This window comes from Miscanthus floridulus, chromosome 11 (assembly GCF_019320115.1).
Source record: "Miscanthus floridulus cultivar M001 chromosome 11, ASM1932011v1, whole genome shotgun sequence".
NCBI classification, from domain to species: Eukaryota; Viridiplantae; Streptophyta; class Magnoliopsida; order Poales; family Poaceae; genus Miscanthus; species Miscanthus floridulus.
Window position 1 is genome coordinate 81382128 of NC_089590.1, and position 64360 is coordinate 81446487.

Sequence of the window (64360 nt, forward strand, 5' to 3'; positions counted from 1 at the left end):
CGTTCCTTACGCTCACTCTTAGTTCCCTCATGGAGCGCACAAACGTCCGACCATAGTGCATGGGTGTCTTTGTGGTTCCTTATGCGGTTGAACACATCTTTGCAAAGGCCTCTAAAGATGGTGTTGCGAGCTTTTGCATTCCATTTTTCATAGTTCACTTCATTGCCTTGAAGTTGTGTGGGATTCTTAGGTGTTGGAAACCCTTGAGAGGCAGCTCTAAGTATTCTAATGTCTAGAGCTTCTAGGTATGCCTCCATACGAATTTTCTAATATGGAAAATCATCTCCCTCGAAGATAGGAGGAGGTCTATCCCCGTGAGACATCTTACTCTAAGCGGTTAAGCTTAAAAATGTGAGCACGAGGCTCTAATACCAATTGAAAGGATCAAGATGCCCAAGAGGGGGGTGAATTGGGCTAATTCTAAATTTTCTTGCAATAATCAAATCCTACGGATAGCCCAATTAACCCCTTGTGCCTAGAAAAAGTGTTTCTATCAAATTAACGTACAAAAGACTCGCAACCTATGTTCCAAACTTACTCTAGTATGTCAATTCTATGAATGTAAAGACAAGTATTGAATTGCTTAAAGTAAATACTTAAATTAAATGCTCAAAGTAAATGGAGAGAGGAACGCGGTGATGTTTTGTCAAGGTATCGGAGAGTCGCCACTCCCCACTAGTCCTCGTTGGAGCACCCGCGCAAGGGTGTAGCTCCCTCTTGATCTGCGCAAGGATCAAGTGCTCTCTATGGGTTGATTCTTCGATACTCCATCACAGCGAATCACCCAAAACCGCTCACAACTTGAGTTGGGTCACCCACAAGCTCCGTCGGGTGAACACCAAGCTCCCAATCACCCCCAAGCCATCTAGGTGATGGCGATCACTAAGAGTAACAAGCATGAACTCTCACTTGACCACGCGAAGCCTAATGAGAAGATGGATGCACACTTGTCTACTCTTGATTCACTAATGAGGTTTCACTCTTGGATTCTCAAATCACAAACACCTCACTAGGACCTTGCTCTTCTTGGCACTCACAAACGTGTTTCTCAGCTGTTGGAATGAGCAAAAGTAACTTCACACACGAGTGGAGCTTCTATTTATAAGGCAGCCTAAAAAACAAACCGTTATGAGCTTCTGCGGGGTGATCGGACGCTTCGGTCATGTTGACCAGACGCTCCGATCAGTTCAACCCACAAACTAGTAAAAATGTATTGACCGAATGCTGGCAGGGTCCGGTCAGCACTGACCGGACGTGTCTGGTCGCATACAACCCTTACTAGAACCTTACTGGACTCGACCGGACGCTGAACCCTCAGGGTCCGGTCAGTACTGACCGGACATGTCCGGTCATAGATTCCCTTCTCTGGAACCTTACTGGAGTCGACTGGACGCTGAACCCTCAGGGTTCGGTCGGTACTGACCGGATGTGTCTGGTCACAGATTCCCTTCTCTGGAACCTTACTGGAGTTGACCGGACGCTGCCTTTCAGCGTCCGGTCACTTGACCTCTCCAGCGTCCGGTCGCACCAAACACAGACATCTGATCAAATGAACTGACTGGACCCTGTGGCCAGCATCCGGTCGCACCGGGGCCAGCGTCCGGTCAGCATTTGACCCTCCATTCACTTCCTACTCTCGATCGTATATGAATGAAGTTTGCTCCAAAGGATCTTAGGTATTCATAGGAGCTACCTAGAGCTAGTTTCAACAAGTGTGCACCACACCTAACTCACTAGACTCAACTAGGTCAAGCTACCCGTCCATACCCCCCTTAATAGTACGGCCAAAGGAAAAACAAAGTTCTAAACTATTCTAAGTGTCACTCCAACTCCAATTGACACTTAGAACTAGTCATCCTTAACCTTGTCATCCATCCTTTGAAAACCAAAATGATTTTCATCGTAGGGGCATGACAACTTTGATTGCCCGATTAATCTCCATTACCATGACCTAACTTAATTGCATCTGCAAAACACACGTTAGTCATAGTAATATTGTATTGTCATTAATCACTAAAATCCAACTAGGGGCCTAGATGCTTTCAAAAGGTAGTTTCTTTAAATACGTAGGCTCCCTGAACTAACGATAATAAAGACTATAAGTAATCGTGCATATCATATACTTGTAGGCTATGAGTCGTACACACCGATAGCGTGACCACACCGATGTTGGCTACACTTCCAATGTGTTGCCTACAAATCCGAAGAGACAGAGGCGTCCGAGGGATCCTTATACTCTTGGGTCTTAGTTTGTTAGGTCGAACAAATATTAGCGTCCAAAACTTCCAGGCTTAGTTGGTTATGTTATATCGAACTTATGTTAAACCAATGAAAATGTTATGTGGCAGCTTGTCAACTTGCACACGGACTTTATTTATTTGCTTCATAATCGTTTCAATGCGTCGCGACAGCACTCCCAGCGAGATTAAGTACAACTAGTTCGGGAACCATCAGTCCTGGCATATCTCAACGCCGATGGCCGGCGTCTTGACCCTGATCCTCCCGAGCTTGGTCATAGCCACCACGAAATCGTCGAAGAAGGCACCCTGGTTAGACGCACAGTAGTCGACCATGCTACGTGACCCCACATCAGACTAGAGCACCTAGTCGGAGCCCACCGGCGAGGGATCGAGGAAGCCGGTGTCCATGGTCCATGGTCCATGGTCATGTCGCTGCCGATCCTCACCGATAGCAGCCGATCTTCTATCTACGTCCAGGTCCTACCACGCCATGCTCTGTGGCAGGTTAGTGTCGCGCCAAGATTGGTGGCTCGGCAGACCCTGCCACATCACCGGTCAGCAGCCCCGGTCTTCGTCACGTCACCCTCCTACCGCGCCACCATGCATGGCACGGCACAGGCATTTTGCCACACCATGACAATAGGCGTGGCCAAAAGTATTAGTTTTGAAAAAAATAGTGTTAGATTTAAAATTAGCTTACAAAAAGTGTTAAAATTTGAAAAATTCGCCGTAGCCGTCATGCTTCAGTAAAGCGCATGAACTGAAGCAACCAGAGCGAGCACCTGAGGTCACCACCGGTTCGCTCGCTCTCGGGGGTGCCTAAGACCGACTGCACCCAGCGACGATAGATAATAAATAAACAAAGCATGAGCGAGAGGGCTCTAGCGAGCAATGCCGCGTGACGCTGTGATGGCTCCGTTGCGTGCCGCAGGGAATGGCTATCCTAGCGTCACGCGAGCTATGCGATGGCAGACCTTGCGTGGTGTGGCCCTAGGATCTAGTTAGCCGTGTCTGCGTCTCCTCCGCCGCTCCACGACCGCCTAGCTTCTAGGTGGTGGAATTCTTGGACCATCTAGGTGGTGTTGATCTAGTGGGTAAATATTTAGCTTAGATGAGAAACTTGATTATGTAGCTCGTTAATGGTGCGGTTATGGCCATGGCGCCATCGTGACATGTCCATTGGAGGCATAGTAGGGAAAGGCGTGCAGGCGCCCGCTAGGTCATCGAACGCAGTAGTAGTGCAGGTGCGGTGCTGTGACGACGGCGGAGGTGATGGCGCTTTCTGTCGCTCACAATGCCTCTCTCGACCGGTCTAGGTTTAGGAACTTTGGGGTGGGACTGGCGGCTACCGGTGACCTCATGTCTTGTGCCCTAGCCCTCACCATCCTTTTATGGCGTTGCATGATGGGGGCCCATCAGCCAGAAGAACTGGATGAGCGCCCCCGATCAGGGCAGGGATCAAGGGCCTAATTGGCCTTTGGGCCAACTGGTGGAGATTATCCTAACATTCCCACCCTTATCTTATGACTTACACTCAACTTACTTTATCTTTTTCCCATTTCATCACAGATCAGTGCATAGAGCGTGCCTCATCGTCGCGGTCAGTTGCCACTAGATTAAACAGCTACAATGTACCTCTCTATTTTGAAATAGATTCTCAACTAGGCTCTTAGTATATAGAAATCATAGGCTTTCTCGTAAACCCATGTCGACTGTGTGTTCTCTGAACGCACTAGGTGGTTAGCCTTTGGTAAGCGGATCCGTAAGTACTTACTTGGTACTCATATGCTCAATTCTTTCAAAATGATTCTGAATTTTCTCCTCTCAATGTTAATGTGTTTGGCAGCACAATTGACCTGTTATCTTAGGAGTTAACTACTTTAAATGGTTATTGTTATTGACTACTATTGTTAAATCTAGGTACTAATTCGCTTAACCTCCTTTTGCATGTTTCTAAAGCCTCATGTCAAGACATACTAGGTATGCATCACTGATGATACCACAACTGTTTCTTTAAAGCTTTTCCACAATAATACTTCAACTACGAGTGTTAATAACTATTGTGGATTTCACTATATATCTTGCCAAGACCTAACATTTGTGTCTTCAATTATTTGAGAGTACCTGTTCTTTCTTAATCAGCATGAGGCCTATGATACTTTATAAAATTGCAAGACATTCTCAACTCTATTCCAGTGATCTATATCTAGACTGAACTTCTGCCAAAATATCCCAAAGACGTAAACTACGTCAGGGTAAGTTCTTACTTGTACTTGTATACTCATCAAGCTTCCAACAACTAAAGCATATGAAACCATGTTCATTTGATCGATCTCATATCGGTTCCTAGAACACTTAAAGTTCTCAAATCTATTATCCTTGACTATAGGAGCGGGCATAGGTTTACTCGCATGCATACTTTATTTCTTTAGAATCATTTCTAAGTATGCCTTTGCGATAGTCCTAATATTCCATTTTCTTCTATCTCGGTGAATTTTGATTCCTAAAAACCAATGACGATTCACCAAGATCATTCACATTGAAACTTGAGGACAAAACTTCTTCTCCAATGATAGATTAACATTACTACTGGTGAGTAGAATGTCATCTATTCACAGGATGTGGAAAATGAATTTTCTATTCTTAAACTTTGCATAAACGCAATTGTCCTTCTCATTTTCTTTAAAACCCAAACTTTCTCATTGTTTCATCAACTTCAAATACTACTATCTTGTGACTTATTTTAACCCATAAATGGATTTCTATAAGCGATATCCTAGACATTCTTTTTCTTCTACGACAAAACTTTTGGGTTGTGCCATTTAAACGTTTTCGTACAAATCCCCATTGAGGAATGTCGTCTTTACATCCATCTGATGTAACTCTAAATTATAATGTGCCAATAAGACTATTTTGATTCTAAAGAATTCTTGCATGATACTGGAGAGAAAACTCTCATCGTAATCTATTCACTCTCTTTGCATAAAGTCTTTTGCTATAAGTCATGCTTTATATCTTTCTACATTTTCTTTAGAGTCATATTTTGTCTTGCAGACCCATTTATAGTCTACTGTTTTGGCTTCATTAGGAATTTTTTCTAAGTCCCAAACAACATTGGTATTGATTGAATTAATTTTAACTTTCATAGTTTCTTGCCATTTAGACGAGTAAACGCTTCTCATGGTTTTTCAAATAAGGTGGGATCATCTTCTATTTGAATTTCTTCACTAACATAGACTTTGTAGTCATCAGAAAAAACTAGTTTACTAATTCTTTGAGACCTTGTGGGGCCTCAGCTACTGGCACTTTCATATGAAGCTGTTGTTGCTTTTTATTACCAAGAGGCAATTGATTCTACAGGCTCCTATATTATAAGATCCTTGTTTGCATAATTTATCTTCTTCAAAGAGCCAACAACCAGTGTTGTATAAGTTATACAACATCAACATGTATTGAGAAATTTATTATTTTTGAATCACTAAAGTGGACACGTAGTCCCGCTTCTTTTCAAGTCATAGATCTCTACATACCATGCTACTCTAGATCATCCCATCTTCTAAAAAAGATAGCGTACCTTCAAATTTCTTATTTGGGTTTAATCTGTTAAAACCTCATATGGAGCTTTAAGCACCGTCTTGATGGCGACGACGCTATCTTCCTCTCGGAACTTTAAAAAATCCAGGAATTTAGTTATTTCTCTACTTATGGGGTATCATTGTTATGACCGACGGTCAAATTCATCAAAAACTTTATCTCACTCTTAATGAAGAGTACACATTCATCAGGTTTAATCTGTTAAAACCTCATATGGTGCTTTAAACACCACCTTTATATCTTTGATGGTGACTACGCTATCTTCCTCTCGGAACTTAAAAAAATCCTAAAATTTAGTTGTTTCCCTGCTTAGGGGTATCATTGTTATGACCAATGGTCACATTCATTAACATCTTTATCTCACTCTTAATGAAGAGTAGTTTCTTAATTGATCTTAATTCTTACTCTTAATTCATCTCACAATTCTCCCCCTTGAAATGTGGCATGAACTATACTGTCATAATTTTAAAAACTATTTAAAAAAACTATGAACGAGGAGACACTTATGACTTACTTCATTCACATAAGTATACCATGCAAATAAAGTTATTTCTGGATCCATATAGCAGTACACTTTCCTCATTCCACTTCAAGAACTCGACGAGGTCTTTTATTAACTGTACTTTTGTAAGTCACGTTTGCATCTTTTTCTTATCTTTTGATTAGTATTGACCATGAGTATTTCTATTATGCCATGGTCAATACTAGGATAGCATAAGAGCTACACAAACTTCTCTCGCTATGCGGGATACAAAAACATATGAGTCATAACAAAACTTCTCCCGCCATGCAGGATTGACTAGCATAAGTACTATGCCAAACTTCTCCCCATGCTGGATAAATCTATATACAAAATACCGTAATGAAAAATTTAGTCATAATGACTAAAACATTCACTTATACTTTATTTTCCAATTAAATTTTTTCGTTAGTTCTAATTTAATCAGAAAATTAGTAAACTAACAAAAAACTGTCTTGAACTGGCTTGACTCAAGCCTTTTCATTCACATACCCAGCATTATAGCCCATTGGCATACAGTCGAGTGATCTCGTTGGTTAAAAAATAAAACTTACAAGATGCTTCTGCATCAATTCTACTTCAGCGCTGGGCAGAAAATAGAATTAATGCATAAAACTCATAAATTAACTTAAAAGACATATAACTACTCTTCAAAATTGAATTCTCCTATTAGTTCAAATTTAATTAGAAGATAATCAACATCATTACAGCGGAAACTTGATAATAAAATATATTCTATTAGTTCAGGAGCATTTCTTGGTCTTTATCTACTCTCTAAAAAATTGACCATCTCGGCGTAAAATTTATCAGAGATTTAAACTTCAATCTTAAACTCATTATAATATTGTTGTCATCAACGTTGGTCAGAAAACAACCGTACCATAATTTAACATAAACAAATGGGACTACTCCTCTAATTTAATTTTTTTCGTTGGTTCCAATTTAAATAGAGGATAAACATAATCATTGTTTACTAAATAAATATAACTGCTTTTCAAATTAAATTCTTCTGATGGTTCGAATTTATTTAGAAGATAATAAACATTAAACTTTGCAGCGAAAATATGAAAAAAATAATTTATCTACTTTTCAGAAGCATTTCACTGTACTTATCTACTCTCGAAATAATTTATCCCGTTGGTTCAAAATTGAATAGAGATAAAAAAAACTAATCAAAATTCATCAAAATTTGCTTATGAAAATAATAAAATAGTTTACTGTTCATTCAGCCAGGCCTGGTGAAACAGTCCGCGGCCCAGTGATGAAATCGCGCCTGCGTTTGGCCTAGCGTGCTGCACCGCTTTCCCACGGCCCAATAGGCGAAATCAACCCGCGGCGGCCGCTCGCGCTGCGCTCCCCCGCGTCCCAGGCCACAACGTGGGCCTAAGCCAAGATTTCCGAATCCCGCCTGGGCCAAAACTAGGTCCAGCTAATCGCAGCAGTTCGCAGTCATCCGACGACCATCTGCACTCTTCGGAGGAATAAAATGCCTCGCCGCGGACGAGCGTCCTAACCCTATTTTCATTCTCTCCTACGTTCTCTCTCTCTTCGCTGCAACGCTCAGCGCAGCAGATCTGATAGCCGCCCGCAGCGCCATTGGAGAAGAGGAGTGCGGAGCGGCGCCGCTGCCGATCCCCTCGTCGGCGCGCTCGCTTGCCCTAGGCTGAGCGCGCCGCCGTCGAGCGGATTGGGCGACGGTGCCCTAAACCACCACACGCGTTGCGGTGGGCTCGCCCTAAACCCTAGATCTGTCCGGCGCCGCCGTGGGTCCCCTCGCCGGAGCGCGCGCTCCCTAGTGGGTGAACACGCCGTCGTCGAGCGGTCGTGTTATGATGCCCTCGGCCAGGGCTCGTGCTCACGGCGACGAGCGTGGCTCGGCTTCTCCTTGCGTGCCGATGAGGCAGCGGCGGAGCTCCTTCCCACACGACGGCGGTGGTGACGGCGACGAGAAAAGAAATCGGGTAGGTCTCTCCCCTGCCGTCCATTCGTTCTAGGGTTAGGGTTAGGGTTTTGGGGTTCAATCCGATTGATAGATCGAGTCCCCTCCTTCTCTTTCTTGTTTTGATCTACTCCAAGAGCTAGATGTAAGCCTAACCTGTCTTTGATACTATTGATGGAATTCTAGGACCATATATGTGTTGATCTACTCCAAGAGCTTAGATGAGAAACTTAATGATGTACCTGCCATGGCGCGGTCACGACCACGGCACCACCGTGACATGGCCACTGGAGTCGTAGTAGGATAAGCCGTGCAGGCGCCCGCTAGGTCGTCGAACACAGCAGTAGTGCAGGCGCGGTGCTGTGGTGGTGGTGAAGGCGATGGCGCTTTCCGTCTCTCACAACGCCCCTCTCGATCGGTCTAGGGTTAGAAACTTCGGGGTGGGGCTGGCAGCTACCGATGACCTTATGTGTTGTGCCTCAGCCCCCACCATCCTTTTATGGCGCTACGCGACGGGGGTCCATCAGCTAGAAGAACCGGCCAAACGCCCCCGATCTAGGCACGAATCAAAGGTCCAATTGACCATTAAACCAACAGGGGGAGATCATCATAACACCGGATACTTCCCCGGGGTTGTTTCTTTCTCTTCTCGGCATGGCAATTCCCGATCTGGCTGACACGCCGCCGGCGCTGGCGCTCATTGCTTCGTTCGGGCAGGCGCCGGGTGCTTCACTTTTTCAAGAGAGGACTTGCCAAGTCTGCTGACGTACGGCGACGTGCACGCTCCCAATGGGGACCACCTCTGCACTCCGCTCCGGCCTACGGCGCAGCATCCAGTCGGACACTGCATTATGGTCCTCCGTTCGTTTGTGAGCCGTGTTTTTTCAACAAAACAAGCGTGTTTTTTTTTCACGATAAATCGGTAAACAGTAGTTTCACCCGTAACTTTTCGATGAAACTTTGTCTCGAACTGCGGCTGCGCACGTAGGTATAGTAGTATATGCACCACGTCCTTGTTCGTGTACATGTGCGCGGTCGTAGCTGATTCAATTGTTTCTGCTGATTTGACTTGCATGTAGTAATGCATAACTCCGCGGCTGTTTTGGTCAGGACTCGTGCGATGCAAAGTCCAAACGAGGACCTGTTCTTCCGCGCTAGGATACGAACTTTTGTTGACCAAAAGCAAAAAAAACGACTGAACGAACAGCTGGAAGTTAACTGTGAAGTCGAGGGACTAGTATGCTAGCGCTACAGATTTCTGCTTCAGATAACAAGTTTCTGTTGCCCTGTTTAGTCGTAGGAATTTGGATTTTAGGGCTACTGTAGCACGTTCGTTTTTATTTAGCAAATAATGTTCAAACATGGACTAATTAGGCTCAAAACGTTCGTCTCGCAATTTCCCATCAAACTGTGCAATTAGTTTTTCTTTTCGTCTATATTTAATGCTCCATGCACGAACCGTAAACATTCGATATGACAGGTCCTATAGCAACTTTTTGAAATTTGGGTTCCAACTAAACCAGGGCTAAATATGGCCAGCATCCGAGTTTGACCCGGCGACGGGTCGACGGCGCTGTGCGCCTGACCGCCTGTGCGGCTGTGGCGGAGGCCGGAGGCGGAGGGGATACGGATGCCTGTTGCCTGTTGGTGAGGTGACTGACGGCCGGGGAGCCGCCACGCGAGGGGCATGAGGGCCCGTGCGCGGCCTCACGTGTCGCTCGAGCACATGGCAAGGGAATCAGCCGGCACGGGCTCGCGCACCGGGGCGGGCACAGCGCCGTCCGCCCGTTCCGCCACGTTTTATTGGCTGAACCTTCTGGCGCCCTCCGCGTCTGCAGCCTGGGAACAAAATAAAAAGAAACAAATCGTCTTGCCTCGGGACTCCCGCCCACCCCTGCCGGTGCCGGGCCACCTACCGTGGTCCTTACGCCTTGCCTGAACAGAAGAACAGCGACCGTGTGTTAACTTTCTTTAAAGATCCTGCATTATTTTCAATGGTCAAGTGTCCTAGGCAGACTAGAGCCGCTGTGCTTGCTGCTTGGAGGAGAAGCCGCAGGTAGTCATCATCATCATCATCAGAGCTCTTTGAACTGAAGCATCCGTTCCCACGCAACCGAGGTTTAAGTGTTTAACTGTGCGGTAACGGTACACTACTGCGCTTGAGTGTGAACTTTAAGGATCGTCAAAACTTGATCCTTTTCTTGGGGTTGTTGTGAACGAAATTACGGGGGCAAAGAATGAAGGGGTTCGTTCCGAGGATTGCGCCGGCCGATTCCAAGGAAAAAGCAGGGAAACTCGATGCTGTGGGCCTCCAGTTCACCATGGCGCGCTAGGCGAACCAAAAATGTTCCCCGGTTCTCCTGTTCCTAGTCCACGCTGAACACGAACAGAGTGGCAGATCGATGCGGGGCACAGGTTCGGTGAGCGAGCGTGCGGCGCGCTCCCGCTCCTCGTCCTCCCGCCGGGCACGGAGCAAAGCGAAGCATCAAGCTCAAGCGTGTGGCCTCCGTCGCATCTGCCGGTTCGCAGTTCGGCGATGATGCGGGCCAGCCGGGTCGGCGGGGGGTGGGTACGAGCGCGTGGTTTAGTTTCGTAGGCGACCGGTTGGGAAAGCGACGCCTGCCTCGTTGTTAGGGGGAAGCCTTTCCCCTCCTCCCGCGCCGGCGCTTTGTCACCACTCGCCCTGCAACAGCGGCGGCACCAGGGACCGGAGGAGTGCGGGGGAAGCGAAAATGCGGTTCTGCTCGTGCGTGTCCGCCTGTGCAGTGCAGCCCCAGTTGCCAAGCATTGTTTGGTTCTCTCTTTCCTCGCGGGGGCAGGGGCAACACAGTCCATGTGCTGTTCCAGATCAGCTCCGTTGGTTGGGGAGCGTTGTCCGTCCGATCCGAGTTTCTGTGCTCGCGTTTCATTATTCCATCACCACGGGGTGAAGTGAAACAAAGAGACGAGCGACGTTAGTTGTACGTAAATGATAGAGCCTTCTGTTAAAAACTCAGTAAACTTTGAGAAGCTGGACTTAAAAACAAGCTCGAGTGAACTATAATTATAAATAGAGATAATACAATAAACCAATATTTGCCTGCTACTAAATTTCTCGGGCTAAGAACAGAAAAGATAAAAAAAACAAAGGAACGATCAGAGTAGAATAGTCTCGTCGGTGGTCTAAAAGTCATTAGTCTCGTACTCGTCGATTGGAACAGATCGATTCGGCCCAAAGACAAAGTGACGTAGAGATATGGTGGCCCAAATTTTCATATGTTTCTTTTTTTTTTTGAGCAGGCCCAAATTTCATTTGTGCCACACCGCCGTTGTCAGATGCCTTTTAAGCTGAACTATGTAACCCAAGATGTGACGATGATTACACACACACAAAAAAGATGTGACGATGATGGGCTGGGCTTGCATGTCAGGAGCGGACAGAGCCCATTTGCAGAGTTTATAATGCAACACGTGTGAGAATGAGAAAGGAAAAGGTAAAAAACAAACTGCGTTTGTTGTCGTGTCCCCTTCAAGTGAAGCACATTAGTACACCATTTCCTTCGCCTCGCACTAGTCACGACGCACAAATAACATCATGACACGTAAAACTAGATCAGCACCGTCTGGCGTCTGATCAAGTGAAGCACATTAGCACACCATTTCGTATCATGCACCAAATCCCAACCAAAATAAGCATCGCGGCGGCCTGCCTCCTGCACAAGAACCTCGCGGAACAACGTGGCCAGATCTTCGTAACTGTCGTTACGCACAGCACGAATGGTTTCCTGTCTTCCGGATTAGGTTCGTTCTGGAATCTGGCCATGTGCCGGTACCCACCTTGGGCCCGTGAAGCTGCGCCGCCGCCGACCAACTGATGGCGCGTCAGCCAACATGGCAATCGAGTGCGTATATATATGGTAGGAACAGCAAATACAGATTGGTTCCATGTAGGAGTACTCGATTTCTCGGGTGTCTCTAGAACTCGTCACATCTGGTCCAATGATTGGAACTGGACGCGCCAGCTCCGGAAACTCCAAACGCTACGCTCCCTTTTGTTGGATTGGAGAAATACCAAAAGAAGATTATTGCAGGAATAACAAAACGGAAGAAAGGATCAAATGTATATAAGCGTTTGGAACGGAGGCGTCGATGAACTCTTTCCCGCGGATTACCGTAGCTCGCAAGTGATTTCACAGGAGCAAAAAACATCTATTCCGATCCGTTGTTTTTTTTCCCTTATCGTAGAAGCCTGAGGTAACGCTACAACGTGCGTGAAGAGGCCGGGGAGAAAAGAACGAGCGGCTCCGACGAGAAGAACCTGGTATCAGTGGTATGCAGTCGCCGTCGCTACATCATGGCCCTCCGTCGACGTGGAACCACGCTCGTCGCCATTCCAAAGCCCCGCTTTTCTGCTTGGAACTTCTTCCTTCGCAGTTCGCACCCTGACCCTGCGCCGTCAGCAGCCTGCTATCCTGCCCTCCACATCGGTGCTTTGGTCGATGTACACTGTACAGCGACGGATTTCACTTTGACCAGCATGGCGGCGAAGGGATAACAATAGCCAGAGAAAAATCGTTAGCGAGAGAAGGGCGAGATTTTTTTTTCATGAGTAGAGTGAAATAGTACATGATCGGTCCTTAAACTTGTCAAAATGTCTCATGGCAGTTCTTATGTTATTTTGATCCTTAAATTTGTCAAAGTATGTCATGTCATATCAGTACTTGTACTCTCAAATTACATTGATTCAACCCTCAATCTTTGTTTGGGTTTTAATGGTCATCCAAACAAATCTTGATACATGCCTATGCACCAATGTAGCATGTTGAGAGGGTGTTGACATGGACTCGACACAAGGGGCAGAAGCCAGGAAGTTGATTTTTTTTAAATGTTAGGAGGGCTAAGAGTGTTACATTTTCAAAATTTATTTGAAAAAAAACAATGGGAATTTCACATTTATAGGGGGGCACTCCGCCCTTGCTCGACACACATGTGACCTCCATCTCTTCCCATCCACCTCATGGCCATTGACGATTGGCCCATGCTCCTCGTCAGTCATTTAGGGCCTGTTCGGCTGGTATTAAAGTCGTCTGATAAGCCGACTGAAGCTGATTTGTTGTGAGAGAAAAATACTGTAGATTCTAGCTGATAAGTCGGCTGATAAGTTCAAGCGAACATGCCCTTAGGAAGGGAGAGGGGTGCGCCAATCTTGCCAACTAGGCTGACTGCTTGCGGTGCTAGCAGGGGGGAGGCGATAGGTGCATGCGTTGGTGGGGCATGGAGATGATAGTGGAAATGTTTTAAGTGTTTCAAATATTTTATAGGTATGTTGCAAGTGGTTCATATAGATGTTGCAAAAGTACACATATGTTTAAATGTTGTATCTGAATATTTTAAAAATAGATATGGTGTTGCATACGTTGCAACGCGACTCAACTGCCGTAGCCAACTGCAACAGTTGTTGGGGGCGCCGCCGGGCGGACACAGATGACGGAGGGGGCAGGAACGGTCCCACGCATGGTCCAGCGGCGTCGTCGCGCAAAACGCAGGCGCGGCGAGGGCATGCTGGCACAAGGGGAGAGTGCAGGCGCACGCGGAAAACGAAACGCGGACGGAGGCGGAGTGCAGGGACGGGCGTGCTCATCCGGACGTCACGTCAAGGCGCTAGCCTTCCGCTTCACCAATCCTCTTGGCGAATATAAGAGCGACAGAGTCGGGCTCCTCTGCCTCCCGCGCGTCTCTCTCCCTCCCTCCCCGCGATCGCGAGCGGACGCACTGCCCTCCAAACCCGCACGGAAAACGGATCGAGCCAGCGCGATGGACGAGTGGCGCTGCCGGGGGCACCCGCCGCTGGCAGGCGGCGGTGTGTGCCCGCACTGCCTCCGCGACCGCCTCCTCCGCCTGTGCCCCGACTGCGCCTGCCCGCGGCCGTGCGCCTGCTCCCCTTCCTGCGCGTCGTCCCCTTCGTCCTCGTCCTCCGGCGCCAGCGCGCTCGCCCGGGTCCACAGCCTCATCGAGCGGGAGCACCGGGTCGCGCGCTCGCGCTCCGTCGCCGCGCACGGAGCCGTCGGCGTCGGCGTCCACCAGCGGCGGCCCAAGTCCGGGGTGTGGGGCTGGGTGTCGTTCCGGAAGCAGCCGCCACAGCCGCCGGCCGCGGCCGCGGGGTGCAGGGACGTGGAGCAGGAGTACGACGACGCGGTGGCATTGGCGAGGTCGAGGTCGGTGTCAACGACGGCGGCGGCGGCGGCGCCGGCCCCGGAGGCCAAGGGAGCGCCTAATAAGGCGGCACGGTGGGGGAGGCTCATCCCAGGGAAGATCAAGGCGCTGCGGAGCCGGAAGCCCCGCCCCGCCGGCGATTGGCGAGACAGCATGAGATGAAACCGATCGCGTTGTAGCTCGGGTCACTTTGTTGTTCATTCCTGGATTTAGTAGGTGGTGTTGGCTGATCGATCGAACGTGTGTGCAGCCGCTTGCTCTAATTTGCTGATTCAGTCTGTTGTTTTGTATTCTTGTATTCTCAGTTTTTTTTGGTACTGCTAATTGCGATCACAGAAACTGTAAATATGTTAGTGGTTCCCAATTGTGCATTCCTCTGCTTATCACAACGAATTTTGATTTTTCGACCTGTTCGTTGGAGATATGATATGATCATATTCATATGAATGAATATATTATTATGAATCCTAAACGCGCACACGGGACGCAAACCTATCTGACGCTTCAGTGGTTTGCGCCCGTGTCTCTTGGGCAGGGCAGATGCTTGTTGTCTTCCACTCCTAATCATGGATCCTGGCGCAAATGCTTGGTTCACATCGTCCGCGGCTTCGATCCACGACCACGGTCCGTCGATGCGTTCGATGGTGCTGCTGCGCGTCCCGTGCGATGGTGGGAAAAACGAAAGCGTTGGCATGCACGTCAGTCCGTTCGGACTTCGCAGGGCTTCGCGAGCCTTCCGTTTCGTATGTTTCTGCATGTCACATCCGCTGCCTCGGCAGGACAGGACGGCACGTCGTACGCGTGGGTGGTCGGCCGTTAGTCAGCCCGTTTGACCAGAACAATATTTTTCTCTTGTATAAATCAACCAGCAGTACTTCTTCACGAACCAACGACAATACAACCGGCCAACCGAACACGCTGAGTGTCGAGTGTCGACGATTTGTACGGAGGAACGGGAAAGAAGGCTTTGACTCTGCAGCACCCGCGCACGAGTGGTACGGTGACTGTGACTCAGTCTCAGCGCGTCAGCAGTGACCGCAATCAGATCGGCGTCGGCACCACTGCGGAAGCCAAATTAGAAGATTTCAAAGGGAACCAAAATAAAACATACAGAAAATAAAAGACAAAAAATGCTCAGATAATTGTTCGAATAATTCTAACCATTCACATTTACGAATAATGAATTTACATTAATTGAACATAAAACTTACATCAAACAGAAGTTGTAAAATATGGTCTAATGAAACGTACTCTATTTCTACTAAATGAATGGGTTAGGGGCTAGCTGGGTAGGTGATGGGACGGGGACCACAGCAGGCTGACCTGACTGCAACAGCCTGCATATAGCCCTACGCATGAGATCGCCTCCGTTCAGAGTGACATCCGACGGCCACGCGATTCGAGCGAGCCGAGCCCAAAAATCACCCGGGTGAACTATAGATTTGCCGTAAGCAAATACGCATGTGATGAGTGTTGTTGTCGTGGCAAGCGTTCGTCCGTCCAGATGGTTTTTTTTAGCACTGCATTACCGAAGGAGCTGTGGACGGCTGGACAGGGACGAGCGATACGCCAACGTTTTGCTTGGGCAGAGAGAAGAAATCTGGCCCTTCAATGACGAGAGCTGATAGCTGCTCATGTGCTAAGACAGCAATCTCGGCTAATTTAGATTGTGGGCTACCTAAATTTAGATGGGCCAAGTGGACCACATCTTCCACCTCACTGGGCGGAATAGTAATAGGGCCTGCAGCAGTACGTCCCCCCGAAACTGCCCCGTCTCGGCCAATTTGGATCGTGGGCTCGTGGCCATAATTAAAATGGGCCTTATCGTAGACGTTGCCCATCAAACACAACAGCGCCTCCTGGCCTGATTTCTTCGCCAATCCAAAAAGAATAAAACCTCCTGGCCTGATGAAATTCAGTGTTGGCATGCATCTCAGATTCTCAGATCTCAGTACAGTGAATTCAATTTAGTAAACCCCTTGGCCATTTTCGAAGCAAACCTTATATTTGTACTCAAAATCTATAGCAAGGAAGCAACGAAAGGTGCATTCATCGAACTGACGACAAAGCCAAGCCAAGCGCACAGGCACAGCAGCTACTTGAGCACGGCGAAACCACCCAATCCGGCAACGACGACCAGGGCAACGACGGACACCCACAGGACCCGCCGGCCCCAGCCGCGGCGGCGGTCCGGGTCCCCCGCGACCCAGAACCCCACGGCCACCTCGAGGCCCCCGAAGAGCGCGACGGCCGCGAGCACCCCGTAGTAGGCGCAGAGCAGCGCGGTGCCGCCGCGGAGGAACACGCCGGCGGCCGGCGGGGACCTGGAGGAGAGCGCGAGGAGGAGCGCGGCCGCGGCCTTGGCGGCGCCGCCGCCGACCAGGGCACGCCGGAGCTTCTCGTCGTCGTGCCCAGCCGCCGCGGCGTCCGCCATCTGCGCCGCGACCTCCGCCGGCGCCGTGGCGGGCATGTGGACGCAGAACGAGTCCATGGGTCCTCGGGTGCCGGTGCCGGGAAGCTGAACTTCGGAGTGTCTCTGATCGCTCGCTCACTGGCACGTACGGTTCGTGCTCTCAGGCTGCTCTGATCGCTGTGGCGGTGTGTAAGACGACGTGCTTGAGTGCTTCCACTTATATATTGGAGGGAGCACCACCAGCCCGAGGCCCGAGCCGACGGGCACGAGCAAGGCAGAGGCAAGCAGGAAGGCGTAGGCGTAGCCGGGCCGCCCGCCCGACGGCCCGAGGCCCGAGCGTGTGGCAGAGGACGACTTTCTGTTTCGGGGCCCGGGGGCGTGATGTGACAGCGAGGGGCCCGAAACAGAGCGGGCGAGCCCGAGCCCGCTGGCAGTAACAAAGGCGGGCGGTGGGTGTTGACGATTGACGAAGAAAACAATATTTAGCAATTAGCAGTTAATAATTAACGACGGGAGGGAGGAACATAAATTTGAGCGGAAAGCGACGGCCCGGGCGCTCAGCATAGTTTCTTTTGGTGTAGTTTATTCATCGGGCTCGCCGGGCTCAAGATTAACCTTTTCTTTTGGTGTAGTTTAGGACAATCTCTCGAAGTAAAAACTGACAGAGCCACAGTATACCGAGGGAAAAATCATACTAGCTGCAGTGGCATTTTTCTTCCACAAAAAATGTCACGGCAGTTTACGTACACCTACGTCAATTTACACTTCGGCATTTATTGGTTGCAGTGGTATTTTTATTCACAATAGGTTGCCCAGCTTTCGTGAAAAGAGATAACAAAGTTCAGTAAAAAAGCTGGGATACCGGCTTAGAACAGAGCAATACTCCTAGTCCAACAAAGCATTAAGCATCAGCTGCGCCACGGCAAAGCTCAAGCTGTAGAGACAAAAGACTGTTACTCGATCTCTTCCAAATTATAAGTCGCTTTGACTTTTTTTTTCCATTCATTCATTTTGCTGTGTATCTAGACGTAATATTATATCTAGATGTATTATAAAATAGATGTATCAAAAAAGTCAAAACGACTTTTAATTTGGAACGGAGGGAGTACCAAATATGTAGAGTGCCATTCACTAAAATGAAGGGCTTTTGCTTCGTATGTATTACAGGGGTAGCCAGTAAATTGGGTTTGTGCCGATGCAGATCCATGACACTGGATAGTCTAGGGCGCGTTTAGTTCCGGCGGATTCGATATTTGCACAGTGTTTGATGTGACGGCAAACACGGTAGCAATTTCGTTGGTATTTATGAATTATTGTTCAAATATTGATTAATTAGGCTTAAAAAATTCGTCGCGCAAAGTTCAACCAAACTGTACAATTAGTTTTTAATTTCATCTACATTTAGTACTACATACATGTACCGTAAGTTTGATGTAACGGGGAATTTTTTTTTTACATAGTGCTAAAGTTGGGAGTTTGGGGAACCAAACAAGAGCCTAGTGGGGAAATCTTATGCCGGGCCACTCTGTCTGCACCGGCACCAGAGCGCCATCTCATCGGTCAGTTGATCCCCTCCAAAGCCCGTTCGTTCCCTTCCCTCTCGAACTTCAGAATTCATATACCAATATCACGGAACAAACGCATGCAAGTAAGAGACCAAATTTATTTGAAATTGCCAAAATGTTTGTACGCTCGCTATATATAATCAGAACATGTAAATAAAACACATTTCTCGCAATTCACGATTCGGCGAATACATGGTGCTCCGTACGTATTATTCAGTAACATATCGACATATATCGGACAGCATGGAACTATGCCATTGCCATTCAAACAAACCCAAGAGGCCAAGACAGTGTACGTTGCAAACTTGCAAATTGCAATATTGTCACTTCAAGACCGCGAACCCTCCGACTGCAGCCAGTAGGAGCAGCGGCAGGAGCGACGCCCAGAGCACCGCCACGCCCACCGCGCGCCGGCGTGGCGGAGGAGGAGCAGGGTCGTCGTCGTCGTGGGAGAGCCAGAGCCCCGTCCACGCCTCCGCCACCCCGGCGAGGACAATGGCAGCCAGGACGCAGTAGTAGGCGCGGAACAACGGCCCGGACAGGAGGAACAGCCCCGCCGGCGCCCTGAACAGCATCATGTACAGCGCCGCCGCGGCCTTGCCGACGCCGCCGCCCACCAGGACCCGCCGCAGCTTCGCCTCGTCGTGCGTTGCCTCCACCATGTTGCCTGCGGCGGCGACCGCGTCGGCGCTGATGGTGTTGCCGCCGGACTCGACGTCGAGGGGACCCATCTTTCAGGCGATCTTGGCTTCTGAAGTGAACCGCAGGAGCTGGATGCGGCGGGAGAGAAGTGCAGCGGATGCTGGCTGGTGAACTGGAGGGCGATGGTGGTGGTCTGTGTGGGATTTATAAGCTGGCCTTTGGCCCGTAAACGTTCGCCGACGTGGATGGAGACATGGCCGGGCGGGCCTCTAGCCCGAGGGTGCAGTTGAAGCAAAGCCCGAACGAAAAACAGAGCAGGCAGAAGAAGCGCGGGCTACCATTTCTTATGTTTGATTCTCGCTGATGTGGTGTCCCGGACGCTGGAAGCCCGGCGGAAATTTCCACGCGGAGGCCCGGAGGCAAAGGGGAATAGACTACGAGGGAAAGGAAAATGAGCTGGCATGCCAGTAAGAGGGAAAGATGTAAACCAAAATTCCACTTTGATCAAGGTTTATATTTCTATTTTTCAACAGATTTTTTATATATGCAAGAAGAATAACCATCATTTTTTTACGAAAGGAAGATTTTTTATATATGCAAGAAGAATCACCATCATTTTTCAGCAGCTGCGGTGCCCGCCCAACCTTTGGCGTACTGCGGCGTGGGAGTTTGGCACTTGTGGCGAAGCGACCTGTGGCGCGCATCGGGCACGAGTCAAACAGGCCCTTAATCTTTTGGTTTGCATAGCATGTTCATAATTATAGCTCGCCGGACGTGGTGATGAAGTCAAGTTGAGGATGGAAAGAAACATGTTTTTGCCACGTGATCGCGTAGGTCCATGGATGTGACATGGCGGGCGTCAATGCCTACCGTGCATGCTCCGAAGCCATGGGCGATCCACATGTCATGTAGTAGAGGGTGCATGAACACATTGAGCAAAGGGAAAGGTGCAGTGTGAAGATGGTGTTAGCCATGTTTAAACCAGGCATCAAGTTTAAGTTAAGAGGTGGCCTAGTGGCGGGAGTGCGAAGCACTTCAAAGCGTCTTCTTTGATCAATAACCATGCATCAAGCCTGAGGATGAGCCAGGACACTGCAATCATGGGTCACGACTACACCTATACTATTTTCATCGATGTAACTCTTATTAAGAAGATCCTATTTGCTTCTTCTTTGATCAATAACCAGTGAATTTTCCACCATGTTCGTAATTCATAGTAGTATATGCTGAAGCAGCCCAAGTGAAAGCTTTGTTTAACCATGTTCAGATTTCAATAGACTAATAACTTGGACACGGGATTAGAAAATTCCACCATTTTCCCACCCGCTGCTTGTAAATTCACTGTTTGATCAGTCTCATCCGTCTAAGATAATCCGGTGCAATGAGTGCTTTCCATTTTGGAATTCCCTTTCCAATCCATCCCAAACTAAAGAGTTGGACTAGAAAACATACTGTCGGTGCGTAAAGTGACCAACACGTAAATATTTATATTTTTGCCGTACGTTGTGATCGGATGTGGCCTAGCACTCAATGACACATGATTTATACTGGTTCAGGCAACGTGCCCTACGTCCAGTTTGAGTCGGTCGGTGACTTTATTCCTAAGCCCAGGTGCTCGAAGTTTGCTATAAGGTTACAAACGAGAGGGAGTAAGATAGGGGGTATCAGAGGTTCGGTCGGACTTCGGACCGAAGGGCCGAGAGTGACGGGAGCTCCAACATGCGCTAAGTGTTTCTCCGTTCAGCTTTAGAGTTCTAGAGCCAAGCAGAGAGAATCGGAATAATCCGTATGTTGTTCGTTGGAGTTGTCTGTGTGAATCGATCCTATGTCAATCGATCCTACGTGTCTCCATCCTCCTTTTTAGAGAGAGCGCATCCCCTTTTATAGATGAAGGGGATGGCTTTACAAGGGAGAGTGTGTGAGAGTTAAGAGTGTGTGTGTGCTACCCAGTCTTGTTGCCCACGCCGTCGGGTACAAGATGGGTTGTCGGCGCTCACAACACTGTTGTCGCTCAGATGCATGTGGTAGGCTCTATCGTCCTCTTTCGGTATGGCAGAATGTCGGCTCCTACCATACTGTAGGATAAATATCGGCGCCCACAACACTGTTGGTGTGCTGACATATCTGGAAGGTTATAAAGTACCCTTCTGATATGACCTGATGGTACTGTCCTATAGGTGTGCACGGTACGGTCCTTGATATTGCGGTTGACTTGAGAGGCTTGCTTCACTTGCTTCGCCTGATTCTTTTTGTTCTTACCGGGCGGGCCTCCCCGTTCGATCGTTTCCTAGTCGGCTCCGACCACGCTGGTCGGAGAAGAGCTGTAAGCAGAGGTTCCTCCTCGGCTAGGCCTTCTGGTCGGAGAGGCGGGCTGGAGTCGGAAGCGAGCGTCGTTCCTCCTTGGCCAGGCCTTTCGGTCGGAGAGGCGGTCGGAGTCGGAAGCGAGCGTCGTTCTTCTTTGGCCAGGCCTTCCGGTCGGAGACTGGATCGCCCTTCTGGCCTGTCGTTAGGTTTTTTGGTCGGCCCAGGAGTTGCGCGTCGTTCGCAACGTCATCTGCTGGGCCGAGCTTTTACTGGGAAGCAGGTCCATGAGGGACCCTGGGTTTTATGAACCCGATAGGAGCCCCCAAGCCCCTAGGCGATTCGGATAGAATCGTCTGCGGGATTTTTTTTATCTTGACAGCGGATGTAGCCCTCGAGCCCTCGAGCGATTCGGATAGAATCGTCTGGGGGTTTTCGTTTGACGGCAGGTGCGCGTGAGTGCACCCGCACGTGGGGGAATTTTGGTTTTGACAGTGGGTGCGCGCGAGCACACCCGCGGGTGTAGCCCTCAAGCTTGCGTCCGACTGATGAGTCGGTTGGAGGCTGAGCATCTTGGTACTCTTTCCTGGGGCCGCAGACTATCGTTCGGGGTGTTTGCCCGTGCTTGTTCCGCTCACGACCTGCGTGGTCGGTTGATTTCTCGAGTCAGTATCGGGCGACCTGAGCCCTTGAGCCCCGTTGGGCTTGGTAGGGGTTGGTCTAGTTCCGTGCGTTACCCCGTCCATGGTTTTCGCAATCGAAGGGGATGAGCTAACGTTTCTTGCCTCGATGGCTCGAGCGACACGCTCGGTGAGCTCGCTAACGGGCACGTTTGAGTGAAATCTAGGTCTGTCGTTCGTGATGGGGTCGGCATAGCCCTCATGTGGTATTCCACTGCTCCTTAACCCATATCTCGGTAGATGACCGGGTCGTTCCAGAGACCGACCTAGGTGACCCGCTGGCCTCCCCTCGATGGAGATTTTGTGGGCATGGCTCGAGGTTAGGATCGAACGAGAAGGTTGAGATGACCCTGTCTGCTTCGGAGCAGATTGAGCGAGCGCCACTGGGGCTCATCTACGTTTTCTTTCCTAGCTCTATTTGACGCGAGGTGGCCTCTAGCCCTTCATGGGTCGGCCTTCGAACCCCGGTCGATCGTTGCTCATGTTGAATGAGGCAACTTTCGCTTCGTGACGCAACATGGAGCGTTGTGATGCATTTAATTGCACATGCGATGCCTCGATGGGGTGCGGGTGTTCCACACCTTCTTCCACCATTGGGTTGCCCCGTTGGTAGAAAGGACGTGGTCGATGTGGCTGTATAGAAAGGACGTGGCTGATGTGGTCGTCGGGTCGCCCCGCTGGCAGAAAGGACATGGCCACTGGCCATCCTGCCATCGTAGGAGCTGGCGGTGGTCTAGTCGACCGTCGGGCCTTCCAGCAGGTTAGGGGCGACCACTGACCTAGTGTGGCCCTGCCCCGGTGACTCGCGGAAGGTTCAGTTCATCCTTTGGGATGAGGAGGAGGTGCATCTCTGGGACATGCTTGGGGGGAGAGGGCTCGCGATGGAGGCCGATCTCGCCCAAACTAGGGCGAGGCTAGAGGAGGCCTTGAAGCGGGTCAAGGTCGTCCATCAGGCGGTCATGGTCGACTTGCCCCATGTCATAGAGGTAAGTTTTCTACGTTCGTTCTTGACTCTTTGGTCTTTTGCTGGTTGTCTCAGCATGCTTGCTTCTTGTTTTGCTAGGTCTAGAGGAGATGTCGAGCTGCAAGTCTCGTTGCCTCTGGGAGGAGCACGCCCGGGAGGTCATGGTGTCATGATGGGTTACTGAGCTTGAGCACTAGCTAGAGTCTACCCACCATGAGTCTCAAGATCGGGCGGCCGAGGCGGTGGAGGTGCGGGCGGCAGAACTGCTCATGGTGGAGCAGGCGACCACCGCTGAGCGAGGACTTGATGCAGTGAAGGTCCACCAGGCAGAGACCAAGGTGGCACTCTAGAAGTCCCTGGCGAAGACCGAGGTGGCACTCTAGAGTTCCCTGGAGGCCCTAAAGTCGGAGCGGAATGCCTGATCGGAGGTCGACAAGGAAATGCTCGCGCTCCGAGGGTAGGTGCTGGGGATGGAGGAGTCGAATGCTCGGTTGCGCGAGCAGGTCACTCGACAGGAGGAAGGACTCTCTATCCTTAAGAACACCCACCTTGTAAGTACCTATTCCGCTTCTATTTGATGTCTTGGCTTTTCCTTTCCCTCATTTCTGAGCCCGTCCTCCTTCTTCCAGAGTTGGGCGGAAGAGTTGGGTCGCTAGAGCGAGGCCTGGAGATAGCCAAGGTGATGATTTGTCAGAATGCGGAGGCACTGGCCAAGTCCCTTGAAGAGCGACGTGCTCTCAAGGCGAAGCTCGACCAGATCCACAATGTCGCCTAGGTCGTTGTCGCGGAGATGTTCGGGTCGGCGCCGAGCACCAACACGCCCGCCATCCCACTGGCGGAGGTCCCAGATGAGGTTCTAGCCCTCATCTCCAATGGGATGTTCTACGGGATGTCTAGGGTGCTGACTTTGGTGGCGACGCACCACCCAGACCTTGACTTTGCCGCCATCTGCAGTGGGTATGCCGATGGCTGGAGCCCGAACGCCATCCATGTGCTCAGGGAGAGCTTGCTACCACATGCACAGTTGGTGGCAAACCAAGTCTTCATGCAATGGGTGATGGAGGCTTGCCATGCAAGCATAGCTGAAGGCGCGAGCCAGGAGGATGTCGCCCAGTCGATGGATGGAGTGGAGCCTAGGTCAGAAGTGAACGTCGTCCCGCCTCTGACCGAACCGAACGTCACCCTGTCGGAGGGCGAGTAACCTTTATCTTCGCCGATCGCATCGTCAGCCGATGCCGTCGGGCGGCCACAATAGGAATTAGAGTAAAAGTACTTAGCATATGTAAAGGATAAGTTCATGGGGAAGTTCCCGTGTGAACAGTTATATTGATGAATACATCAATTTTTGTTTTGTGATGAATCACTTCATTCGAGGAAACTTGTCCCATCCATTCCTTATTTTTACCCTAGCATAGCTTTGTTTCTTATTCTTCATTTTTCACACCTGCCCATTTGGACCGTAGGCTGTAACCTTAAGAACCCGAGTGTGGCCCGCGAGGCTCAGATGCTCGTAACCGTATGTCGTGGCGGGGTGTGATCGGTCAGAATGTTTAAAGCAAAGTTAGTATGGTAATTAAAGGAACAAACTATACTTTCATTAGGGTAAAAAGGTATTTATCATATAATAGTAAAAAAAGAGAGGTGATATCGCACCCCCGTGGAGCCCTCAAGCGACCCAGGCCGAAAGTGTTCGGGCCGAGGTGCTTTGTAGGAGCGAACGCTGAAGAAAGAAAACGATAAGACCAAATTTTTAAGGGAAGAAACAACATAACTATTCGACGTTCCAAGTGTTGGTGAGAACGTTACCGTTATCGTCCTTTAGGCGGTAGGTGCCCAGTCGAATAACTTCGGTCACCGTATAGGGTCCTTCCCAAGGCAGAGAGAGTTTGTGCTTCTCCTTAGTCGTTTGGATCCTTCGAAGCATGAGGTCTCCGACCTCGAGGATTCTTCCTCTGATTTTCCTCTTATGGTACCTACGGAGAGTCTGCTAGTAGCGAGCGGAGTGGATGACGGTCGTCTCGTGGGCCTCCTCGAGCAGGTCGACTGCGTCTTGCTAAGCCTCCGTGGCTCGATCGCGGTCAAAGGCCTTCACTCTTGGGGCACCGTGGTCGAGGTCGGAGGGCAGCACTGCTTCAGCTCCGTAGGCCAGGAAGAAGGGTGTAAAGCCTGTGGATCAGTTTGGGGTCGTCCTTAGGCTCTAGAGGATCGTTGGGACCTCTACAACCCATCACCTAGCGAACTTGTTAAGTCGGTCGAAGATGCGTGGCTTAAGTCCTTGGAGGACCATGCCATTGGCATGCTCGACCTGACCGTTAGTACGTGGATGTCCGACCGAGGCCCAGTCGATCCTAATGCCGTATCCATCACTGAAGTCCAGGAACTTCTTCTCGATGAAGTTAGTTCTGTGGTCAGTGATGATACAGTTAGGAACGCTGAACCGGTAGACGATGTCGAGGATGAACTTGACTGCCTCTTTCGAGCGAATGTTGGTGATGGGTTTGGCCTCTATCCACTTGGTGAATTTGTCGACCACTACAAGTAGGTGAGTGAAGTCGCCCGGGCCCTTTTTGAGGGGTCCTACCATGTCGAGGCCTCAGACCACGAATGGCTAGGTGATGAGGATGGTTTGAAGCTCCTGTGCTGGCAAGTGCGTTTGCCGAGCATAGAACTGGCATCCCTCACACCTGTGGACAACTTCCTCTACATCTCATAGCGCGGTGGGCTAGTAAAAACCTTAGTAAAAGGCTTTTCCGACCAGCGACCTTGGGGCCACATGATGTCCATAGATTTCGGCATGGACCTCAAGGAGGAGCTATTTCCCTTGGTTGCCAGGGACGCACTTCATGAGTACTCCCGACGAACTTTGTTTATAGAGTTCGTTACCGATCGTGATGAATGTCTTGGCGCGTTGAGTGATCCATCATGCTTCAGTCCTTTTGGGTGGGAGAACCTCCTCGAGGAGGTAGGCGAGTAGTGGTGCTCGCCAGTCGGCTTGATCGAGTGCCACCATGGCAACGTCGGCGGGTGACGTCGCTATGGAGGTACTAGGGTCAGAGCCCCCAAGTGCCAGGTTGGCATCAGGGTATGTCTGGATCGGACCTTCCAAGATACGGGCAGACGGTTCATGAAGGTCATTGATGAAGACCCCGTCTGGAGACAAAACCTGCCTGACAGCCAATTTTGTGAGAAAATCGATGGCATCGTTGTCGTTTCGGGGGACATGGTGTTGTTCAATCCCCTAGAATTTTTCCTCAAGCTTGCGCACCTCCTGGCAGTATGTTGCCATGAGGGGGCTTTTACAAGAGAACTCCTTCATGACCGGGTCGATGACCAGCTCCTAGTCGCCGTGGACGTAGAGCCACGTAGCGCTGAGCTCGATGGCCATGCATAGTCCGTTGATGAGGGCCTTGTATTCCATGGCGTTGTTTGAGGCTGAAAAGTGGAGGTGGATTATGTAGCGGAGCCTACTCCCATCCGAGGAGATTAGAACCACTCCAGCCCCTGAGCCGGGCACCATTACAAACCCATCGAAGTACAGCATCCAGTACTCATGGGTGACGTCTGGGGTCGGGAGCTGGACCTCCATCCATTCAACGACAAAGTCCACGAGAGTCTGAGACTTAATAGCAGTATGGGAGATATACTTGATGTTGTGGCCCATTAGCTCGAGTGCCCACTTGGAGATTCGTCTTGCGTCGTCATGGTTGCGGATGATGTCACCGAGCGGGTATGAAGTGACGACCGAGACTTCGTGGTTGGTGAAGTAGTGCAGGAGCTTCCGGGTCGCCATGAGCATAGCGTGTAGGAGTTTTTGCACCTAGGGGTACCAGACCTTGGGGTCGATGAGTACCTTCCCGATGAAGTATATGGGTCGTTGGACCTTAAGGTGGTGTCCCGGCTCCTCCCTTTCAACGACTAGGGCGGCGCTCACCACATAGTTGCTTGCCGTGACATCGAGGAGGAGGGGTTCTCCCTGTTCAGGAGCAACGAGGATTGGGGCCGACGTGAGTGACGCTTTGAGGCTCTCCAAAGCCTACTGTGCTTCCTTAGTCTAGACGAAAGCATTCGTCTTTTTGAGAAGCTTGTAGAGAGGCATCCCCCGGCCTGAGCTGGGAGATGAATTGGCTTAGGGTGGCCAAACAGCCGGTGAGCCTCTATATGCCCTTGACATTGCGTATAGGGCCCATGTTGGAGATGGCTATGATTTTTTTGGGGTTGGCCTCGATGCCGCGTTTGGACACAATATATCCAAGCAGCTTCCCCTTCGAAACCCCGAAAACACATTTTTGGGGATTCAATTTGAACCTTCAGAGGTTCATGAACATTGCGGCCAAGTTTGCGATCAGGTCGCAAGCTTGAGCCGTTTTGACCACTATGTCATCAACATAGACGGCGATTATTGGTTTTGGCCGCTCAACTTGGTCAGGCTGGTCGAGCGGGTCGATTTGATCGGTGAAGCATTGCTGCATGCACCATTGATAGGTGGCATCAACGTTCTTTAGACCAAAAGGCATGGTTACATAACAGTATGAACCATACGAAGTGATGAACGAAGTCGCAAGCTGGTCGGACTCTTTCATCATGATCTGGTGATAGCCTGAGTAGGCATCCAAAAAGGAGAGGATTTCACATCCTGAGGTAGAGTTGACTATCTGGTCTATGTGTGATAAAGGAAAATGGTCCTTTAGACATGCCTTGTTGAGGCCAGTATAATCAATGCATATTTTCCATTTCCCGTTCTTCTTTTTAACAAGAACAGGATTGGCGATCCAGTCATAGTGGTATACGTCTTTGATGAATCTAGCTGCCAGGAGTTTGGCGACCTCCTCGCCTATGGCCCTACGCCTCTCATTGTCGAAGCGACACAGGCGTTGCTTGGCGGGCTTTGAGCCCAGGACGAGGCATAGTGCATGCTTGGTGACCTCCCATGGTATGCCTCGCATGTCGGAAGGTTTCCATGCGAATACATCATGATTGGAGTGTAGAAATTCAGCGAGCTCGCATTCCTATTTGGCGAGGAGCTAGGTCTCGATCCATACCATCTTGGTGGGGTCAGTGGGGTCGATCCCTACCACCTTATTTTCCTCGAGTGGGCGGAAGGTAATCGAGGAGGTTGGCTTGTTATAGTCCAGAAGTGCTGGGGTCAACAACTCCCCGAGCTGTAGGAGCTCGAAAGAGTTGATGACGGCAGTGGCGAGCTCGTAATGCTCGCGGTCGCACGTGTAGGCGTGCGAAAAGGTGCTACCCATAGTGATGATGCTGTTCGGTCCTAGCATCTTCAACTTTAGGTAGATGTAGTTGGGGACCGCCATGAACTTGGCGTAGCATGGCCGCCCCAAGATTGCATGGTAAGACCCCCAAAAGTCCACCACCTCGAAGGTAAGCACCTCCGAGCGGAAGTTGGCTCGGTTGCCAAACGTGATGGGTTGGTCGATCTGCCCGGGCGGGTATGCCTGCGCTCTTGGGATCATGCCATGGAAGGGAGAGCTTGCTGGGCGAAGCTCCGACCGAGGGACGCGCATGGCGTCGAGGGTGTCGACGTAGAGGTTGTTGAGGCCGCTACCTCTGTCCATCAGCACCTTGGTGAGGCGCTTCTTGTGGACGATGGGGTCGACGACGAGCGGGTAGCGACCTGGTCTAGCAATGTGGGAAGGATGGTTCCTCTGATCAAAAGTGATAAGAGATTCTAACCAACGAAGGAAGGAGGGGATGGCCGTCTCAGCGACACATGCCTCTCTATAGCGCACTTTATGCTAGCACTTAGAGTAGATGGCATTGGATCCCCTAAAGATCATGATGCATTCCTCAGGGTTGAGAAAGCTATCCTTGTCCTTGCTCGTCGTGCCTCCTTTCTTGGTCACTGCCTCCTTGCCCTTTCCTTCTTTTGGCCCACCATCCTATCACAGGAAGCGCTTGAGGAGCTAGTAGTACTTGTAGAGGTGCTTGACAGGGTAAGCATGGTTGGTGCATGGGCTATCCATGAGCTTGTTGAAGTGGTTAGGCAGGCCCTACTGGGCTACTTGCCTGCGCGATCAGCTACGGTGACTAACGCGGAGTTGGCCGGTCAACGCCGATCCTTCTTATTCTTTTTGCCCCTCTGCATGGAGGGGCTCTCATCTTGGTCCTCGCGCTTGGCCTTGCCCTTGTCCCAGCCTCAGTTAAAGACCGCTCTGACCGCCTCCTCGCTGGAGGCATGGTTCATAGCAACGTCGAGCAGGTCGCAGGTGGTCCGAGGCTTCAGACAGCCAAGCTTGTGAATCAAAGACTCACATGTTGTTCCAGTGAGGAACGCGCTGATAATGTCTACGTCGATGACATCAGGAAGGGAGTTACACCGCTTTGAGAACCTATGGATGTAATCTCGTAGGGACTTGTTGGGCTCTTGTTGGCAGCTCTTGAGGTCCTAGGAATTCCCAGAGCGAACAAACGTGCCCTGGAAGTTTCCGATGAAGACCCTCTTGAGGTCCACCCAGTCGTAGATGCTATCATGCGGGAGAAATTTGAGCCATGCTCAAACATGCTCCCCACGCAGATGGGGAGGTACTGAATGATGAAGTGGTCATCATGCACTCCTTCGGCTCGGTAGGTGAGCCAAAAGTCTTTGAGCCATATATTGGGATTCGTCTCCCCGGTATACTTGGTGATGTTGGTAGGCGACCGAAAGCACTATGGGAACGATGCTCTTTGGATGCGCTGACCAAAGGCCCATGGTCCCGGGCCATCTGGGCTAGGACTCCAGCCGTTGGGTCAGCGACTATGCCTGGGGTGCGTTTCACTGCTCCCCTCGATGGTCCGGCCGAGACCCATGCCGCTCGCTTTCACCACCACCCGATGGACATCATCATCATGCTAGGCCTGACGCCGGTTGCTGATGATGTTGCGAGCATCTTGGTTTGGCCTGAGGCGTTCGCGCACAGGTGGCCGGTGTGTATCGGGTGCCGGGTCAGGCCGTGTGAAAGCTCTAGTTTGGTTTTGGTGAATTGATGAAACCCTAAGTGCTAACCTAGTTTATCAAGTGATCATGACATAGGTAGCGCACTTTAAGTAGAAGAAGCTAATGAAGATCATAGCATGACAATGGTGATGGCATGGCGATGATCAAGGGCTTAAACTTGAAATGAAGAAGGAGAAAAACAAAAAGCTCAAGGCAAAGGTATAAACCATAGGAGCTATTTTGTTTTGGTGATCAAGACACTTAGAGAGTGTGATCATATTTAGGTTTGATAGCCATACTATTAAGAGGGGTGAAACTCGTATCGGAATGTAGTTATCAAAGTGCCACTAGATGCTCTAACTCATTGCATATGCATTTAGGATCTAGTGGTGTGCTAACACCCTTGATAATATTTGTGAAAATATGCTAACACATGTCCGGATGCAAAATGAAATGTCTATTTTCTATTGCGCCGGATGCAAAATTCTTGGTGATTGGCACATTTGGGCAAGGGTGAAGAAGTTAGAGTTGAAATGGAGTTGGTCGAAATGATGCTGGCGTCGGTCTACTGACCGGACGCTGGGTCACTCAGCGACCAGACGCTAAAAGGCTGCATCCGGTCGAGCTATCAGACGGCACAGTAGGCTAGGGTTGAGCACCGAACGCTAGCTGCGTCCGATCAAGGTGGACCGGACACGTCCGGTCAAAAAAACATGCCTCGGGGAGCTTACTGGAAATGATCGGACGCTGAGGCTTCAGCGTCCGGTCAGTTTTGACCGGAGCGTCCGGTCAGCTTCGTAGCCATTGGAATCTGACGAACAGCATTTGAAGGCGATGACACGTGGCGTCCATCGGGCGACCGGATGCTGAGGGCCAGCGTCCGGTCAGTATGACCGGAGCGTCCGATCAGAGCGCGTTTTGCCCAGTGAAGGGGTATAACGGCTCTATTTGATTGGGGCTCTATTTATAGCCCCATGGCCAGCTGTGGCTTATATCTTTGGCCATTTTCATTGACATAGCAACCTTGTAAGCTAAGCCAAAGCCCTCCTACTCATCTACATCATTGATTCATCATCTTAGTGAGATTGGGAGTGATCCAAGTGCATTGCTTGAGTGATTGCATCTAGAGGCACTTAGTGATCGTGGTTCGCTATGGATTTCGCTTGTTACTCTTAGTGGTTGCCGCCACCTAGACGGCTTGGAGCAGCAAGGATCGTTGAGCGGAGGTGGTGATTGTCTCCGGCTCCGATCGTGGTGATTGTGAGGGGTTCTTGACCTTTCCCCGGCGGAGCGCCAAAAGGTACTCTAGTGGATTGCTCGTGGCTTGTGTGATCCTCATCTTGTGTTGGTTGTGCGGCACCCTATTGAGGGTTTGGCGTGTGAAGCCAATTAGCGCGTGAACCTCCAAGTGAGTGAATCGCCACAACGAGGACTAGCTTGCCGGCAAGCAAGTGAACCTCGGTAAAAATCATTGTCTTCATCATTGATTCCGAGGTGATTGGTCATCATTGTTATTCATCTTCGTGATTGATTGGTTCATTCATCTACACGGCGGTATAACCCTCTTGATCACTCTCTTTACTTTACCGCAAACTAGTTGACAAGCTCTTTAGTGTAGCTAGTTGTGAGAGCTTGCATGCTTGGTTGGTGTGGCTCTTTAGTTAGCCTTTGAGAGCACACTAACATAGGGTAGTGTCATTGATCTTGTGTGAATTGACACTATCTAAACTAGAATTGTGGTAGGTGGCTTGCATTTTGAGTAGGCTAGCGCAACACTCGCTTCGCCTCATAATTGTCTAACCATTTGGTTAAGTGTTGTTGTAGAAATTTTTATTAGGCTATTCACCCCCCTCTAGCCATTAGGACCTTTCACCGTGGCATAGCTATGCCATCCCGCTCCACGCCCGGCGACTGCAGCGGCAAGCGGATGGAGCAATTTGTCTAGTGCGTCCCCGCTCCCCTGGTGGGGAGAGAGGCCGCAAGTCGGTGTCGCGACGCAGAGATCTCCGCTTGTTGAACGGCGGCGGTCTCCACCAGCGCCCGGAGGTTCCGGTGGACCGCCTGCTCTTATGGGTCGACAGGCTCGGGAAGGCCACGTAGAAGCATCGCCGCCGCAGCGATGTTCTGGCCAGCCCGAGCGAACTGATTGTTCCCCCCATCGATGATGTTGCGCTGGACCTGGCGGGCATGACCACGGGTGTCGCTTGCCGGGTTACGCGCGTGGGGCGCAGCGTGCTGCGCCGAGCACGTCGACGCAGGTGGCGGCTGGTTCTGCCGCCTTTGTCGTAGCTCCTCACCGTGCTCCTATGCACACGTGAGGGACTTCGCGTGAGGATCCGGAGGGGTGTGGGACTATAGAGACTCCGCCACTATCGGTGGCTGTCTCGGAGCATCCGCCATAGCGCACTCCTAGGACAGAGGGTGGCTAGGTGCCATGACATCATCGATGCTGGAGCCATCGCTCTCAACATCATCATCCATGAGGTCGTGAAAAGATGTGGGAGCGTAGCCCGCCATCCCGACGAATTTGGATGTGAGAGGGGGCGGCGCCAGCATCTTTTGGAGCCTCCGTGCGTACGCATCCACGGGGGATGTGAGGCCATAGGGGAACCGGTCGCATGGCGGTCGCGGCAAGGATAGCGGGGTCCTTCCAGAAAGTCGGCGGAAAATTTAAAAAAGCAAGTAAATAATAGTATGTACGCTACTCACAACGAGGTTTGAGCCCAGCGTAGGTTTGGAGCGAAGCACGGGCGCCTTGTCATTGAAGTCACCCAGAGCCCCGGAGCCGACGGAGGGCGCCCCTCCGACGGGCGCCGGAACAAGTGCCTTCTCGCGAAGGCAAAGCACGCCGAGCTGGTCGGCGACAAAGTCCAGGCTTCCGAAGAGGAAGGTCTGGGACGGCTCGAAGATGGGTGAAACCCACATCCCAAGAGCTGGAAGTGCAGGAAACTCTAGCGAGCCGAAGCGAGTCGTATCACTTGAGCCCGCCATGCCGAAGATGGCGGAAAAATGGGTCATTCGATGACCAAAGGCGTGAACGTACGACGTCTTCCCCACGGACGGCGCCAACTGTCAGTGCGTAAAGTGACCAACATGTAAATATTTGTAGTTTTGCCGTACGTTGTGATCGGATGTGGCCTAGCACTCAATGACACGGGGTTTATACTAGTTCAGGCAACGTGCCCTATGTCCAGTTTGAGTCAGTCGGTGACTTTATTCCTGAGCCCAGGTGCTCGAAGTTTGTTGTGGGGTTACAAACGAGAGAGAATAAGATGGGTGTATCAGAGGTCCGGTCAGACTCCGGACCGAAGGGCTGAGGGTGATGGGAGCTCCGACGTGCGCTAAGTGTTGCTCCGTTCGGCTTTAGAGTTCTAGAGCTGAGCAGAGAGAATCAGAATGATCCGTATGTTGTTCGTTGGAATCGTCTTTGTGAATCGATCCTATGTCAATCGATCCTATGTGTCTCCATCCTTCTTTTTAGAGAGAGCGCATCCCCTTTTATAGATGAAGGGGATGGCTTTACAAGGGAGAGTGTGTGAGAGAGAAAGAGTGTGTGTGTGCTACCTAGTCTTGTTGCCCATGTCGTTGGGTACAAGATGGTTTGTCGACGCCCACAACACTATTGTCGCTCAAGATGCATGTGGTAGGCTCTATCGTCCTCTTTCGGTATGGTAGAATGTCGGCGCCTACCGTATTGTAGGATAAATGTCGGCGCCCACAACACTGTTGGTGTTCTGACATGTCTGAAAGGTTATAAAGTACCCTTCTGACATGACCTGATAGTACTGTCCAGCAGGTATCCAGGGTACGGTCCTTGATATTGCGGTTGACTTGAGAGGCCTGCTTCACCTGCTCCACCTGATTCTTTGGGTTCTAACCGAGCGGGCGTCCCCGTTTAGTCGTTTTCCAGTCGGCTCCGACCGCGCTGGTCGGAGAAGAGCTGTAAGCAGAGGTTCCTCCTTGGCTAGGCCTTCCGGTCGGAGAGGCGGGCCGGAGTCGGAAGCGAGCGTCGTTCCTCCTCGGCCAGGCCTTCCGGTCGAAGAGGCGGGCCGGAGTCGGAAGCGAGCGTTCCGGTAGAAGAGGCGGGCCGGAGTTGGAAGCGAGCGTTCCGGTCGAAAAGGCGGGCCGGAGTCGGAAGCGAGCGCCTGGGCAGAGAGAAAAGAAATCTGGCCCTTCAATGACGAGAGCTGATAGCTGCTCATGTGCTAAGACAGCAATCTCGGCCAATTTAGATTGTGGGCTACCTAAATTTAGATGGGCCAAGTGGACCACATCTTCCACCTCACTGGGCGGAATAGTAATAGGGCCTGCAGCAGTACGTCCCCCCGAAACTGCCCCGTCTCGGCCAATTTGGATCGTGGGCTCGTGGCCATAATTAAAATGGGCCTTATCGTAGACGTTGCCAATCAAACACAACAGCGCCTCCTGGCCTGATTTCTTCTCCAATCCAAAAACATAAAACCTCCTGGCCTGATGAAATTCAGTGTTGGCATGCATCTCAGATTCTCAGTTCTCAGTACAGTGAATTCAATTTAGTAAACCCCTTGGCCATTTTCGAAGCAAACCTTATATTTGTACTCAAAATCTATAGCAAGGAAGCAACGAAAGGTGCATTCATCAAACTGACGACAAAGCCAAGCCAAGCGCACAGGCACAGCAGCTACTTGAGCACGGCGAAACCACCCAATCCGGCAACGACGACCAGGGCAACGACGGACACCCACAGGACCCGCCGGCCCCAGCCGCGGCGGCGGTCCGGGTCCCCCGCGACCCAGAACCCCACGGCCACCTCGAGGCCCCCGAAGAGCGCGACGGCCGCGAGCACCCCGTAGTAGGCGCAGAGCAGCGCGGTGCCACCGCGGAGGAACACGCCGGCGGCCGGCGGGGACCTGGAGGAGAGCGCGAGGAGGAGCGCGGCCGCGGCCTTGGCGGCGCCGCCGCCGACCAGGGCACGCCGGAGCTTCTCGTCGTCGTGCCCAGCCGCCGCGGCGTCCGCCATCTGCGCCGCGACCTCCGCCGGCGCCGTGGCGGGCATGTGGACGCAGAACGAGTCCATGGGTCCTCGGGTGCCGGTGCCGGTGCCGGGAAGCTGAACTTCGGAGTGTCTCTGATCGCTCGCTCACTGGCACGTACGGTTCGTGCTCTCAGGCTGCTCTGATCGCTGTGGCGGTGTGTAAGACGACGTGCTTGAGTGCTTCCACTTATATATATAGGAGGGAGCACCACCCGCCCGAGCAAGGCAGAGGCAGGCAGGAAGGCGTAGGCGTAGCCGGGCCGCCCGCCCGACGGCCCGAGGCCCGAGCGTGTGGCAGAGGACGACTTTCTGCTTCGGGGCCCGGGGCGTGATGTGACAGCGAGGGGCCCGAAACAGAGCGGGCGAGCCCAAGCCCGCTGGCAGTAACAAAGGCGGGCGGTGGGTGTTGACGAAGAAAACAATATTTAGCAATTAGCAGTTAATAATTAACGACGGGAGGGAGGAACATAAATTTGAGCGGAAAGCGACGGCCCGGGCGCTCAGCATAGTTACTCTGCTTTTCTGCGTGGGTTGATTCATCGGGCTCGCCGGGCTCAAGATTAACCTTTTCTTTTGGTGTAGTTTAGGACAATCTCTCGAAGTAAAAACTGACAGAGCCACAGTATACCGAGGGAAAAATCATACTAGTTGCATGCAGTGGCATTTTTCTTCCACAAAAAATGTCACGGCAGTTTACGTACACCTACGTCAATTTACACTTCGGCATTTATTGGTTGCAGTGGTATTTTTATTCACAATAGGTTGCCCAGCTTTCATGAAAAGAGATAACAAAGTTCAGTAAAAAAGCTGGGATACCGGCTTAGACTAAAAAAGCCGGGATACCGGCTTAGAACAGAGCAATACTCGTCCTACAAAGCATTAAGCATCAGCTGCGCCACGGCGAAGCTCAAGCTGTAGAGACAAAAGACTGTTACTCGCTCCCTTCTAAACTATAAGCCGCTTTGATTTTTTTTTTCATTCATTCATTTTGCTATGTATGTAGACATAATATTATATCTAGATGCATTATAAAATAGATATATCAAAAAAGTCAAAGTGACTTTTAATTTGGAACGGAGGGAGTACCAAATGCGTAGAGTGGCATTCACTAAAATGAAGGGCTTTTGCTTCGTATGTATTACAGGTAGCCAGTAAATTGGGTTTGTGCCGATGCAGATCCATGACACTCGATAGTCTAGTGGGGAAATCTTATGCCGGGCCGCTCTGTCTGCACCGGCACCAGAGCGCCATCTCATCGGTCAGTTGATCCCCTCCAAAGCCCGTTCGTTCCCTTCCCTCTCGAACTTCAGAATTCATATACCAATATCACGGAACAAACGCATGCAAGTAAGAGACCAAATTTATTTGAAAAGTGCCAAAATGTTTGTACGCTCGCTATATATAATCACAACATGTAAATAAAGCACATTTCTCGCAATTCACGATTCGGCGAATACATGGTACTCCGTACGTATTATTCAGTAACATATCGACATATATCGGACAGCATGGAACTATGCCATTGCCATTCAAACAAACCCAAGAGGCCAAGACAGTGTACGTTGCAAACTTGCAAATTGCAATATTGTCACTTCAAGACCGCGAACCCTCCGACTGCAGCCAGTAGGAGCAGCGGCAGGAGCGACGCCCAGAGCACCGCCACGCCCACCGCGCGCCGGCGTGGCGGAGGAGGAGCAGGGTCGTCGTCGTCGTGGGAGAGCCAGAGCCCCGTCCACGCCTCCGCCACCCCGGCGAGGACAATGGCAGCCAGGACGCAGTAGTAGGCGCGGAACAACGGCCCGGACAGGAGGAACAGCCCCGCCGGCGCCCTGAACAGCATCATGTACAGCGCCGCCGCGGCCTTGCCGACGCCGCCGCCCACCAGGACCCGCCGCAGCTTCGCCACGTCGTGCGTTGCCTCCACCATGTCGCCTGCGGCGGCGACCGCGTCGGCGCTGATGGTGTTGCCGCCGTACTCGACGTCGAGGGGACCCATCTTTCAGGCGATCTTGGCTTCTGAAGTGAACTGCAGGAGCTGGATGCGGCGGGAGAGAAGTGCAGCGGATGCTGGCTGGTGAACTGGAGGGCGATGGTGGTGGTCTGTGTGGGATTTATAAGCTGGCCTTTGGCCCGTAAACGTTCGCCGACGTGGATGGAGACATGGCCGGGCGGGCCTCTAGCCCGAGGGTGCAGTTGAAGCAAAGCCCGAACGAAAAACAGAGCAGGCAGAAGAAGCGCGGGCTACCATTTCTTATGTTTGATTCTCGCTGATGTGGTGTCCCGGACGCTGGAAGCCCGGCGGAAATTTCCACGCGGAGGCCCGGAGGCAAAGGGGAATAGACTACGAGGGAAAGGAAAATGAGCTGGCATGCCAGTAAGAGGGAAAGATGTAAACCAAAATTCCACTTTGATCAAGGTTTATATTTCTATTTTTCAACAGATTTTTTATATATGCAAGAAGAATAACCATCATTTTTTTACGAAAGGAAGATTTTTTATATATGCAAGAAGAATCACCATCATTTTTCAGCAGCTGCAGTGCCCGCCCAACCTTTGGCGTACTGCGGCGTGGGTGTTTGGCACTTGTGGCGAAGCGACCTGTGGCGCGCATCGGGCACGAGTCAAACAGACCCTTAATCCTTTGGTTTGTATAGCATGTTCATAATTATAGCTCGCCGGACGTGGTGATGAAGTCAAGATGAGGATGGAAAGAAACATGTTTTTGCCATGTGATCGCGTAGGTCCATGGATGCGACATGGCGGCCGTCAATGCCTTGGGTCAATGGACCGTGCATGCTCCGAAGCCATGGGCGATCCACATGTCATGTAGTAGAGGGTGCATGAACACATTGAGCAAAGGGAAAGGTGCAGTGTGAAGATGGTGTTAGCCATGTTTAAACCTGGCATCAAGTTTATGTTAAGAGGTGGCCTAGTGGCGGGAGTGCGAAGCACTTCAAAGCGTCTTCTTTGATCAATAACCAGGCATCAAGGCTGAGGATGAGCCAGGACACTGCAATCATGGGTCCGGACTACACCTATACTATTTTCATCGATGTAAGTCTTATTAAGAAGATCCTATTTGCTTCTTCTTTGATCCATAACCAGTGAATTTTCCACCATGTTCATAATTCATAGTAGTATATGCTGAAGCAGCCCAAGTGAAAGCTTTGTTTAACCATGTTCAGATTTCAATAGACTAATAACTTGGACACGGGATTAGAAAATTCCACCATTTTCCCACCTGCTGCTTGTAAATTCACTGTATGATCAGTCTCATCCGTCTAAGATAATCCGGTGCAATGAGTGCTTTCCATTTTGGAATTCTCTTTCCAATCCATCCTAAACTAAAGAGTTGGACTAGAAAGCATACTTTATGCGATCTCTCTAAAGAAGCTAGTGAAGGGGCAGTTCCGAGTCATGCAATTCTTTCTTAGTTATTACCTTGGAAAGAAAGCGGTAGCGATAGGAGAAGAACATGCAATTATATAAATTGCAGAATAATGATAAACATGTCGTCAAAATTGTGCTTGCTCAAGGGCTAAGTGACTAGCGCCAAGTCATGCTTGGAGAAATGCACGGGTTGGTTTTTCAGGTCACATTTGGTACAACTCTACCTTAGTCGTGGAGTTTTTTTCCTTTTGCTCCACGAGTGAAACTGAAACTATTTTGGTAAAACGTTCGATAAAACAACTCCCCATGGTAGATAAAAATAGTGAAATATCCATAATGTCCTTATACTTTTCTTTTCTCTTCCTCTTTTTTCTTCTCTGCTTTCATATCCCTTATCCAATTATCCACCTGTGAGGCCTCCTTGTCTCCGGCTTCCTACATACCAAAGCCTCGATACCCCCGCGCAACACGACTTGGTGGCCCCACACCTCAGTGGCTCTGTGGCTCTCCTCCGGCATCCAACGCCCCGGTGCCTCGCCCACACAGAGGGGCATTTTGAGGAAGTTCCACGTGCACGGGAGGAGTTGGGTGAAGCTGCTTTTTTGGGGCTTCCTGGATCTCATCTTGCTTTAGAGAGTGGAAATCGCGGGAGCGGAGTGGCGGCCTTCGGTCTCATTTGGTATGTGACGGGGCGAAGATGCTCCTAGAACGATTCCAGGAGCGCTACCAAATGGTGCCCTTAGTTTCACCTCTCAAAATGGAATGGAAGTTTTGAGGGACATGTAACACCATCACAAGACTTACATATAGGCAAAGTGGTGAATGTGTTGGGTTCAAATAAAACCTAAGAGTATCTTCAACAGATTATCTATCCCTTCTCTCTTAGAAGAATGTATAAGAGACCTCCTATTATTGGTTCTCTATGTTTTTCCCTCTCATCTAACAGATTATTTAAAACCAGGCCTCAATATCCACCTAAACATGTGGCTCCTATATGTCAGTGTCAAGTTTGTTTTACTCTCCTTGTCCTCCCCAAATCTCTTTAAGTCCCGCACCCTCTTTCCTCTAGTGTCTGAAGGCTGTGTAGGCTGAGTTGAGGGAGCATCCTGGAGCTGAGACGGGCCAAGCTCCTCGTATCTCTGGTCCACCTCGTCGTCGTCCTCGTACACAATACCTATGGACCCTGTAGGTGCTTAGCTAGAGGAACCTAAGCCTCCTCTGCCTGCAGAAGAAACATGCATATCTTACGTCATGGCTGTCCTGCAACCACAATGAGCAGCCGCACAGTGTAGCCGATGTGACAGCCTCTGTTGTACAAAATTATGTTAACTGAAAGAATTTAACGTATTAATAATATGTTTGAAAGAATATTTTGAATCTTACATTTAGGAAGCTACGCGTGTCGTCATCCCTTACTCTCGGACGAAAGCACTCAATGTCTTCAACAGAGCATTTGAGGGTATTGCCCTGTAACAAAGTTCTCAGTAATAATACATCTCAACAGATAGCAACAAGTTTTGTTTTCTTTTGTAGAAGAAAAATTCAATAAACAACTACTAGGACCAAACCCATCCGAATTTATACCGTCACCTATAGGTCATCACAATATCCATTTGGTCATGCATCAAACTCCATCCAGTCATCTTCTGAAGGCATGATTATGTTGCATGATTAAATTAATTATAAGGATGCTACGACTCGAAGGTACCACTAACTAAAATAGATACTTCTAACGCATAATGTATTAGTATGCAACTTAACAAAGAAAAATAAGGCAATAGACTTACCACTCTGTCCAAGATTGGTCCTGCCTCCACCTGCCTACCTGCACGAGTAGATTGGTCGTACGTCGTGTCTTCATCGTCGAAGGACTTGATGTCGGCGTAGTCATCTTCTGTCCATTGTAGCCTTAGCCTACAACATGTCGCACGTTGGTACCAAGCTTGGTAGCGCCTAAACTCACGGTTCATGTGTGGCTCGTTGTTCTCGTCAATGTTGTCGTGCAACAGCTCCCATTGTTCAATGTAGTACTGGTGGTGCTTCTCCCAGTCAAAAAACTTTCTATTCTTCTGGCGATCCAACCTGCACGTATGTCATCATTACTTCAATCCATGTACATGTCACCATATTAATGGAAATGGACCATCATGAGACAATTGAAATAGCAAAATACTTACTTGTGTAAGTCAACGCCAGTCGAGAACGGAGCCGTTGGCCAAAGCTGTCTCACTCCAAATTGGCATGCAACTCTATCTGGTAGGTGGAACTCGACAGCATGGAAACAGATTAGAGGGCACCACATCCTATAGAAGTCATCGTTGCACCCACACATGTTGCACAACTAAAAAGGAAGTGCCCCCCTCTCATCGTACGACTCCCACGACACCTACAACATGTCCAAATAAAATGTTAGATGCTATACTAAACCATTTCAAACCAGCATGGAAAATAAAATTTACTTACACTAGACACCGTGAGCGTGTCTAGCTTGTTCATGAACTCAATGTACGCCTGCTGTAACCTCACGTGCGGAACCCTAACCTGGTCCCAAAGGTACGCCTACATCTGCTGCCGACATGGAGGCTGACCTGGGATCCACTCACGACGAGCCAGAACCTCTGGACGACCAACTGGTAGATGAGCCTGTAGGGGACCGTGATGCCTAAGAGGGGGGGGGTGAATTAGGCAACTTAAAATTCTACTTCTAAACTATGGCCTCTTTTTCTAACCTTAGCAAAACCTATGCAAAAGATAAACTATCTAGATGTGCAACTACGGTTTTGCTAATGTGTTGCTATCTCTACCGCAAAAGGAGTAATACAATCAATGTAAGCTCCCGTTGATGACTCTGGTATTTTTACCGAGGTATCGAGAAGCACGCAAGCTTCTCCCTAGTCCTCGTTGGAGCCCCTTGCAAGGAATCCCTCGCAAGGGCCAAGCTCCCGGTCGAGTAACTCCGTGGATAGCCTCGGCCCTTTCCCACGCGCAAGTGGGTCTCCAACGTGCCTTCCGATAAGCCTCTCCCGGATGCTCCCCGCCATCTTCACTATCAAGCTTTCGGCCGAAACTCCGCGGGCCTTGTTCCCTCCGGTACACGGTGGCGGCCACACCACAAACACGATTGGTGTGATCTCACAAGACTACAAGCCCCTCCGATGTACAACAATGGTGCGCGGAAGCACCAAGTGGTAAGAGATATGCAAACCTCACTAAACACCGGGTTTAGGATAGATGGCCGTACTATCAAGAGGGGCAAACTTGTTTGCATATCGGTCATCTAGTGCCACTCGAGTGATCTAACTTTGCATCGTCGCTAGGATTGAGTGGCATGGCAAGTTGAGTGGCTAATCCTTTGAAAATGATTGTGAAAATACTAACACACATACACATGGTGGTGTACACTTGGTGGTGTTGGCACATTTATAAAGGAGATGAAGTTGGAGTTGATGTGGATTAACTCGGCGATGGAACGGAGGCGAGAAGGGTTCGAAACTCCACCGGCGCCCTATAGAGAAAAGATAGGGTCTTATAGAGTGGACCGGATGCTGGTCACGTGGTGACTAGACACTGGGGTCCTGCGTTCGGTCAGTGGTAGCAGAGAACGCACAGGCATCAGTCTTCGATCGGACACTAGCGCTGAAAGTGACCGGATGATGACAGGGTGCGTCCATTCAGGCTGACGTACAGTGACGTAGGTGACATATAAAAGTTGGAGAAGGACCGGACAATGCGCTACGTCCGATCATGACTGACCGGACGTGTCCGGTCGTGACTGGTGCCTTATTGGAAACGACCGGATGCTGGGGTTGCTGCGTCCGGTCACTTGAGCAGCTACATCTGATCATCACTTGACCGTTGAGATTAGGTGAACAGTGTTGAAGTCGATGACACGTGGCAAGCATCGGGCGACTAGATGCTGAGGTCCTGCATCTGGTCGATCTGACTAGAGCATCTGGTCGTCCTGAAATTTGCCCAGTGAAGGGGTAACGGCTAGTTTAGCCCATGGGGCTATAAATAGAAGGTGGTCTCGGTCATGGCTGGTGGAGAGCACCTCGGGGGGACTTTGTGTCCATGCTTGTGAGTGCTTAAGAACCCTCAATCTCACATATGCTTGTAGTGATCATCCGATTGTGTGAGAAAGCAATTCTAGTGCGATTGCATCGTGAGGTTACATCAAGTGGCACTAGGTGATCGAGTTGCAAGCCGGTTGTGCTTGTTACTCTTGGAGGTTGCCACCTCCTAGACATCTTGGTGATGGTCTCCATTGAAGCCCGTAGGAAGCTTGTGCGGTGTTCTGGAGAAGAGCTTTGTGAGGGGCATTGTGCTCGCCCCACGGGAGCCACGGAGAGCAACTCTAGTTGAGCGTGTCATTGAGCTACCTTCACTTTTGGAGTAGGTTCTTGCAGTGCTCGATGTGCGGGCTTGGTGGGTGATGCCAATTAGCCACTGAATCACCAAGTGAGTGGTCGACACAATGGGGACATAGCGTGTTGGCAAGCACATGAACCTCGGGAGAAAATCACCGTGTCAACCTTGTTCTTCCCGTTGGTTTGCAATCCCTTTACACAAGCTTGTGATTACTTTTATATATATTGTGCTTGTGTAGTTGCTCTTGTAATTAGTTAGCTTGAGTAGCTCACTAGTTACCTTCTTGCTTGTGTAGCATAGAAGTAGCTCCCTTGCATGGCTAATTTGGTTTGTGTAACCTTGTTAGTCACATTGCTTAGTTTATGTAGCTAAGTATTTGCGCTCTCTAATTTGGCATTGGTTGCCTTGTTATTGAGCATTGCTAGTGAACTTAGTTGGCTTTGTGCTTTTGCTTACTAGCATGTGTAGGAGCTCCCTCATTGCTTGAAGTACTAGTGGTATAGGTTTGTGTGACCTTGCTCCTAGAATTGGTTAGGTGAGCTCTAGCTAGCCCAACACCTTTGTTGCTTAATTAGGATCTTAGCGAGGTGCTAGAGAACATAGATAGAGGGGTGTAGTCTTGGCTATACCGATAGTTTTAATTCCACACTTGTTTTGGTTAGCCGGTGTGATTAAGTTTTAGTAACAACTATTCACCCCCCTCTAGTCGCCATCTCGACCTTACATCTGCCCGTTACCTTTGGGTATCAGTTCAATTATAGGACTGAGACCCTCACCTTCGAGGTGGTTGGGTTCCCTAGAACCTTCCACGCCATCCTAGGACGACCATGCCACGCGAAGTTCATGGCCGTCCCCAACTATACATACCTTAAGCTGAAGATGTCGGGCCCTCATGGGGTCATCACCCTCGACACCTCCTTTTGGCATGCCTACGAGTGTGAGGTTGAGTGCTATGGCCACGCCACAACAATTGTCGCCTCCGAGGAACTCACCGCTCTCAGGGAGGAGGCGCCAAAGAAGCGCCCAACACGAAGAAATTGATCGGGTCGTTCGAATCGACAAAGGGTTCCAAGGGGGTCCTCATAGATCCTAGTAGCTCCAAGGGTAAAACGGTATGCATTGGTACCACGCTTTCCTCCAAATAGGAAAGCGCGCTCGTCGACTTCCTCCGTGGCAACAAAGACAACTTTGCGTGGAAACCCTTGGATATATGGGGCATTCCAAGGGAGGTCACCGAGCATACCTTGAAGATCCATCTAGGCTCTAGGACGGTGAAGCAATGCATGCGTCGCTTCGACGAGGAGAAACACAGGGCCATCGGTGAAGAAATAGCTAAACTCTCGGTAGCCGGATTCATCAGAGAAGTACACCACCCAAAGTGGTTAGCTAATCCCATTCTTGTACGAAAGAAGAGCGAGAAATGGAGGATGTGTATTGACTATATTGGTCTCAACAAAGCATGCCCAAAGGATCTGTTTCCTTTGTCGCACATAGACCAAATAGTCGACTCTACCTCGGGGTGCGAAACCCTCTACTTCCTTGATGCGTATTCTGGCCACCATCAAATTGCGATGAAAGAGTCTGACCAGCTCACGACATCTTTCATCACCCCCTTTGGATCGTTCTGCTATGTCTTAATGCCGTTCGGTCTGAAGAATGCTGGGGCTACGTACCAGCGCTGTATGCTCAAATGCTTTGGGGACCTCATCGGTGGACTGTTGAGGCCTATGTTGATGACATCGTGGCTAAGACCAAGCGGGCTGACCATCTTGTTGCCGATCTTGAGCAAACCTTTGCGAAACTCTGAGCGAATGGCATCAAACTCAATCCCGAAAAATGTATTTTCGAAGTCCCGAGAGGCATGCTACTTGGCTTCATCATCTCCGAGCATGGTATCAAAGCTAACCCAGAGAAGATTTCAGCCATCACAAGGATGGGCCCAATTCAGAACATAAAGGGAGTTCAGCGAATCACACGGTGCCTCGCCGCCCTCAGCCGATTCATCTTGCGCCTCGACGAACAAGGTCTCCCCATTTATCGACTCTTGAAGAAAGCCGACCGCTTTCAAGTGGACGTCCGAGGCCTAGGAGGCGCTCGACATGGTCAAACTACTTCTGACAAGGCCCTCGATCCTAGTTCCTCCGAGCAATGGAGAATCCCTCCTGCTATACATAGCGGCCACCACACAAGTGGTCAGCATCGCCCTAGTAGTAGAGCGAGAGGAAGAGGGGCATGCCCTCAAGGTGCAGCGCCTTATGTACTTCATTAATGAGGTACTATCTGACTCCAAGACCCGCTACTCCCAAATCTAGAAGCTCCTGTACACTGTCCTCATCACCAAGAGTAAGCTATGCCACTACTTCGAATCACACACCGTGATGGTTGTGATGTCGTTCCCCCTTGGCGAGGTCGTCCAGAGCCAAGACGCCATGGGAGGAACCGCAAAGTGGGCACTCTAGTTGATGGATCATGGGATCACATATGCCTCTCAAATGGCGATCAAGTCTCAAGTGTTGGCTGACTTCATCGCAGAATGGACCAAGGTCCAAACACCACCGGTGGGCATCGATCAAGAGTACTAGACGATGTACTTCGATGGGTCACTGATGAAGAAGGGCACCGGCATGGGGCTGGTCTTTGTATCACCCCTCGGGGTCCGCACAAGGTACATGGTTCAGCTCCATTTCCCCTCATCAAATAACATGGCTGAGTATGAAGCGCTCATCAATGGTCTATGCATTGCCATCGAGTTGGGCATCCGATGCCTCGACATTCGGGGCAACTCCCAGCTGGTCATCAACCAAGTCATGAAGGAGTTGAGCTGCCATGATGCCAGATGGCTACGTACTGCCAAGAAGTCCGATGGTTGGAGGACAAGTTCGATGGCCTTGAACTCAATCATGTCCCAAGGTGCCTCAATGAGGTGGCTGACGCTAGTGCCAATGGGCATCTTTGCCAGTGACCAACACAAACCCTTGGTACACTACGAAGGGTCAGAGTGGGCCAACGATGGCCTATCTGATCCAGCCCTAGAGGCTGACCAACCGATGGCTCCGCCCAGCCCCAAGGTCATGGAGCTTGAAGAGGATCCAGTGATAGAGCCTGACCCTCTAGATGACTAGAGAACGCTCTACCTCAACTACCTCCTCCGTGACATGCTGCCGACGGACAAGACAGAAGCTCGATGGCTTGCACATCATGCCAAGTCCTTTGTTCTTATAGAGGGCGAACACTACAAACGAAGCCACACCAAGATCCTCTAGCTCTGTATCCTTGTTGAACAGGGGAAGCTTCTACTGAGTGATATCCATGGTGGGGTCTGCGGTCACCATGCCGCGCCTAGAACCTTAGTTGGGAATGCATTTCGATAGGGCTTCTATTGGCCCACTGCAGTACCCAACGCTGAGCAGATCGTACGCACCTATGAAGGGTGCTAGTACTACACTCGACAAACTCACCTCCTGGCTCAGGCACTCTAGATGATCCCCATCACGTGGCCCTTCGTGGTCTAGGGGCTTGATCTGGTTGGGTCTCTTAAGAAGGTGCCCAAAGGCTACACCCACTTACTTGTCACCATAGATAAGTTCACAAAATGGATCAAAGCTCGACCGATCTCTGTAATCAAGTCTGAGCACATTGTGCTGTTCTTCCTCGACATCATCCATCGCTTTGGAGTACTGAAGCCCATCATCACAGACAATGGCACATAGTTCACTAATAAGAAATTCATTCGATTATGTAATGAACAACACATTTGGGTCGATTGGGCCACCATCGCGCACCCCCGAACGAACAGGCAGGTCGAGCACGTAAACAGCATGCTCCTATAGGGTCTCAAGCCCAGGATCTTCAACTGATTGAACAAGTTCGATGCACGCTGGGTCGCTGAGCTCCCTATGGTGCTCTGGAGCCTGAGGACAACTCCTAGCCATGCCACCGGCTACACGCCTTTCTTCATGGTCTACGGTTCCAAGGCTGTCCTCCCAATTGACCTCGACTATGGAGCGCCAAGAATCAGAGCATACGACGAATAGGAAGCCAAGGCATCCCACCATGACACCATGGACTAGCTAGAAGAAGCTTGTGACATCGCCCTCCTCTATTTGGCTAAGTACCAACAGGTGCTACGTCGATACCACAACCAACGGGTGCGGGACCGAGCCTTCAATGTTAGGGACCTGGTTCTCCGCCTCGTGTAGAGCAACAAGGACCGTCACAAGTTCTCCCAGCCCTAGGAAGGGCCATACATTGTTGCGGAAGTACTCTGGCCAAGCGCCTACAAGTTGAAAACCATCGACGGTGAGGTCTTCGCCAACGCCTGGAACATTGAGCAGCTACGTCGTTTTTACCCTTAAATAAATGAATACTTTTTCTTCCTAGTTTTTGTCTTCAAGAATCCCCGATCTTTAATGGCATTCGACCCCTGCAAATTGCGAGGGGTTGGACCTCACTCGGGGGCTGATATAAGTATGTTTATCTTGCAAACACTCTATGTGTTATCTTTGCAAACATTCTCTGAGTCTTTCCTCTTTTCTCATGGCAAGTCCTAAGGACTAGGATTTCGGGAACAAAAATCTGAGTATAACTGGTAGGACTACGAGAAACCCATGCCCTAGCGGCTACGGCCTCCTTGCTCACAAGTGTCATCAGAGTTGGCTCACCCGCACTCCAAGTTTTTTGTGACCTTAACTATGGAAAGGGTCGGAAGGCACTAGACCTCTTTGCCAAAAATAGGGAGAAGCGCTGAAAAGCTGTTTGTCGTAACAAAATTTAAGAACTTGTTCATTTTTTGCACAAATTCATCGCTTACAAAGTAATTTTATCACGAAAAGGACTGATGTATTCATAAATATAGAAGACTAATCACTCGAGGGCTCCCCACAAACTTATTCGATCATAGTTTCTGATTAGTTCTACTATGAGCACTACTACGGTCACCGCGCCATGCTCTCCATCGGTGACGTCCTACCATTCCATAGGATCCTCAAGGGCACCATCATCTGCAACATCAAGCACCACGTCGGTGACTGTGGTGCCCTCGCCGGGGCGTCTAGGGACTATGCCATCGTCATCAGCCGCAACCCTGACAACGGCACCCTCGCCGGGGCGTCCAGGGACTACGTCATCGTGATCAGCCGCAACCCTAACAATAGTACCTCCACCGGGGTGCCCAAGGACTACGCCATCATGATCAGCCGTAACCCTAACAATGACGTCTGGACAGGGAGCGTTTCCTACCAAAGAAAGGCCGCCATGAACGACAGCAAAATCAACGATGCTCAGCACCCTCCAGTGTACCTCCTCCTTTGGAGGAAGCGGTCCCTTCTCGCAAAGGCGACTAGCACAATCTCATCTACATTGGAGGACCTCTAGCTCGACATCATGCTCTAGATTCATGAGCGGATCTATGAGTTTTCTCTCCCTAGCATTACCCTCTCTCACTTAGGAACTGCTGCGACGCACGAACGCATTCGGTGAAAAGGAAGGAGAAGAGGTAGCAGCTTAGAAGTAGGTGAAGGAATGGGATGAGAACTCCCCTCCCCCTCCCTATTTAAGGAAGAGGCACCATAGCTGAGGAAAGGTGAAAGGTTGGGATGAAAAACTCTCTCCCTTCCCCTAATCAATGCGGATGGAAAATCAATGCCGATGGGAATCCGAGGGGACATGCCCGGACCGATGGGACACGCTCTGGTGGACGAGACATTGCCTGGTCAAATAGGACATTGCCTAGGCATGGCTCACCACTACCGCACATCAGGCGTGAGAATCAGGGTGCACCCGCATGTAGGCGACTCTTCGCTTCCCCAGGCAGGACATGGAACGATCCAATGATGGAACCCCGTCTAGGGGGGCCCAACAGGCCTCCTAGGTCGATCGAACGGCCTAGGTAAAATGGCGAACGAACGACCACTGAAAGATAAACACCTCTGTTTACTTACTTTGCGTGTTAATTTCATTACCGAGCTTCCGACCCAACAACGGCGGGGGCATGGACATCTCTTGGGGGCTACCAAGAGTGTCTACTTGTTTAGACATCCTCTTCACCCAACCCCTCCTTACATTAAAAACCAGAGACACGGGGTATGGGTGTAAAACTTTGAGTAAAACTGGATGAACCTCTCGACCCTATGCCCCAGCAGCTATGGTGTCTTTGTTCACCAGCATAATCAAATTCACAGTTCCCCACACCCCAAGCTTTAGCATCTGCCTTCTCAAGAAGGGTTTGGAGGGGTCCTCCTATAGAATCTCCTTCAAGGAGAAGCTGTCAGGTCGCTTAAAGTCAATCGAACGGCTCAGATCACCACTGAGAGACGGAAACAAAAATTGCGATGCTCGTGTAGGTTACACCGGCCCTACCGCAAACATCGAACTCGAACCCCGCATGACCATCTAGTAAGAGCTTCCCATCGCTCATACCACTGAGGTAACACTGCTGACCCCTGCTTTCATTTCAATTAAATCATACATTAAACCCATACATCAAAACATTACATATGCAATCGCTGCATCTCAATGCTTCGTGTCACGTCACAAAACGGTAGTCGCCTCATTTGATATGAGCGGCAAATGACTAAGGTTCAAAGGCCAGCCTACGAAGGGCTCAAGGCCACCTCACATCAAATAGAGCCAGGAGAGAGAAAACTGAGATGAGCCCCAGCGGCCTTGCCCGACCCTGCTCAGAAGTGGACAGGGACATCTTGACCTTTCTCGTTCGATTCTAACCTTAAGCCAAACCCACAGAATCTCCATCGAGGAGAGGCCAACGGGCCACCGGAGCCTATCAAACGGCTCGGGTATTTGCTGGGAGGCGGGTTAAGAAGTAGTAGAATGCCACATGAGGGCTCTACCGACCCCGTCAATGAATGATGGACCCAGATTCCACATGAACGTACCCTCTTAGCGAGCTCATTAAGCGCGACACTCAAGCCGTCAAGGCAAGTGTCTTCAACTCAACCCCTCTAGTTGTGGAAACCAAGGATGGGGTGATGCGTGAAACACGATCGACCCCTATCAGACCCTTAGGGGCTCAAGGGCTTGAGCCACTCGATCCAAGATCGAAAGATCAAGGTTCGAAAGCTGACTCGTGATGGGTCTGAGGCCACCTCGTGTCAAACAAGAGCCAGGGGAGAAAACACAGGTGAGCCTCAGAGGCCTTTGCCCAACCCGCATTAAGGCAGATAGGGTCATCTCAACCTTCTAAGTTCAATCCAGCCTCTTGTCGAGCCCATAGAATCTTCATTGAGGGGGAATCTATTGGAAGGCAGGTCAAGGAGCAACAGAACGCCACCCGAGGGCTTTACCGACCCTATCACAAAGCGACAGGATTGGATTCCGTTCGAACATCCCCGTTAGCGAGCTCATTAGGCATGTCAATCGAGCCATCGAGGCAAGTGACACTGCCTCAACCCCTCTAGTTGTGAAAAACTACAAACGGGGCGACAGTCACAAAATGAGCCGACCCTTGACCAAATTCCTGCCATGCGCGGGGCTCAGGGAAGGCCGGGCGAGTAATGGGACCAAACGCATGGTCATGGAACGATCACCAAAATCCTAAGTAGGGGTACACACGAATACAAAAGTAAGTTCGCTACCCTCGCTCTAGTCTCCAGTAACGTCCGGCCCCAGCGACCGCAAGGGGTCGGATCTCACTCAGGGGCTGATAAAGGTACAAATACCTCCTTTCTTTTTTCAAAACAATCATTGCATCAGACCTTTTCCTCGTGTCGAGACCGGTGGCAAGGTTTGTGGGAACAGATAAATGAGCACGCCTGGTAATTTTGCTCACCAGCACAATCAAAATTTCCCCTTACACACATCGGCCCCTACAGTCTTAATGAATGGAAAGATCAGATCGTAGAAACCTTTTTCCGAATGCAAAAGGGAAGAAAGTAAGCTCAAACGAGCGAAACAAAATTGCAAAATAAAATTACGAGTCTATTTTCAGACACAAAAGTATCGACACTTGTCCATATATTACAGATAAATGTTTATCAAACTTATTCAAACTAACTACTTCCTCAAAGGGAGAACCATGTCTTTTAGCCTGTTCGCTAGGTTCTGCACAATGGGAGTCACCGCCTTCTCAATCTCATCCAGCTCAGAGTTTTCATTGCCAGGCGCGAAGCCAAGGCTCATTACCTCCAAGTTGATTTCCTAATCATAATGAGAGCGAGCAACAGTAAAGGCTTTGGTGATCCTAGCATGAAAGGCGTCCTCCTCAAACTGGCCTACCCGCGCCGTGATAGCCGTGGCATGGGCCGCAAGTGAGCTGGTTTCCTCTGGCCGCGCCACCCCTAGGTCATCGAAGACCACCCTGATGGCGGCACGCAGAAGATCATGCTCGTCACTCTCAGCCCGAAGAGTCCCCCACACCTCGGCAAGCTCTGTGCCTAGCCTAGCAGAGATGATCTCAGCTTCCAACCTTTGGGTCACCATGACTCCAAGATTTGCCCGGAGGGAGCTGACCACCCGACGCTCCTCGTCGCGCTCTCGGATGGCCCAGCCTTGCTCCTCGTTGACCGTGCCATGCTCTGAGCAGTGTCTTTATGTAGTCTGGTGCAACTCGTCTCGCTCCCTACGTAGCCAGGCAATCACCTCGGCATCCTGACCCGCCCTCTGCTATAGTGTAGTGGACCTATCCTCGGCTTTCAACTTGAGATTCTGCTCCATCTCTAGCTCATCTAGGAGTTCAACGGCCCACTGGCTGGCCTCAGCATCCTTCTAGAGTAGCTTGTCCTGCTCCTTTCAGACCCTAGCGGCCGCCTGCTCGTCCTACTGCACCCTCACCGATAGACCTAGAACATCCCATGGATCTCCTCCATGTCCCGACGCGCCTTGGCTTCCCGCTATTGGGCGGCAGTAAGCTAGGCGCCCACATCTCCATGCAGCCAGGCCTCCTCAATGAGGTGGTCCCATTCCACATTCTGCTCATGAAGGAATCGGGAATTGTCCCAGCTATGAGCAATGAGGGACTGAAAAGAAGACCAGTGTCAAAAATACAAAAATACATGAAGAAAGAAGAAAGCAAGAAGATCAAGCAGATACTCGGCCATTCGAAATGATAACGTCACATAGGACGCCCCGAGCCTGGTTCAGGACATCCATCATCGCCGAGATCCCTTTGTCGTGCCCCCCCCCCCGCTCTATGCTCTCGGTAGCATTGTCGAGCGAGAAAAGGGTCAAAGTTGGATCTCGGGGATCCATCCACTAGAGTGGCAGCTCACCCCACTAAAAGGTCCTAATATGGCTAGAGGGGGGTGAATATCCTATTTAAAAACTACAAATCAACTAGAGCAATTTGATTAGTATGACAAATAGCGAAATACAAACTTGCTCTAGCTCTACAAGGGTTGTAAGCCACCTATCCAACAATTCTAGTTGCAATGATTACTAGGCACACAACTTGCAATGTTACTACTCACTAAGAGCTCTCAATCTTGCTACTCTAAAGAGCTCCACTAGATGAACTTAAAATAACAAAGCAAGCTCTCAATTCTAATTACACTAAAGAGCTTGCCATAACTAGTTTGCAAGAATATAAATGAGTGAGTAGGTTGATTATACCGCCGTGTAGAGGAGTGAACCAATCACAAGATAAATACTAAATCAATCACCGGGAGAATACCAAAGGGCAAGAGACAACCAATTTTTCTCCCAAGGTTCACATGCTTGCCGGCACGCTAGTCCCCATTGTGTCGACCAACACTTGGTGGTTTAGTGGCTAAGAGGTGTTGCATGAACCTCATCCACACAATTAGACACCGCAAGAACCTACCCACAAGTGAAGTAACTCAATGACACGAGCAATCCACTAGAGTTACCTTTCGGCTCTCCACCGAGGAAGGCACAAGACCCCTCACAATCACCACGATCGGAGCCAAAGACAATCACCAACCTCCGCTCAATGATCCTCGCTGCTCCAAGCCATCTAGGTGGTGGCAACCACCAAGAGTAACAAGTGAATCCTATAGTGAAACACGAATGACAAGTGCCACTAGATGCAATCACTCAAGCAATGCACTTGGATTCTCTCCCAATCTCACAATGATGATGAAACAGTAATGGAGATGAGTGGGAGGGCTTTGGCTAAGCTTACAAGGTTGCTATGTCAATGCAAATGGCCAAAAGTATAAGCTTCAACCGGCCATTAGGCTTAAATAGAAGCCTCCATGAAATAGAGCCATTATACCCCTTCACTGGGCACAGTGTGGGGTGACCGAACGCTCTGGTCCAATCGACCGAACGCTGGCCCTCAGCGTCCAGTCACGTGATAAATGCCACATGTCCCCCGCTTCAAATACTATTTGATAGATTTCAACAGTCATCTATTGACTAGATGCAGCGCACAAACTGACCGGATGCTCAGCCTCCAGTGTTCGGTCATTTCTAATAAGGTTCTAGAAACAAATTTTCTTCGACCGGACACGTCCGGTCATGCTTGACCAGACCCTGCCAACATCTGGTCTCACAGTGACTTTCTTCTACATAGCCCAACAATAGGACCGGATGTTGGACCATAGCATTCGGTCAGTCCAAGACCCAGCATCCAGTCGATGACCGACGCTGGTGTCTACGCTGCCACACTTGACCGGATGCGCCGGTCCCTCTAAGACCAGCGTCCGGTCACTCAGTGACCATCAAGACTAACTCCTTTTCACCTCTAACTTCTTCACCCTTGCCTAAATGTGTCAACCATCAAGTGTATCACCTTGTGCACATGTGTTAGCATATTTTCACAAGCATTTTCAAGGGTGTTAGCACTCCACTAGATCCTAAATGCATATGCAACAAGTTAGAGCATTTAGTGGCACTTTGATAACCGCATTTCAATACAAGTTTCACCCCTCTTAATAGTATGGCTATCTAACCTAAATGTGATCTCACTCGCTAAGTGTCTTGATCACCGAAACAAAATAGCTCCTACTATTTATACCTTTGCCTCAAGCCTTTTGTTTTTGTCTTTCTTCTTTTCAAGTTCAAGCATTTGATCATCACCATGCCATCACCATTGTCATGATCTTCGCCATTGCTTCATCACTTGGAGTAATGCTACCTATCTCATAATCACTTTGATAAACTAGGTTAGCACTTAGGGTTTCATCAATTAACCAAAACCAAACTAGAGCTTTCAATCTCTCCCTTTTTGGTAATTGATGACAACCCTTATATAAAGATATGAATTGAGATTTAATTGAATCCATGTTGCTTGCCCAAGCATATTTACCATGTGTAAAAGAATATGGACAAGTTTCATAAACTCCAAATGGTAGCAATTGCTCCCCCTACATATGTGCTAAGAGTTTGGATTGTAGCTTGCACATATGCTTAGATAGGAAATATAGGAGACAATTTCTACCGTATGATGCTAAGGTATAAGAGATGGACATTTGAAGCATGATACCAATTGGAGTGCACCAATATATCATCCTTAGCACCATTAGTAACTATACATACACAAAAACTAGAATACCCCATGAGATCAACATTACAAGCAAGGGTCTAGTTTCCATAAAATGAATATAAGTCTAGTTACTTTAGCCTATGCATGCTAGTTTTTCATTTCACTATTCAAGCATATAACTAGCATACACCACACAAGCATGGATATTGAAATTTAAAACTTGTGCCATGCAAGCAAATATATAAAATGCACATTCAAATACAACATACAAGTTTATGAGCTTGCTCCCCCTACCTGTGTGCATTTTTTATTGATCCCCTTACAATGTTATTTCATTTGTTTGCTCCTCCTATCTTACTATCTTTGTGAATTTCTCGCCCTCTTTGTCAACAATTTGCACAAATGGTGAGCTCAAATTATAGATAGGTTGAGGTGAAATCATGTGAAATGAGGATCATTTTCCCAATTTGGTTCAATCTAGATCACTTGCAAAAGATATTTAACTCAGTTTGATCCAAGGATAAGATTCTTCACACCTCTAAATAAGGGTTATCTTGTACCATGTTGAGTTAAACACTTATAGCTTATTTTCTAGATCAAACACTAGGTTTATAAGCCCACAAACATGTTATATGTTATCACTAGATCATTTCAAACATACAAGCAATAGTGGTACCATACAAGCATCAAATTCATTTGATTTTAATGAATGGGCCTAGGACATGATAAGAATGACTAGATGCACTAAACAAGTCCTTAGCAATGGATAGATGACATGTCAATCAACTTTACCTTGCTTTGCTCGAAGGAGAGGCATGTCATATAAGTGGGGGTGCATCAACACATATTGGAGAAGTCAAGTATGTTCAATTCATTCCTTAGCTTACAAAACCTCTTTTCATCAAGTGGCTTGGTGAAGATATCGGTAAGTTGATCTTCGGTGCCCACACTCTCAATGCAAATGTCCCCTTTTTGTTGATGATCTCTTATGAAATGATGGCGGACATCAATATGCTTTGTTCTTAAATGTTGAACCGGGTTGTTGGTGAGCTTTATGACACTCTCATTGTCACATAGCAATGGCACTTGCTTGAATTTAATTCCAAAGTCACTCAAAATAGCCTTCATCCAAAGTAATTGAGCACAACAACTACTGGCCAAAATGTACTCCGCTTCGGTGGTTGAAAGTGCTATACTATTTTGCTTCTTTGATGACCAAGACATAAGTGATCTTCCAATAGTTGACATGTGCCCGATGTGCTCTTTCTCTCAGCTTTGCATCCCGCATAATCAGAGTCCAAATATCCAATCAACTCAAACCTTGCTCCTTTGGGATACCACAATCCAATATTTTATGTATGCTTCAAGTACCTCAATATTTGTTTTGTTGCTTTCGAATGTCTTTCTCTTGGTGAGGCTTTGAAATCTAGCACACATGCATACACTAAACATCACATCCAGCCTTGATGTGGTCACATAGAGTAGGCTTCCAATCATAGATCGATACATCTTTTGATCCACCATGTTGCCACTAGCATCACTATCCAAGCTTCCACTTTTCCCCATTGGTGTACTAATAGCTTTACTATCATTCATTCCAAACTTCTTGAGCATGTCCTTGATATACTTTCCTTGACTCACAAATATGCCATTCTTCATTTGCTTGATTTGAAGACCAAGAAAGTAGCTAAGCTCTCCAATCATAGACATCTCAAACTCACTTGCCATCATCTTGCCAAACTCCTCACAAAAATCTTGATTTGTTGACCCAAATATGAATACCAAGTGCTACTAGATGCAATCACTCAAGCAATGCACTTGGATTCTCTCCCAATCTCACAATGATGATGAAACAGTAATGGAGATGAGTGGGAGGGCTTTGGCTAAGCTCACAAGGTTGCTATGTCAATGCAAATGGCCAAAAGTATAAGCTTCAACCGGCCATGAGGCTTAAATAGAAGCCCCCATGAAATAGAGCCATTGTACCCCTTCACTGGGCATAGCACGGGGTGACTAGACGCTCCGGTCCGATCGACCGAACACTGGCCCTCAGCGTTCGGTCACGTGATACACGCCACATGTCCCCTACTTCAAATACAATTCGTCAGATTTCAATGGTCATCTGTTGACCGGACGTAGCGCACAAACTGACCAGATGCTCAGCCTCCAGCGTTCAGTCATTTCCAGTAAGGTTCCAGAAACGAATTTCTTCGACTAGACGCGTTTGATCATGCTTGACTAGACCCTGCCAGTGTCCAGTCTCATAGTGACTTTCTTCTACATAGCTCGACAATAGGACTGGATGCTGGACCGTAGCATCCGGTCAGTCCAAGACCCAGCGTCCGGTCGATGACCGACGCTGGCGTCTACGCTACCACACTTGACCGGATGCGCCGGTCCCTCTGAGACCAGCGTCCGGTCACTCAGTGACCAGGAAGACTAACTCCTTTTCACCTCTAACTTCTTCATCCTTGCTTAAATGTGCCAACCATCAAGTGTATCACCTTGTGCACATGTGTTAGCATATTTTCACAAGCATTTTCAAGGGTGTTAGCACTCCACTAGATCCTAAATGCATATGCAACGAGTTAGAGTATCTAGTGGCACTTTGATAACTACATTTTAATATGAGTTTCACCCCTCTTAATAGTATGGCTATCTAACCTAAATGTGATCACACTCGCTAAGTGTCTTGATCACCAAAACAAAATGGCTCCTACTATTTATACCTTTGCCTTGAGCCTTTTGTTTTTCTCTTTCTTCTTTTCAAGTTCAAGCATTTGATCATCACCATGCCATCACCATTGTCATGATCTTTGCCATTGCTTCATCACTTGGAGTAATGCTACCTATCTCATAATCACTTTGATAAACTAGGTTAGCACTTAGGGTTTCATCAATTAACCAAAACCAAACTAGAGCTTTCACCCACGTCGGTGAGCGGCTGACCCCCAATATCAAGGCCAAGGGCAACCTCCTGTTGGTCCTTTCCACCACCACCACGGTGCCCAAGGACCCCCTGGCTGTGTCCCCCTTCGTCTAGCCTACCTCAGGCTCCATCGCCTAGGCCATCGGAGGCACGGATTGTGTTGCCCCCTCGAACACCACTGTGGCTGCGTCTGGCTGCTCCTGGCTTGGCATGGTCGTGGCCACCTCTGCTTGTGATGTTGGGGCCTTGACCTGTGGTGCCACGCCCACCATAGGAGGTGTCACAAGCATGGGTGGTAGCTCCGTCTACTCTAATGTAGGCTGTGGATTTGCCTTCGCCATCGTCTGCTCGGTGACCCCTGAGGGCGCTTCCCCAGCCTCGGTGCCTGCTTGACCCGCCGAGGGCATGGGTGCCACCGCTGGTGGCGCCTGACTGGCCGACGAGGCCACAACATCAGTTCCACTCCTGCTCGAAACAGGAGAGACATTAGGCAACGGCACCCATACCACCTAAAGGGCAACACTCTTCTTGGGCGCCAATGCCAAAGAACGGCCTCGTCCAAGAGTCTACAAGAGGTAAAAGGCATAAGGCCAAATAGAAAAATAGAAAAACAGAAAAATAGAGGAATCGGAGACTTACTCTAGCGCTGTTGGGCGGTAGGAACGTTTTGGGGATGAACCCCTAGATTCCTGCTCCATCTCATCTGGACAGGACCATTTTGAGCCTACCCCTACTCCTAGGCAGGGGGGCTCGTCTCCCTTGTATTTGAGGGCACAGCGGCAGAGCCACCCCCCTCTGTCGACACCTTGGGTGCGGTGGCAGTTCTGCTCGCCCCTATCAGCTCATGGGGCGCGGTGGCAGATCCACCTCCCCCCATCCATCGGTCCTTCGCTGGCACCCTGGGTGTGGCGGCTGATCTGCCCACTCTAAAAGCTCCAGTTTGGTTTTGGTTAATTGATGAAACCCTAAGTGCTAACCTAGTTTATCAAAATGATCATGAGATAGGTAGCACTACTCCAAGTGATGAAGCAATGACAAAGATCATGACATTGATGATGATCAAGTGCTTGGACTTGGAAAGAAGAAAGAGAAAAACAAAAAGCTCAAGGCAAAGGTATAAACCATAGGAGCTATTTTGTTTTGGTGATCAAGACACTTAGAGAGTGTGATCATATTTTGGTTTGATAGTCATACTATTAAGAGGGGTGAAACTCGTATCCGAATGCGGTTATCAAAGTGCCACTAGATGTTCTAACTCATTGCATATGCATTTAGGATCTAGTGGAGTAATAACACCCTTGAAAATATTTGTGAAAATATGCTAACACATGTGCACAAGTTGATACACTTGGTGGTTAGCACATTTGAGCAAGGGTGAAGAAGATAGAGGAGAAAGGAACTCAGTCTCATTGTTTTCACTGTGACCGGACGCTAGGTCTGAATTGACCGGATGCTGTAAGTCTGAGTCCGGTCGAACTAATGGGTCAGCATAGTATCTAGGGTTTTACACCAGACGCTGAGGTGTGTCCGGTCATGGTGGACCGGACGCATTCGATCAAAGAAAACCTGTTTTAGAACCTTACTATAAATAACCGGACACTGGGGGTCTAGCGTCCGGTCACTTATGCCGGAGCGTACGGTCGCTACTTAGCCTTTGCGATCGGGTGGTTACTGTTGAATGGACAATGACACGTGGCTTACATCGGTTGACCGGACGCTGGGTCTAGAGTTCGGTCAGTCTGACCGGAGCATCCGGTCACCCCGATCAGTACCCAGTGAAGGGGTACAATGGCTCTATTTCATGGGGGCTTCTATTTAAGCCCCATGGCCGGCTCAACCTCTAGCTCTTGCACATTTTCATTGACATAGCAACCTTGTGAGCATAGCTAAAGCCCTCCCACTCATCTTCATCATTGATCCATCATCATTGTGAGATTAGGAGAGAATCCAAGTGCATTGCTTGAGTGATTGCATCTAGAGGCACTTGGTATTCGTGTTGCGCTACGGATTTTGCTTCTTTCTCTTGGTGGTTGCCATCACCTAGATTGTTGGAGCAGCAGTGGAGGATTGGCATGAGTTGGTGATTGTTCGTGGCCATCTTCGGTGATTGTAAGGGGAGTTGTACCTTCCCCGGCGGAGTGCCAAAAGGTAACTCTAGTAAATTGCTTGTGTCATTGAGTTACCTCACTTGTAGGTCGGTTCTTACGATGTCCTATCGTGTGGACGAGGTTTGTGAAACACCTCTTAGCCACCAAACCACCAAGTGTTGGTCGACACAACGGGGACATAGCGTGTTAGCAAACACGTGAACCTCGGGAGAAAATCGATTTTCTCTTGTCTTTGGCATTCTCCCGGTGATTGTCTATATATTCATCTTGTGATTGGTTCATCCCCTACACGGCGGTATAATCATCCTACTCACTTATTTACATTCTTGCAAACTAGTTGATACAAGCTCTTTAGTGTAATTAGAATTGAGAGCTTGCTTTATTATTTACATTCATCTAGTTGAGCTCTTTAGAGTAGCAAGTTTGTGTGCCTTAGTAATCATTGCAACTAGAATTATTGGATAGGTGGCTTGCAACCCTTGTAGAGCTAGAGTAAGTTTGCATTACGCTATTTGTCATACTAATTAAATTGCTCTAGTTGATTTGTAGATTTTTAAATAGACTATTCACCCCCCTCTAGCCATATTAGAACCTTTCAAGTGGTATTAGAGCCGTGGTCACCATTTGTTTGAAGGCTTAACAACCTCAGTGTTAAATTATGGCTCAAGTTGTGTTCAACCATGTGAGGGGCAAACCACCATTCTTTGATGGCACATGCTATGATTATTGGAAGAGAAAGCTGAGGATGTATCTTGGTTCAATCAATGATCAAGTATGGGAAGTGACCGAGAATGACTTTGCTATCATTGATCCCGATGATCTAACCAACCAAGATAAGATCAACAAGCAATGCAATACAATGGCTCTCAACACCATATACAATACCATTGATTCCAAGGTGTTTGAGCAAATCAAGGATTGTGAAAGAGCAAATGAGGTGTGGAAGAGATTAGAGGAAACTTATGAGGGCACACCGGTGGTGAAGAGTGTCAAGTTGTACATCCTCAAGGACAAGTTGACAAGTTTCAAGATGAAGGATGATGAGAGCATTCTAGAGACGTTCCATCGGCTACAAGTAATTGTCAATAACTTGAAGGCTTTGGGAGAGAAGATCAAGGATGATGATGTCTCTCATCGGTTCTTGATGTGCCTACCTCCAAGATTTGAAATGTTGAGATTGCTCATCATAAGAGGAGGATTGAAGGAGATTACCCCCAACCAAGTACTAGGTGATGTCATGACCCAAGAGACATACCATGTGGAAAGGAAGGGGGATGACAAGAAGGAAGAAGAAGACAAGAAGAAGAAGAGTATAGCATTCAAGGCTAGCTCATCATCATCCAAGAACAAGGGCAAGTCCAAGAAAGAATCAAGTGATGATGATGATCTTAGTGATATTGATGATGAAGCTATGGCTCTATTTGTGCGCAAGATGGAAAAATTCATGAAGAAGAAGGGCTATGGTGCAAGAAAGAGAAGAGATCACACCAAGAGCAAAGAGTATGTGAGAAGATGCTACAATTGCAAGAGCCCCGATCATGTTGTAGCAAATTATCCCTACAATAGTGATAATGATGAAGATGAGAAGAAGAAGCACAAGAAAGATAAGAATGAAAAGAAGGAGAAGAAGGAGAAGCGAATGTCCTTCTAAAAGAAGAAGGGTGGAGGCTATATAGTCACTTGGGATAGTGATGGTTCCTTGGATGGTGATAGCTCTAGTGATGATGACAAGAAATCCATCAAGAGAGCACTAGCAAGCATCGCCATCAACAAGAAGCTCTCCATCTTCGACACTCCATCGACATGCCTCATGGCAAAACCTACCAAGGTAAAATATGATGTGAGTGATGATGATGAATGTGAAAGTGATGCTTATAGGAGTGATGATGATGATGAGGAGTACTCCAAGGAGGAGCTCATGGACATGTGTGAGCAAGTGCATACTTGCTTTGAGATGAAGAGAAAGGAGTGCAAGGAATTGAATAAGAAAGTCAAATTTCTTGAGCAATCTCTTAATGAGCTCAATGCCACTCATGAGAGGCTAGTGGAAGCCCATGAGAAGCTTGGCAAAGCTCACTCTAAGCTTGAAAAGGCTCACTCCTCTCTCATTGAGCAAGTCAAAGTGGAGGAAGCCAAGAAGAAGCAAGTGATCATATCATGTGATGTGGGACTAACATGTGATCTTATTAATGAATCTATTTTTGTTGCTCCCATTAATACTTCTTGTAGCAATATCACTTCCACTTCACCTTTGAGTGATGGTCTCACTTGTGATGCCTCACTTATGGTGGAAAATGAGAACCTCAAGAAGGAGGTGAATGAGCTCACTCGTGCCTTAGGCAATGCCTATGGTGGAGAAGCCCACTTGCTAAAGTGCTTGGGTAGCCAAAGATTTTCTCTCAATAAAGAGGGATTAGGCTATACCCCTAAGAAAGGCAAGGCGGCCTTTATCACTCCCAAAGCTAGCTTTGTGAAAGGCAATGGTTGGTTTTGCAATAGATGTAAGCAAGTTGGGCATATAGAGCAAAATTGCAAGATTAACAAGAACAAGCTACCTAATGTATCCTCAATCAAATTTGATTCTTGTTACATGCTTTATAAGGGTGCCAATGGTGTGAAGGCTAAGTTCATCGGTACACCAATTGTGGACCCAAAGAAGAAGGCCATTTGGGTACCAAAGACCTTGGTGACTAACCTACAAGGACCTAAGCAAGTTTGGGTACCTAAAAGGAATTCATCTTCTTTTGTAGGTAAATTATAAAGTCGGAGGAATGCATTGGGTGCTTGATAGTGGGTGCACACAACACATGACCGGTGATCCAAAAATGTTCAATTCAATCAATGAAAGCAAGAGCAATAGGATTGATAGTATCACATTTGGTGACAATGGCAAAGGCAAGGTCAAAGGGCTTGGCAAGATTGCAATATCCAATGACTTGAGCATTTCCAATGTGCTACTAGTAGAGAGCTTGAACTTTAACTTATTGTTGGTAGCTCAATTGTGTGATCTTGGTTTCAAGTGCATATTTGGTGTGGATGATGTAGAGATCATAAGTGTAGATGGCTCTAACTTGATATTCAAAGGATTTAGATATGAGAATCTATACTTGGTTGATTTCAATGCTAGAGAAGCTCAATTGTCAACATGTTTGATCACTAAGTCTAGCATGGGTTGGCTATGGCATAGAAGGCTTGGTCATGTTGGAATGAAACAATTGAACAAATTGATTAAGTATGACTTAGTTAGAGGCTTGAAAGATGTCACATTTGAGAATGATAAGCTATGTAGTGCATGTCAAGCCAGAAAGCAAGTTGGTAATACACATCCTAAGAAGAGCATGATGAGCACATCTAAAGCATTTGAGTTGATGCACATGGACTTATTTAGACCAACCACATATACTAGTATTGGTGGAAACAAATATGGATTTGTGATTGTGGATGATTTCACTAGATACATATGGGTGTTCTTTCTTATTGACACGAGTGATGTGTTTGCAACATTCAAATCATTTGTCAAAGGCATTCATAATGAGTTTGAAACCACAATTAAGTAAGTTAGAAGTGACAATGGCAGTGAATTCAAGAACACTAGAGTTGATGAGTTATGTGATGAATTTGAAATTAGACATCAATTCTCGGCCAAGTATACTCCTCAATTAAATAGGCTAGTTGAAAGAAAGAATAGAACCTTGATTGATATGGCAAGATCAATGTTGAGTGAGTACAATGTGAGTCATTCATTTTAGGCTGAAGCAATCAACACAGCTTGCTATTATAGCAACCGACTCTATTGTCACCCCATGATGGAAAAGACACCTTATGATCTATTAAATGGAAAAAAGCCCAACATAGCATACTTCCAGGTTTTTGATTGTAAATGCTATATATTGAAGAAAGGCACTAGATTGAGCAAGTTTGAAAAGAAATGTGATGAAGGTTTCTTGCTTGGTTACTCCACTACTAGCAAGGCTTATAGAGTTTGGAATTTGGCTAGTGATACTCTTGAGGAGGTTCATGATATGGAATTTGATGAAACAAATGGTTTCTAATAGGAAGATGAGAATCTAGATGATGTGAGAGATACTCAATTGGTCAATGCAATGAAGAACATGGACATTGGTGAGTTAAGGCCTAGAGTGGTGATTGATATTGAAGATGACAAGAATCAAGTGCTTTCTAACTCAAATGTGCAAGCTAGTGGTTTTTATGATCAAATCCAAGCAAGCACTAGTGATGGCAATACGCAAGATCAACAAATGGCTAGTTCATCATCTCAACTAAGTGATCAATCAAATGCTAGCAATCAAGTGCAAGTGCTTCAACCAACCAATGTTGCAAGAGATCATCCATTAGACACTATCATTGGTGATATTTCAAGAGGTGTGCAAACAAGATCAAGATTGGCTTCATTTTGTGAGCATTTCTCATTTGTGTCATCCATTGAACCTAAGAAAATAGATGAAGCTTTGAGAGATATTGATTGGATCAATGCTATATATGAAGAGCTAAACAACTTCACAAGAAACTAAGTATGGGATTTATTTGAGAGGCCTAAGGATCATAATGTGATTGGAACCAAGTGGGTCTTTCGGAACAAGCAAGATCAAGATGGGATAGTAATAAGGAACAAAGCAAGATTAGTGGCTCAAGGTTACACTTAAGTTGAAGGTCTTGACTTTAGAGAAACATATGCCCCAGTTGTAAGATTGGAAGCAATTAGGATCTTGTTAGCTTATGCTTGTGCCCACAACATCAAGTTGTACCAAATAGATGTGAAGAGTGCATTTCTAAATGGGTACATCAATGAGCTTATGTATGTTGAGCAACCTCCTGGTTTTGAGGATGAAAAGAAACACAACCATGTTTACAAGTAGAGAAAGGCTTTGTATGGATTGAAGCAAGCACCTAGAGCATGGTATGAGAGATTGAGGGATTTCCTACTCTCTAAGAGATTCAAGATGGGAAAGGTTGACACCACTCTCTTCACCAAGAAGCTTGGAAATGACTTATTTATAATGAAAATCTATGTTGATGATATCATCTTTGGATCAACAAATTAAGAATTTTGTGAGGAGTTTGACAAGATGATGGCAAGTGAGTTTGAGATGTCTATGATTAGAGAGCTTAGTTACTTCCTTGGTCTTCAAATCAAGCAAATGAAGA

At 48.8% G+C, this 64360-nt stretch overlaps 4 protein-coding genes across 4 annotated transcripts; 1 reads left to right on the plus strand and 3 right to left on the minus strand.

The window, feature by feature from the left end:
• Nucleotides 1-14006: 14006 nt before the first annotated feature.
• Nucleotides 14007-14884, plus strand: LOC136494497 (uncharacterized). Its single transcript, XM_066490659.1, has one exon. The coding sequence runs from the start codon at nt 14087-14089 to the stop codon at nt 14645-14647; it is 561 nt and encodes a 186-aa protein (XP_066346756.1). The 5' UTR covers nt 14007-14086; the 3' UTR covers nt 14648-14884.
• Nucleotides 14885-16580: 1696 nt separating this feature from the next.
• Nucleotides 16581-16976, minus strand: LOC136494659 (uncharacterized). The gene has a single exon (XM_066490830.1). It carries the CDS (start codon nt 16974-16976, stop codon nt 16581-16583), a length of 396 nt encoding a protein of 131 aa, XP_066346927.1.
• Nucleotides 16977-26387: 9411 nt separating this feature from the next.
• LOC136492296 (uncharacterized) lies at nt 26388-26840 on the minus strand. The gene has a single exon (XM_066488364.1). The coding sequence runs from the start codon at nt 26838-26840 to the stop codon at nt 26388-26390; it is 453 nt and encodes a 150-aa protein (XP_066344461.1).
• Nucleotides 26841-34644: 7804 nt separating this feature from the next.
• LOC136494663 (uncharacterized) lies at nt 34645-35040 on the minus strand. Its single transcript, XM_066490833.1, has one exon. It carries the CDS (start codon nt 35038-35040, stop codon nt 34645-34647), a length of 396 nt encoding a protein of 131 aa, XP_066346930.1.
• Nucleotides 35041-64360: the final 29320 nt, after the last annotated feature.

What these genes read in the sequence shown, in the direction of transcription:
- LOC136494497 (XM_066490659.1), top strand. Translation starts at nt 14,087, where the DNA reads ATGGACGAGTGGCGCTGCCGGGGGCACCCGCCGCTGGCAGGCGGCGGT.
- LOC136494659 (XM_066490830.1), bottom strand. Translation starts at nt 16,976, where the DNA reads ATGGACTCGTTCTGCGTCCACATGCCCGCCACGGCGCCGGCGGAGGTC.
- LOC136492296 (XM_066488364.1), bottom strand. Translation starts at nt 26,840, where the DNA reads ATGGCGACCCGGAAGCTCCTGCACTACTTCACCAACCACGAAGTCTCG.
- LOC136494663 (XM_066490833.1), bottom strand. Translation starts at nt 35,040, where the DNA reads ATGGACTCGTTCTGCGTCCACATGCCCGCCACGGCGCCGGCGGAGGTC.